This window comes from Halichoeres trimaculatus, unplaced genomic scaffold (genome assembly GCF_033239565.1).
Source record: "Halichoeres trimaculatus isolate MK-OKI-2021-1 unplaced genomic scaffold, fHalTri1.1 fHalTri1_scaffold_15, whole genome shotgun sequence".
Taxonomy (NCBI): domain Eukaryota; kingdom Metazoa; phylum Chordata; class Actinopteri; order Labriformes; family Labridae; genus Halichoeres; species Halichoeres trimaculatus.
Genome location: NW_027437193.1, coordinates 22,842,115 through 22,903,062, shown reverse-complemented (window position 1 = coordinate 22,903,062; position 60,948 = coordinate 22,842,115). Strand labels below are relative to the sequence as shown.

The window sequence follows — 60,948 nt, the reverse complement described above, 5'->3', positions numbered from 1 at the left end:
CTAGGGTGCGCTAAACACTCACTCTGAGTGACTTCTTCACAGTGAGGATGTCATTGAAAACACCTTCTAAAACATATGACATCATTTGAGTTTTCATTAACACCTGGTCATTAAACTTTTGCTGTTAGTTTAAACCTTGACTGGCAACGCGTAAATCATATTCTTCAGAGTGTTTGCTTGCAAAGAGCTTCTTAAGGCAATTCCAGCTTCAGGTCATGACCGAGAGGCCTCAGCTGCAAGCAGCCACAGCTGAATTAGCAACGGTGTACGCTAATAGTTTAATGATATCTGACGTAGTCAAAGGGCTCAATTAGTTTGACGCTCGAGCATCTTTGACACAATGACTGGTGAAAGTAAAAGCGCAGTAGTTTGCAAAGAAGTCACGTCCACCCCTCCCTCTGTCTCCCTCTCCTTTCTCTCTCCCTCTCTCCTCTTCTTCTCTCTATCGCTCCTCCACCTCTGATTGGTTTTCTCCAAAGATAATTGGGAGCAAAATTTGATGTGCTCAATGTCATGGACAGGAATGAGGTTTCACCGGCGATTGCTGCCACCATGAAGAAGAAGGCGGTAGGCGCCAGCGGATGTGGCCGCATCAGCGCACCGAAGGCTGCCGCGTCCAAATGTACAAGAAGCAGCAGCAGCCAGAACTGCCTGGACTCCGGATCACCCGGCGCACCGAGCGCTAAGCAGTCCGGTGCAGCCAGCAACGTCGTGATGGACGAGACGGAGGACGGAGAAGAGGAGTCCAAGTTTCAGCATCCGCGGTTGCGCCGAGCCGGGGGGAGCGGCAGCGGCGGAGGTGGAGGAGGAGGCGGCGGCAGTATCAGGATGAAGAACTTTACGCCAGGAGGGGGAGCCGCGTCCTCGGGTTCCAGGAGAAACTCCAACAAGGAGCCTTGCCATACGCACACAGAGGACGCTCCCGCCGCTACACGGCCCACTGTTGCCTCCAGATCTGCCGAGACCCAGACACCCTGTCCGGGCGATGCTGCCCGGCGCGGAGAAACCAGCCGAGCATCTGGGGCGGAGGCGTCGGAATCAGCGGTCGCGTTAGAGGTTTTGAACGCGACAGTGGGTGATGGTTGCAGCAGCGTCGCTCCAATTTCCAGCATGAAATGCAACAAAAACGGAGAATGCAGGAGGGACTCGGGTACCGGGAGCCTGCGCTCAATCATCTCCAAACAGGAGAAGCAGACAGGAGGGTCAGGGAGGGCCGAGGACGGAGGGAGCATGAAGCGGGGAGCCTGTAACTCGGCCACCGCCAGCATGGATGGCTCCATAACACCAGGCGGGTCTCTGACCGGGGGGCAAGGAGGAGAGAGCGCTAACCCCGGCGCAACCCCTGTGTCCAGCGGCGTGCCTGAGAAGAAGGACTCCAAGGTGTCCTTCTCCAACGCACCGAGCCGGAAAGCCTCGTCCTCGCTGCATGGCCCGGCTCAGACCCAGACCCAGCAGCCCAGGAACTCTGTCACTTTCCAGAAACAGGAGGATGGACCGCCAATCGTGCCCGCCGAGGACACGGAGCCTCGGGGCAGCCAAGCCAGCTTTATGCAGCGGCAGTTTAGTAGTATGCTGCAGCCTGGAGTTAACAAATTCTCCTTACGCATGTATGGTAGTCAAAAAGCAGTAGAGAGGGAGCAGGAGAGGGTAAAATCAGCTGGAAATTGGATTATCCACCCTTACAGCGATTTCAGGTAAGAGCTGGGGCCGCTATTGGTTTCACGTTAAAAGTCATGAGGGGGCCGTGTGGTCCTCATTGTCATCCACAACTCACTTTACTGTGCGAATCCACTGTAGCTTAATGGGGAACACATGTATGGTTATAGTACGAGGCTACAGGCAGTTGACTTTTCATCTCATCCCCTCGGAGTGAATCTGTAGAGATTCTAATCGATGCAATGCAACGTGCTGCCGTCGATCCCCCAAACAACCTGTTGTCAGGCAAATGGACTTCAGCGAGAAGTGTCCTTTCAAGGTTGTAAACAAATCCTATTCCAGTCTATATGTACAGTAGCATGTCTGGGATACCCAGCAAGCTCGGCCTGCTAACACAACCCCACTTTTCGCTGAAGCACGCGCACATTTAACAAAGAGGACAGCGCTCTGACGCTAATTTAAGCTCATTTAAAATGCCATTATTATTCAAATACAGGCTTATTATTCGTGGTAGTCTAAGCTCTGCGACAAGAGCCGTGCTGACGGGATGTAGGCTATGTGTGTGTGTATATGTGTGTGTACGCGATGCACTCAGTAATGGAATGTCACCTTGAGCCAAGTGTGCGAAAACCTCAAGCATGCTCACTGGAGACACATCCGCCTGTTCGACTCCCCGGATCCTGCATTTTAATGACGGATGCGCTCTGTTTATCTCGGCCCCAACACTGATGACCCAGCTGGACGGGAAGCAGCTATTTTGTCATACAAACATTTAGTGACATGCACGAGCCAAGGAAGCTCCCCGTGACTTGGGTTCGACGAAATAGTCTGTTTTGGGTTTTATTCGACGTTTATCTGAATTTGAAATCAGTATGTGTAGCTGTCGACAGGGCCATTTGTTTCCAGCACCACAGTGGGTGGACAGCTCCCAGCTAATTTGGAGTCGGCTCGCGCGTCGGAGCGCTACCTTCAAAAATCTAGCGTGCCACCTTTACGTTTGGCCCTTTGGTATCACATAACACCGAGCCAGTAGACCGTGGAAGCCAAGCTGGAGACACATTTTTAGCTGCAGAGATACGTTAATTTGACTATAGGCCACTTTGGAGACATTTCTATCACTGTGTGAACTCCCCACCGCGCGACGCCACAACTGCCCCCATGACTCTTGTGCTAATTGATGCTAGGTTAAAGGCCAAAGTCGTCTCTAACATCAGGGTACCTTTCATCTCGACGGTTTTTTGTTGTTATCTGGAAGTAGAGGAGTCAGAGCTTGTTGCGTAAGTCGCAGTGTAATGACTCAGCGCTGCACCTGTCCTGCAGACTCCTCTGACGGGCTCAAACCCCAATTTTGTTTCCCTGTCTGGCTCTGTCAACTAAGTGCCACTTCACCACTGGCTGCAAATAGCAAGTCACCCAGCTTCTCACGCACTGAGGGGTCAGTGGTTACACTTAGTGTGCTCGAAGAAACATATTTAACACGATTTAATCAGCTTAGTGCTTAATTAGTTCTCTTAGTTTTGTGAGAATGAAGTGTAAATCCAATAAGCTAGCTACACAAAAATATCAGAAATGAACTCTGTTTGGGGCCATAGAAATCCTGGATTTAAAACATGGTAAATATTACTGAGGGGACAACTCAGCTCTGCTGGAATATCAAACAAGTGGCTTAAGACTTTGTCTAAGATTTTATTAGATTTGTTCTAAAGTGTTTCACAGTGAAGCACAATTTGTTTACTGTTAAACAAACCATTTTCAATGCATAATGAGCACATGACACATTTCATTTATTTGGTTGCTTTTTTTTTTTTTTTTTTTTTTTTAAATGTGCTCTTACAGAAAAACAAGAATTTCACATTCTTTCCATCACACACTGTGAGATTTAAAAGCTAAAACAAAACAAAACAAAAGTCATTTTACTTGATTCAACCTTGCTTAAATAACAGAAAAGGGAAGATATGAGATTAAAAATGTCTCTGAACCTCAGGCATCACATGTAAGCAATTCTAGACAGTGCAGACAAAACATTTTATCAGCCAACTCTGAATTTTTCCCTCAAAGATCACAAAAAGCACATACTTCAATTTTGTTTATTTTAGTAGATATGCATGAGATTTTTTTTTGTGATATAATAATGTAAAATGAGTTTGAAAATGCAAAGTTAACCTTAATACGCCTCTGCCATTGGTGTTTTGCATGTTCAAGCAGGCAAAGTGTGACTACTGCTCTTTGTTTACACTTTTCCATCCTCAGTTAAGAGGTCTCCAGTGCCTATCTGCTTTCCACTGCAACTCCCTTTATCTGACTCTATTTTTGTCCTTCCCCTCCCCCTTTTCCCTTCCTGTACACACACACACACACACACACACACACACACACACACACACACACACACACACACACACACACACACACACACACACCTATGTAAACACACTTTCTTATACACACTACAACTACACACTCACACACCCACTAGGTTCTACTGGGATTTCACAATGCTGCTGTTCATGGTGGGCAACCTGATCATCATCCCCGTGGGCATCACCTTCTTCAAGGACGAGACCACAACGCCCTGGATCATCTTCAACGTGGTCTCCGACACCTTCTTCCTCATGGACTTGGTGCTTAACTTTCGCACTGGAATCATCATCGAGGACAACTCAGACATCATTTTGGACCCTGAAACTATCAAAAAGAAATACTTAAAAACTTGGTTCATTGTGGACTTTGTCTCCTCCATCCCAGTGGATTACATATTCCTAATAGTTGAGAAAGGCATTGACTCAGAGGTGTACAAGACTGCTCGGGCCCTGAGGATTGTCCGCTTTACCAAGATCCTGAGTCTCTTGAGGCTGCTGAGGCTCTCCAGATTAATACGCTACATTCACCAATGGGAAGAGGTAAGAGCATATGTTTCATGACTGTCCCAGTGTAAATAAAATACCAACTCCAATCATACAGGAAGAAACACCAACTCTAGCCAGTGATGAAAGGTCACTGATTTCCCTCCAATATGCTGATGTTGGCTGGAGACCAAACCAACAATCTGCCTCTCTGTCTGCTCCGAGCGGCCTGCTCTCCTCTGCCTGCAGGCTCCACAGTAATGTTCTCACCTGCCACCTGGTGAGAAATGTATAATGTCAGCAGCTTTAACTAACTTTGCATTCTAATTACTGTTATTGTCAGACAATCCCCCCTACCATTCTGCCTCCCTGTCTGACCCGGCAGTCTCACAGGTGGCATCAGCTGATCTAATAAGAAGCCTATTAGCATGGGAGAACACAATTAATCAATTAAGATGCCAGAGGAAGAGCAGGTGGGGTACAGGGTGAGGGTAATATGCAGCACTAGGGGGCTGTTTAATATGATTATGTACGTCACTGATTGTTCATTTATAGGAATCAGAGCAGTGGCTTCTCTGGTGGGTGGCTGTTGGTTAGCGCGGTCCCTCTATGATATTTGACCACTCCAGGTCAGAAAGCTTAACTGAAATATCTGCCCAGTCAGACATGGGGATAAAGTCGAATCCAGCTGATTGGGTTTTGTAGCAACAGGTTGAAAGCAGTTTTTTTAAAGAATTTTTTAAAGGAAATGTGTGTCTTTGTTGGTCCTGTTTACTTTGATCTATGGAGATACATTTTTAAGTCAGATTTAAGCAAGAAAGTATCTGTTTGTATAGCTCACAGAAATCCACCAACAGTGAAGTACTTGTGTGAGTAGTTAAAGCTTCTGTGAAGAGTTTTACCTAGTTCTTAGATAGACAGAAATAAGTTCTAATCTAAAGAAGCACACAGAGCTAGCCCATAAACCTGGACCATTTTTGTGTTATTAGTAGAGCCCGACCGATATGGCATTTTTGGGGCCGATGCCGATACCGATACTGGGGGCAAAAAAAAGCTGATATACAATATATCAGCGGATATCAGATAAATAGACCGATATCCGATATATCGACCGATATCTGATATATCAGCTGATATATATAATTAATTCATTGATATACACAGGATATATACTGTATATGAACACAAATTATTATAATACCCATAAGATTCAAGACAGAGACAGAACACCATTAAATTAAAACAAGGAATTGTAATTATAAAACTGTCAACATAAGAACTGTAGTGTCAACCAATGATACATAAGAACAAGCTGTAAACACAATAATAAATAAAGAAGTCAAACGTTAAACACAGTAAGTAGAAAAAAAAGTCAAACTGTAAACACACAATGAGCAACTTACATGACGCTAAAATGCCGTTATTATACTCTTACATTAGATAATGGTGGTTGTGTGAAATAACAGTAGCATTTATCTCTGTTTATCTCACAAAAAAGCAACTAACACAATGTTAAAACGTCATTCTAAAGTCTTACATTAGATAATGGTGGACAGAGGGGGCGGGCACTCGGGCAGTGTGCAGCACAACACACAGACACACAGGACCAGGAGCGACAGAATCTCCGCGGAGCAAAATTTTTTATAATCGGCTACATTTTGGCCGATGTTGATTAATCGGTGACAGGCATAATCGGCCTGATTAATCAGCCCGACCGATTAATTGGTCGGGCTCTAGTTATTAGGCCTCATTCACTAACAGTGGGCAAACACAAATATGTGCTTAGACTGTGTGTATGAATTTGGGATTCATCTAAGGTGAAATGTTATACTTAAAAAACAAAATCAATTGATTAAGAAATGTGATGTCCTCAAATCATGTTTGTAACACGGTAACTTTAAAACAAACAAACAAACTGCCAGACATGAAAGCATCATTCTGTTTTGGAGATGTGTGTAGCTGTATTATCAAAACAGCTCGCTTGAGGAGAGACTTTTAGAAAAGAGGGGCTAGCAAAGAAGGGGGTGGGTGGATATTCTTATTAGGCGGTGCCGTAGACATGCCAGTGACACAAATTTCTTTTATAAAAGTGGATCTTCTGTAATATGTCCCCCTTAAAATATTCTTACAAGAATTTATTCTTAAACTGCTAAATAAAAAAAAAAAAAAAATAGAGCTTCCTCAAACCATAAATGATGATGACCAACTCTCTCAGGAAATGTAAACACATACTCTTTTTACTAAATGCATGATATATTTAAACTACTTTTAATAAAAGAAAAAAGCCATTAAGGAAATTCAGTTGTAATAATTGCAAATAGACTAATTGTATTGAATACCATAATTTATGCTAATTCACTAATTTACACAAGGTGGTCAAAACAAAATTGGCTGGTAAGCACGTGTCATGAATCCAACAGTAATTTTGCGCATGCTACTTTTTTAGAGAAAGAACATTTTTTACACATTTATTAGCGACTTAGATTAACGAAAGAAGGCAGGTTTAAATTCTGATTGGAAAAGAAACTATATTTAGACATACACAGCAAGCATACCTTATTAACATGGTGTGCCAAAGCCAAAAGGAAAGTTAAGTTTTTCTCTGGAGCTCTAAAGCTACTCAGAAGAACTCTCATTTACCTTCCTACTTAGAGCCCTGGTGGACCAAGTAGACTAAGTAATCTCCTTCTCATGTACATGGTCATACAATTTTAAATGATTATGAAAAAGCCTTCACTTGCCATCCTCCCAGCTGCCAAGCACATCACTCACTGTAACCTGTCCAAAAGAAAATACATAGGGAGGCCCTTTTTGTCTGACAGGGATCAGCTGTCACTGAAATGAACAAAATGGAAAAGTCAAATATGTTAAGTGTGGCCTTGTTATCCTTGTAGATCATAAAATACAAGCTAGAATCCCTCACTGGAGCTTCAGAGGAGATGCCAGAGGGGAGATCACACAGGTTTAAAAAATGCTTTTCAGACTAAACAGTACTTCACGCTACCCATGATGATGTGTTCCCTTCTTGAGAGTACTTGGCCTCTGAATCAGACTCATGAGGTGAATGGGCAGATGACTGGCTGATGTTTGATGTGATGCAGACATCGACTATTGCAACTCTTTGGTCTCCCTGAACAGTCAAACTTCAGCAGACCATCCTGCAGTGTGTTGGGTGTTGGTCATCAACCCTAAACAGCACGTCACTCCATTGGCTCCAGTGTGCAGCATACAACAAATTCAAATCCTGACTTCTTGCTGCACAAAAGAGGTACAAAAGGGCTCTTGCTTACCTGGGGTCCCTCATCTTTAGCTACACTTCCCCCCACTGCAACAGTCTTGCAGTGGCAGGCGTTTGGCACTCTCATCACAAGAGTTACCTAAGTCATGAACCAGACTCTTCCTTGGGACTTTGCAGATCAGGATCTGCTCTTTCAGGAGCACTTCTGCAGGTCAGCTGCTCTTCTCTCTGTAGTCCTCAGTGGTGGTATGAGTAACCCAACCCCATTTGATTTGCCCAGTCCCTCAATGAAATTAATGTTTCATGATAAAGATATGTTGTTTATTTGCTGTGATGATGATGATTTATATTGTGGTGACAAACTCAAAAAGAAAAAATCCTTCTCCACACCCTGTGAGTCGCCTTGAGTAGGTCAAGGCAGCACCTGGGTCCAGTCACACTTAAAGCTGTTTGTAGCACTTGCTCATGTTGTTCCCCTCCTGTCTAGATCCTACTTGTGTTGTGCTCGCTCTAGGGTGTACAACACTCTGGACAAAAGCATCTGCTCAATGACACTGTTACGTTGTAATATAGGTAGGTGCTTTTGCTAGGTAGCGCTCCTGCTTCCTGAACCCAGCCTGAACCTGAAGCAGACTCCTGCTCTTTGTGGCACACTCAGCTTTCATTTACGCTGTTCACTTTATCACCAGCCCTGCTCCAGACTCCAGACTCTCCTCCTACTCCTGCCTCCTCAAATGAAAGACAGCGGCCTGGGAGACCGAAGGTGCAACCATGTCATGCGATCAGTCGACTTTTTGTGTATGCCAGTATTGGCAGCCTGGTGTTGGCATTTTGCAGTGGTGAGCAGCGCAGTGGGGCCTGGCTGCGAACTTGACCTTTGGATAATTGGATTTCTGAAGATATTATATGTTGCGCACACACACACACACACACACACACACACACACACACACACACACACACACACACACACACACACACACACACACACACACACACACACACATACACACACACACACACACACACACACACACGGTGCAAAATGGGAAGGGATACTTGGCATGCATAGAGAATGAGAGTATGGATGTTATGGAGAGTGGAGACGTTAGAAGAGGAGAGGTCTGATTACAAAGGTGTATCTTTTTGAAAAATCTATTTTACTTAAAAACTCAGGAATCTAAACCCTAAACTATCATGAACAGAGGCTTTCAAATAGTTTTGTGTAAAAGTTATTTTTTGTTTAAGCTGCTTTCTGGGCATCCTTGCCCTGGATGGGACAGCTGAAGAGAGACAGGAAATATAGGGAAAAGACAGAGGGGAATAACATGTAGCAAAGGGTCATGGCCAAGAGTCAGAGCAGTGACTGCTGCTACAAAGACTGCACTTTAACTTCTAAGCTAAACTTGCACTTCAAGAAGACCTACAGTTTTGATGCCCATTCTTAGACTTGAACACCAGCCCAAATTCAGCACCTCTATAGGTGTATCATTGACATTTGTATTGCATGTGTATTGTTAGAGTCCTGTGTGGATCTTACCTAAAAACAGACATAGCAGCTAAAAACAAAGAGCTAAGTTAGCGTTAGCTGCAGCTCAGCTCAGGGACCCTCCTGAAGGTCTGTGTCCTGCCTTGCATCTCCTTTAAATTCCAGCTTTGTTTTTTTTTACCCCGTCTTTTTAAACTTAATGTAAAAGATATTGAAGCTTCAGATCTAAGTTTTTGATTTGTTTTTGAGTCACATGGATGTTGAACCTAAAAGCATTTTTGTAGTCTCTCACAGTAGGAGCCAGTAATCCATAATAAACTATTTGTATTAATATAATTTACATGTTTATATTTTTGCTTTTTCTACCAGTAATTTAATTACAGTACAAGATTGGTGCATAGATCTGGCTCTAAACCAGTATTTAGCATTTTTGGCAGCAGCTCTAGAGTCCCTGAAAGTTTCTTGGAGCTGTCCATGGTGCTGAACATCATCAGGCAGCATAACATGACTGCATACGGCACAGTTTCACTCATCCACCCTAAGCGAAGAAGATATGACGAACAAATCTGTTCTGTGAGTTGCTGACTGATAAAGACTGACAGTGAAAACCACATAAAGGTTAACGCTGCATTTAGAAAGATCAGCACATGTGATTTATGTCCAGTCTGATTCCACATCACTCCCATCACAGAGTACCACTCCTCTCTCAGCTGCACTGAGGAACAGATAACCCATTCCTCAGTCTGTCTTTATTGGCTTCAAACAACAGTTTTTTGACTTTTATTTTGGAAAACACCAGAAGCCTTGATTTGATCCTTCAACAGGTTTTTGCTCATCAAATACAAAAATTGAAATGTAAAGCATCAAAGTGTTCCTGAAGTCTATCAGGTTAGAAAACCAAATGACTGTCCAGTGACTCCAAATGATTGATGTGTCAGACAACATAGACTATCACTTGTTAAGGATCATGATGGTTCCTGTCCATCACTCCGTTGGTTTGTGTATGTGTTGGCATGTCTGTCTGGGTTGTTATTGTATTAGTGTGCCTGCAGGCTTGCGTGAGCATTGTCTGTGTGTGAATGGACTGTGTGTGTGTGTATGTGTGTGTAGGAGCCTCTGATTGATGCTGTGTATCCCTGTTAAAAAAATCCTGCGTCTCCTGCTGTGTTTGAATTGGGACTGATGGGAACCTGCTTCCCCTATTCATTAATCAAACTTGGTATGATCCAAAGGAGACTGTGGAGCCACGTGGGACGCCTGTCCTGCCACTGAGAAATAAACTCAAAATCTTCAGTGATGAAATCTTTATTATCTGAGTTCATTTTCCAGACTCAACGAACATCTTAGCCTGGTTTATGATTTACTTCCTCTCCCATTGTTCTGCTCCAGATCTTCCATATGACCTATGACCTGGCCAGTGCTGTGATGCGGATCTTTAACCTGATTGGTATGATGCTGCTGCTGTGTCACTGGGATGGCTGCCTCCAATTCCTGGTTCCTATGCTGCAGGACTTCCCCTCAGACTGCTGGGTGTCCCTCAACAAGATGGAGGTTTGTGTCAAAGGGTCATGGCTGTGCATACAAAGTCACACATGTGAAGGGGATTAACATATTTTTATCTCAGCAGATTGGTGAAGAGGAAACACTGGTCACAGAATATTGACTGAAGTTTCCAACTAGCATTAAACAATATTGACTGGAAGTCAATCAATACATTTTTTGTAACCATGGTAGACACTTTTCCCATCATTCTTGAGCTCTAGTAAAACTGCAGTCATCAGCAGAGGAAAGCCTTAAATCTGTGTATCAACGTTTGCCCCTTAAAGATTCCTTCATTTTAAATCAGTAAATAGATTTAGTAACCTGTAAACTTATTTGAACTTCCTCAAATTAAAACAGTTGGTTCAGTCTCATTACCTGCCTGACAAACACGAGTCATTCTTAAAATATTTAAGTTTTATTAGAATCACCTTTTAGAATAGAATAGAATAGAAAAGAACTTTATTGTCATTGTAACAAGGACAACAAAATTGAAGTCAGCAGCAATCCAGAAAACAAAAGTAAGAAAGTGTATAGAAAGTACAAAATGGTCCATAAGAAAATAGATGACGACAGCTTGTCCATCATTGTCCAGTTCAGCCAGCCTCCACCTCCACAGGGTCCAGGACTGAACTTCTTCAGCAGTCTGTTCAGTCTCTGTCTCCAGGATCCTGTCTACTCACAGCAGGTGAAGCTCCTCCAATGTGGCGTTGGTGTCTGATGTTAGCTCTGTTAGCCATGTCTGTGAATAGCATGATGCTACTCTACCCTCTGGTATTCCCTCTGTTACTGTGTTAGCACAGCTAGTTCGTCCATCTTATTGGAGATAGATCTTACGTTCCCAATAACGATGGATGGAAAGACAGGTCCATGTCATCACTTCTTAGCTCACACCTGAGAACCAGCACTTCCTCCTCACCTCCTTCTCCTCACCTTGTGGGAAGACATCAGGCCTTACACCAGTTAGCATTGACATGCTACAGGCTGCTAACAGCTGAGTTCACATGTAAACAATGTGACCATAGTTACATGTAGGATCTCCAGACAAACACAGGAGAAAAATTAGTATAAATATCACTGAAGACACAAAAAGTTTGGTGTCCATGAGCAACAAATGAGCCATACAAAGTAATGATCCACTCCAATTACAAAGATTACAAAAAAGAGATGAAAAAATTACACGAAACAGACAAAGAAGAGAGAGCTGCTGCAAAAGGCAGCCATAGCCAACAGGGCAGCACCTAGCAACAATTCAGGGTCAACCACAGGTTCTTGACTTAAAGCTGCAGCAACATGAGCAGCTCTGTGAGGCTTAATCAGGCATACTGTTGTTTGGACTTATTGAAAACATCAGCTGTTAAAACGTTCACACTAAAAGTGCAAAGATGCCGAAATTTAGCTAGTCTCACATTAATGGTTTGAATTTGCAAGCTAATACCCCCTTTGAAAATTATGTTTCTTTATTAAGACTCAGTTTAGACACAAGTCTAAACAGGAGAATAAATGTCTTGACTGTTTTTCCCATAGAAATCCATCTATGTTAAAAAAAATACATATGTTTGGCCTGAAGTGGACGACGGTCATTCCCGTCTTGAGAACTATGCTAATAGCGTGGCTAAAATTGAAGGGTCCTCTAGGTTAGCTCAGATTGTCACATATACTGTCATTTGGATCAATGTGGTCCACTTTGAAAAGCCTGCACTGCTCTATTCAGGGAACCGTTATTATCCTAAGTGTTGCAATTATGCTATTACTGATTCAGTTGGAAAGTCGGTGTTTATTTCCAACAAATCAACAAAATTACTCATATCACTGCCCTCTGCAGTAGCATTCAGCTGTTGTGCCAGACATAGGAAACAACAGTGGGATATCAACGAAGAAGCTGTGAAAGAGACAGCAGAGAGGTTTGAGCACACCTCTGGAAGCCAACGCGCCTCCTCTTCATGGTGGGCTGATGACAGGAAAGATAAAAGGGGAAACAGAGGGGTGGAAGGGATACAGCCGGGCAGCTGGGCTCTTTGTTGCCCGCTCTCTCTCACAGAGATAAAAGCTGCTTGTTTATAGGTCTGTCTGTCTGTCAGCCCAGCTTTTTACTGAGTGAGGGGAGACCACACTCACCCAGACACGAGGCACAGGTCCAAATGGGGCTTTAAACAGATTGGGTCCAGCTCCCGGACTCTGCCAGGGCCTGCCGTGAATGCTTATAAATCTAAGACCTGAAGTATTGCCTGGATGTCAGCAGTGACTCTTGTTTTTATTGCTGTACAGAAGTAGTTCCAGCTAAAACAAGCTAATGTGACAAGGAGAATGAATGTTCAGTCTTTCATGTTGGTGAGAGGAGAGAAAATCTTCTTAGTTTGATGTTTTAAACTTCTGCTGCGTTACCAACACATTTCTATTGACCTGGACATTATTGGCCAATCATTTATTATAATACTTATTCAGAGACTCAGTGTTAATGAATTAATATGAATTAATATGTGTAGACATTTGTTGCCCGATAAATATCAGTATTTAATCATAATTACCCAGCGATGACATGATCAATGAAAAAAGTAACTGCCTATGAACAGTGAGGTGCCTGAAGAGCTCAGACAGATGCAATTTATAGCTAAAATAACATTTATGGACATTAAGCTGAAAGGTAAGAACAAATATAAAAAAGCTTTACTTTATTTTTAAATTGGTCAAAATGCAGATATAAAGGGAATGAAGAGCTGGGGTAAATGCTGTCCTTACAGCTTACTCCTTATCATCCCCACACCAAATCTTTGAAGCTAAATCGAAGCTTACTTATTAATTTCATTTAAAAAGCAATGCTGCATTAGTATCTTGTTTGAATACACATAAACAACCCAAAATGTATTATAAAAAATACAATTGTAATTTTTTATTTTTTGTATTTTCTGTGAGAGTTAGAAGTTATTTATGTATATAAAAACAAAGAAGAAAGTTGATAGTCTAAAGTTTGAGAGGTTTTTTTTCGCAGAAAATACTGACTTGGCAAATTTTTTATTCTACATTGTCGTCATGATTTGACACCTGTAGGTTTTAAGCCTGAATAAAAGAGTTAAAACATAAACAGAGTGAACTAGAAAAGCACTCAGAGAGCGCAGACCTCCACCAAGCATACTGTGATTGTCACCAACACTTAAGTACTACTTAAATGTTATACTTTCTTTCAGCAGACTGTCTGCTACAATTTGGTGTTAGTTGCAGGTTTGTACGATAAGTTGTCACCTGACAGTGTTGAAAATTATGATGACCCAGTACATATTTCATATTCTGGATCTTAGTATCCAGAATATTGCCAGGATCTGGATCATACTTTTACATCTGTCAGAAATTATGGTGACCTTCTCTTGTATTGTTTTGCAAAGTAACCCAACCATTTATGGTGGAGTTATATACACATATGGTGAAAACAGCCCTATCTCACAATGATAAAGAATCCTTTAAAAAAATCCTGGATCCAGACAGTGATCTGGATCATCTCCAAAATTTGATTTTATCTTCCTTATCCCATTTTGAACATTTAATGAAAATTTCTTTAAGATCCATTCGTCAGTTTTTGAGTTGTTCACAGACAAACGGACAAACTCTCCCAAAAACATAACCCTCTTGGCGGAGGTAATAAACCCCAACACTCATAGCAAAGAAATAGAGCCCAGGGTTTTGTATAAGACATTAATAAGTACTAGCTTTATATAAAGTTAAAATGAAACATAAAATGAACTAAATGTAAAACATAAATGTACTGTACAGGCACATGGCTTTGCATTTCAACCTTTTCTGCCAAACCCTGCTAGAAAATTGATTTTCACATCACAAAAACTTTGATATTCCTGCTTTTATAAACTTACCTGACAATATAGAGGACAACTTGCTCTGTACTGCGAGCCAAGTCTGAGGTTTAGGATGATGAAGTTTGGGGCTGACAGGCCACTGACTCCTCCACTGCCCTCTCTCTGTGTATAATCAGAGACACTTGGCCTCCAGAGAGCCGTCACTCTGGAACTAAAGGGCTGCTCTGGCATGGTACAGGCTGCCTAAAGCCACCTGAGACCACCCCCCCTATTGAGTGGCTGACAACTTGTAACATTAGCCATTGTGCTGCAGCCAGGCCATCCATCAAGCCCCGCACCCTACAAAGGCTGTGGTGGTGGTGTGTAGCCCACAGGCGGGACCCATGGAGGGCGTTGAGAACACTCTGTAACTCTGAATGACATCCACCAAACAGTAATTGGATTCACTGGAAGTTGTAAGACCTCAGAGGATATAGGTTGTTTTTGCAGCACACCTCAGTTTCCATCCATTACTTTATATTTAGCATTAGGTTTACGCAGCCGTGTCAGCCACTGTTAATTTCCATGGCAAAGTGCGACTTGGTGGCAGAGTCTTGCTGCGTCAGAGGCGACTGGGTAATAATAGTGACAGCAGCGCTAACAGACAGACACATGGTGTATAGTTTCAACGCTGTAATTACAACTATGTGTGTACCCATCCTTGACAGAATCTACATCACAGAGATGTCTCTGTCTTATTATCCCCCACACCATCAGCAGGAGGGGGCTCTGCAGAGATAAGCCTGTCATGTAAGGTGTTAAATCCATTTATTTACTCACTGCACCCACTTTGACCAAACAGTATTACAGATCTGCTACTGGACTTTGTAAATTTGATTTAAACTACTCCCCTGGCCCATAACAGCAGACAAACATGGAAAAATAAAAGAAGCAGAACAGCCCCTGTAAATGGACCAGGGATTGGGTGGTGTTTGCTTCCTGGGAGAGGAGAGGATGTGATTATCTCCGTCCCAGAGGAACTCAGGTGTTTTTGTTCTGAAGGATCTCATTGTGCTGAGGACAAGCAGTTCTGCAATATCCCGTCAGGAAAGAAGTACTGTTACTGCACTTAAACCTCACAAAAAGCAGCACTGAGAAAACTTGTGTTAAATGTACTCGAGCAGAAGTGCAAATGTTGTCATCTGACAGCCTGAGTAACAGATAGATATTTTTTTTCTGTTGATTAACATCTTTTCAGAACAAGCACACTTTGCAAATAAGGCTCGCTATTGTTTAATTATACTCAAGGAAAAAAACAAGAAATGGTGGTATTCAAGATCACCGCATGAGAGAAATTATTCAAGGTTAACTCAATGACTCCACACTGTAAACCCAGGGAAGTTGAGTTTACTTGAAAAATGCTTGTATACAGTTTACCTTAAAAAACCAAGCAATGAAATAAGTTAATTTAACTTGAGATCTTATGTTGTTATGATTATAATGAAAAATCATTCGACTGAATGTCTTTAATCAAATACACCTGATGCTCATTTGTTATAAATTAAAATATTAAGTAATGTTAAAAATGTTGTATATCGCTGCAAAACATAATAAGTTGACCTTACTCAAAACTGAAAGATGTGATATTGGTAAATTTGCCTGATGAATTAAATAAATGTAACAATAAAAAATAAAACAGATCTGAAAAAAATAAATTAAATAACATTTTAAAGAACAGCTGGGTCTCATATCCACAGGGTTCCCTCCTCACTCATGGTTGCAAACGCCGTCAACAAAAATCAGCTCTAATTTCATAACTTTGGTAACCGTGAGTGAGGAGTGAAGGCAGTAGATATGAGACCCTGCTGTACATAGAAATATTGGACACAGGTTGTCTGAGCCCCTCAGCACTGACTGGTGGTCTGTGCTCCATGGCACGGGGTCTTGTACCTACTGACTTTTGCAATGTATGCCTAATGGTTAGTGTATTTATATATGAAAATGATGACTGGACTATCATGCTATTTTGGCTAATTTTGAAATTAAGTAATAAAAGACATATTTATTCATTTTTGACACAGTCATTTCACACCACATAGAGCATGGACAGCTGATCGATGCCACAAGGAGCACAGACAGCTGGTCCATGCTGTGGAGCACAGACAAACAGTCTGTATAATGTGGAGCACAGAGAACCTGTGCCACTGCTGCACGTATAGAAGTACAGCAGAGTCTCATATGGACTGCATCCCCTCCTCACTCATGGTTACAAAACACAGTCACAAACTAATGATTTTAAGTTGTTCTTATTAAACAGTTACAAAAGGTAAATCTACTCAGAAATCATAATTTTCAACTCTGAAAACTCAGACATTTGAGTAAACTGAACTTACTAACAAATTTAAAGTTTTCATAGCTTAATCCAATGGAGTAATTTGAATTTGGGGGTTTATGGTGCAGAATCTCTGAATTATTTCTCATGGACTTATCAAAAGTGGTTAATGTGATCAAAAATATTAACATGCTTTTCCACAATTGTCACCACACAAACAGAGAAGCTTTCCAGATTTAACTGTGAATCTCTGCATATCTTAGGAAGATAACTGCTGATAAGCTTTGTTCCAAATTGAGTTCATGCAGTTTGACAGGAGTAAGCTGAGCTGCAGCTTGTTTCTACAGCAGTCTTTGATGCTAAATTTCTGGAGTAACCTGTTCAAAGTCAGTTAATAGTTCATGTTTAAGAATCACTGCATGGCAATGTCTTTCCCATTGGGATGGCGGTACTTACTGGGAATTTGCTAAATATGTGTGCAAGTGTAGGAAAAATCTGGAATGTAATTTATTTCATCATAAGTTAAAAACTGAACAAGAAGATAACTGTACACGAAGCAGGTAGCTAGAGCCAAAGGATGGTCAGCTTTTTTTAAAACTGGACACTTGGGGTAAACACATAACCTGGCTTTATACCCAGAAAAATCAACAAACATGTCTAAAGCTGAGGAGCTTTCCATGCTCTAAGAGCACAGGTGAAAAATCCAGTTTGTGTCATGAGCTTTAAAATTTGGTAAAATTAAAGGGCCCTCATTTAGAAATTTAAAAATATGGTGACCCCAGACACAAAGGACACTGCTATCCAGGCCCCATCCATTGTAAGTGACAAACCAAACAACATGTCCAAGGCAAAAGCCAAAGGAAGTCACATTTTGTTTGTGTAATCCAAAACAAACACAACACAAAAAAGAGTCGTGATTTCACAGTGATGTGCCAAAACTGGCAACTCCCGCTGCATCCCTCTGCTTAAAAGCCTGCTCAGATAGAAAGCTTGCAGACTGGAGTCAAACTTGGCACTCAGAGATTATTATGAATCTTTTCAAGTTGGCTAAGAATCCGAGTAAGCATGAAAACAGTATGTACAAAAGTCATGGCAGCTATTGTTCGTATTGATGGAGAGAAAATAGAGACTTTTTGTTTTTTTGGCCTTACAATGAACTGTCAGGGAACAAAGGATGACTTGCCTTTCACATCCAGAAACAACATATTTCACTGCCCACCCAACAGATTACAAAGAGACCACACACGCACACACACACTGAGGCAGACGGGAAGAAAGAGAGGCAGAGAGGAAGCAGCAGACTGGGCTGACTGTACAATAAACTCAGATAAGCCTTTGTAAACTAAAGCGGTGGGCGTGTGACGGGCCAGGCCAACAGCTTTGTTACATTGTTGATTATCTTCAGATTTTTGTCCAGCTTATTGGCTGATGGAGAAACTAAGTGATCGGTCTATCAGTGTGATATAACTCCATTTTATTCTGCACCTTTTAGAGCAAAGTCCTCAACACTCAGAGGGGGTGAGGGCTGAAGTTACAGGGCTGGTAACGGGGAAAAAGGGCAAAGTCTCGCCTTTGTCTCTGGTTGAATTGTTCATGATTTTTAACAGAGCTAGCTGTGTCACTCTTTGGATAGTCTTGTTTGTCTGATGGTTCACCTTTCTGGTGTTGACTGATGTCAAGAAGTATTAGATTAGATTTGATTGTCGTTGAATTGTTTGAAGCTTAAAGGATAAATCCTGATGATTTTGGGGTTTTCCTGACTTTTATCCTTGCGCTTAAAGTTTATGGATCAGTGTGATGTATCTTGAAACAAATCGTTGTAAATTGCTCTGGTGTTCTGTCCTTTGTTTAAAAGGGCTGTGAGGAGTCTTTAAGTGATCTTGAAAAAGTCTCTCTTCTAGATATATGTCTGATTGTAATCCACACTTTAAAATGAGATTATCAGGACTGAAAAGCAAAGCTAAACAGAAGAGTTATATTGCACTGGCTAAAGGCAAAAACACAGGCTTAGTTGTTTGTGGTCTGTTTAAACTTTAGAGTCTGTTAATAAAATGAAGAGTGAGGTTACGTTAGCTCTGATTGGTAGATGACTGGCAGGATATAGCTAACCAGGATTCACAAAGATTACACATTACAGACATGTCTTAGAGCACTGGGCTGCCAGCTGCGCTAAATATAAACAGCTACTAAACTATGGTACAAACTTACAATGTTAGCTTGTTGTCACGTTTCAAACAACATTGCTACATAATTGTGCTGATAAATATCTTACCTTGGTGCATTTTGTCTGGTAAAAAGTTGTCTTGAACAAAGAATTTTTTTTTCGATCCAACCTCCAGTTAAGTCCAAAATAAGGACACGCCTTGTAGAAAGTTGCATCTTAACGACAGTGTCGATGAGACTTCGGGCCAAAAAGTGGCACTGCAGTATAATTAGAACAGATCCTCCTCACAGCATCTTAAATGACAATCCTACTGGCCCCAGCTGTATTTTATAGTCTATGCCAGGGGCTCCTAAACTGTACTATGCTAAGGCCCCCAAACAGCATTTGAATCTGGCGGGGACCCCCTTTAAAAACCAGCAGACAATGCTTCAGAATATGTATAGAAATGCATATCTTCAAAATTTTATTCACTTTAAAATAATTATTACATTTGTTTAGAATAGGGAATAATTAACAAACAAAAGCCAGACTCGCACTAGTAGGTTGTTGCAAAGCAGGGCTCTGTCAGCTAAGTTGGGATACTCCTTTCTTACATGTAGCCAGGAGTCAGACAGGGTAATAGCCTCAAAGTTCAGTTTTTTCAGTTTTGTAGATTGCTTAGAAATAGGCACAAACTGCCAGGCCATGCTGAAGTTGCAGCTGTCATACCAGGTGTGGATAGGTACAACTGGAAACATGTGACGCCAGCACTTTAGGTTTTGTATGTTCAGGACAAATGGTTACAAAAAAAAAAAAAAAAAAAAAATCTAAAACAAAACAGCAAAACAAAACAACAGAAACCCAAAACAAAAACTAAATATAAATGAAAAATCATTAAATAGGTTTGGGTTAGATACAAAAATTCTGTTTTTTCAACTTCCCTCCACTTCTTTGAGGACCCCCTTTTGCTCCCTGGCGGCTCCCCAAGGGGGTCATGGCCCCACTTTGAAAACCACTGGTCTATGCTACAAAGCAAATGTCAGCATGCTAACATGCTAACATGCTAAACAGCCGTCCTTCTGTCCATCCATTCATTATCTTTACTGCTTTTTCCTTTCAGGCTTTACCCTGACCAGGTTGCTTTCATAGGGTTACTATTTAGAGACAACCTTTCGAACACACACACACACACACACACACACACACACACACACACACACACACACACACACACACACACACACACACACACACACACACACACACACACACACACACACAAACACACACATACACTCAAATCTACAGGCAATTTGGAGTGACTAATCAACCTGACGAGCATGAATTTTGGGCTGTGGGAGGCAGGAACCCACAGATGAACAGGAATAACATGCGGACTCTGTAAAGAACAGCACCTGACCACCTGAGGATCTGATTCAGGAACCGTCAGCAGTGAGGCAGCAGTGTTAATCTCTACAACACCTTGCAGCCCTAACTAGCTGGACTTAAACCGGGGCTGTGTTCCCTTCATTTCTTTGCCCCACCCAACATTAGACACCACGAAATCTCACCTGTGACTAAGCGTGATATTTTTATGCTGACTTCACTGAGTCACTTTCTCTCACTTCCTAATGTGAACATGGCATGAGAGACATTTGGTAACCCTTTCAGATATATTCTGCCAAAACACCTTTTTGTTTAAGACAAAAACACACATTTTTTTATTCTTTCATCTCGTCTTTTAGTTTACTTCCATTGAGAATTACAACCTCACATCTCTGCCAACATGTCTTTAGACACAAACACCCTGTGCCAGAAGCTGGAACTGTTTGTCCCCTCCTAGTCATGGCATTTGGCAGGTGAAATTTATGTCTGAGCGTAAACACGAGATATACGAGGCCTGCCGCGCTGCAAGGTCGCAGCATCACGAACAAAAGAGGCATATTAGGACACTGGGAGATATATTCAACGCCCCCTGCGTTATCAGCCCTCTTTGCAGAGTCTATCTGCAGCTAATGGAGACGGTGATTACCAACAAAGCTACAGATAGTTCCCAAACTGAAATCTCCGGGGAGGGCTGTTGAGACGTATGAGGGTACGGAGTCTCTCTCTGTCTCTCCTGCCTGAGCTATTTCTGAATCAAAGTGCTCATCGTTCATCTATTATTCAATCTCTTTCACTCCACTGTTTCTCTTTCTGTTTGCACATACACCATTTAGCCTCAGCCCACTTGGTGGAGCTGTATTTATTTTTGGAGTCAGCTCATGACAGAGAAGTCCTTCCATCACTGTGTGGTCCCTTAATGTGGATGACAGTTTCCTCTACAGAAAATGTGTATTTCTGTATTTGTTTTCCTGTGTGCTCACTTATTAAATGATGCAGCTAATGTGTCATTTAATTATTGATCAGTTAGTTTAAAGTGCTCTGTCATGGGTTCTTAAAGATACTCACAGTTTTGTACTGTGAACACTAATAAAACATCAACATTTGTCATTTACATTGACAAAATAAACACACAACTATTTATCTATTTGCTATTATTACAACAACAAACCTTTTGATCTCTTAACACTTTTGGCTGTACACACAGAGCGCTTTTACAGCCAATGATGCAGACTTGCAGATGGAGTTACTTTGATGTGATACCCAAGTGATTTTTTACAATTAGGGGTACATTTCAGGTACAAAAAAGTAAAAAAAATGTGCTTTTTTTGTTTCATATTCTATTTGATTGCAAATGATACACCTGGAATGTACTTAATTCATTAATTAGCAAGCTTAAGCTCCAAAAATTCTTAAAAATCTATGTAACAACAAAAATTTAGGGGCATAATTTTGTCAACTGTATTATGGACAAAAGTTATGGCTATTTTTTCAACATAAATCCATATAATACTGAACTCAGAGTTATTCAACATTTTTATGCAAGACTAAACTACCTAGAAATGTCCCTCATCATTTATATCAAGTTTAGCCCAAATTTAAAAAAATTATGGCACAATAATCGCATGTAACATGGTTGACATTTTCTCCATTTTTTGGCTCTTGCGCTAACTGCAGACCTTGAACATGGTGCCACTTGACCTCCATCACCTCATATTTCTGCGCATTTTCTTCACAGTTTGTTTTTTATAACATCTATAGTAAAAACACAAGAATACGTTGGTAACACAGCTGACGAACAATTAATGCGACCCATGTACAGACAAACATAGTGATGAAATATTGATGAGGAGTTAAAATATGCAACACTTTCTTCATAGTTCCCTCAAAAAAGGATTTGACTTCAGTTGATTTAAGTCATGTGACTTTGGAGCAAACCATTGCTGATTTATAGGCTTTTTTCAATGGGTAACACAGTTGATGCAGATTTCTCAGACACACAAAGACAAATTATTTTTCCATATAAATTATTAAAATAGTTTTTTAAACACCTTTGTCATGTTTTAATGATTACTCTAAACAAATAACACTAAAAGTAATATTCACAAACATGTATTCTAGTGTTAATTTTGAAGATCAAACTTGACATTTGAGAAATCGGACAGCACAAAAACTGCAATTCCAAAACATGATTTGCATTTTTAGCTAAATAAATTATGGAACCTGTTCACTTCCTGTCCATTGGTCATTGCTTGAAATTAATATTTAGTAAAACTGATAAGTATATCGCATGGACATGAAACGTTCCCCTAATGATAGAATCACTCACCCATGTTTCTGTATATCATGACCTGAACTGAAGGATAAAATGTGGTCCTTGAAAAATCCGTCAAAACAAAACATTTCCTTTTTTCTGTCTTAAACATACATCCCTGCCAAACTAAAATCTGTGTCCTTTCTTAGATCACAAACACTTGTATTTAAGAAACATGCTGAGCAGTGATGGGGATGATGAAGTTAGAAGGAAAAAAAAGGACAAAGTGGATTACGTGCTTGTAAATGCACTAACAGACTGCTAATGCACTTCTATAGGTTATAAAAGAGGATGTAGATCGTCTTTGCTGAGTGCGGACGGTAACCTCTGTTTACCTCCACAGATATTTAAAGAGGAGTGAGTGTGTGTGTGTCTTTTTCTCTGCACTGTCCAGTAACTATCAGAGAAAATGTATTTTTTGTGCTCTAAACGGTTTTCAGGCGGCTGTTTTTGGCTCGACAGAAGCTTCTGTAATACACTTTCATTACCAAGGATACTGGCTTGTGTGAGAGAGTAATTTTGATCCAGCAAGAAACTGGCTCCAAACCCAGTTTTTGGGCTTTATCGTGAGCCGTGTGTTCAGGCTGAGGTCACCACAGTCACATCTCAGTGCTAATGAAAGGGAAAAAGGAAACAAAGGAAGTGCTGCAGACAAAAGTATCAGATCAGTTGAGCTTTTGTAGACTGCCCAGTCACCCTCCTCTCCTGTGACGCAGTTTTGACAGACAGAATCAGAGGGATAGCTCAGCTCCGATGCTGAGGGTTCTTTACATGGTCTCACAGAGATCTGGCATGACCAATAGCTCCTGATGTTTTAGTAAGTGAACGCTTCATATCTGTTCATTCATAAATCTGAACACTAGCCGTCCAGCTGTCACCTCCCATTGTACAATCCTACTCACACAGCTCTACCAGGGCATATTTAATGACCTCTCATTACCATTATTCACTGAGGAAAGAATTTTTAAATTGTCTTTACTTTACTGATTAGGCCTAGAAGGATTCCCCTGATGTCGTTACTCCAAACCTCCTCTTCTCTTTCTAGTGCAGCTCTCTCCCCGGAGCTCTCATCCGTTTAAGTGCTGTTCCATGACCCCGCTGTCCCTGAAGGTTTTCTTTTACCCCCCTGTCTCAAAACATGCCTTTTTTATGGAGCACTGACGTCTTTAACTGTTTCTTTTTCTCTTTTCTCCTTCCACAGAATGACACCTGGTCAGAGCTGTACTCCTTTGCTGTATTCAAAGCAATGAGCCACATGCTGTGCATCGGTTATGGTCGACAGGCCCCGGAGAGTCTATCAGATATCTGGCTCACCATGCTCAGTATGATTGTGGGGGCTACTTGCTATGCGGTTTTTATTGGCCATGCAACAGCTCTTATCCAATCCTTGGACTCCTCCAGACGCCAGTATCAGGAGAAGGTGAGGAGCTTCACTAAATCCTCTCTGTTCTGTGTTGTCAACACTTGTCTGTTTGCTATTAATCCTTTCTTAAAGTTTTCCACCTAAAAGACATTTTGATCAAACTGAAAAGAAACATTACAGGAAACACTGAGAATTATCTTATTCAATAGATGGCTCACATAAAACTGAAAAGCTTTTTATTCAGCAGCACAGTACAGATCATTTGCCGGCAGTTGCAGGTGTTCATTATGTATTCAAAGTGTTTGGATGCTAAGGAAACATTTCCTAAAGCATCGGTGAGGAGTTTTCATCTGTTATGGTACAGATTAAATTGATAGCAATGCCTTTGTGGGCAGCAAAAGCAAACAAGACCATCAGCATGAAGACAGATTTTTAAACCCTGATTTTTGATTTTTAAAACTGCTAGTTTAGTAAAAGCACATTGTTGTGATTGACTTTGTGCTGCCAAAACATTCATTTTGCACTTTTTTTTGGCAAAGATTTCCCACAGCTGATGTATTTCACTGTTAGGATAAAGCAGGGTGAGATACGTCAGTGTACCATTATGTTGGATGGCACTCCGACCCCCAAACGGCCCAAAAGTCACCAAAGTCCAACTAACTGTACTACCTCCACCAAGGAGGTTATGTTTTTGGGAGAGTTTTTCTGTTTGTCTGTGAACAACATAACTCAAAAACTAACAAACAGATCTTGAAGAAACACCATATGTGTATATAACTCCTTGATAAATGGTCGGACTGCTTTGCAAAACAATACAAGACAAGGTCACCATAATTTCTGACAGATGAAAAAGTACGATCCAGATCCTGGCAATATTCTGGATACTAAGATCTGGAATATGAAATATGGACTGGGTCATCATAATTTTCAACACTGTCAGGAAACAAAACCTGCAACTAACACCAAATTGTGGTACAAGTGTACACACACACACAGATGAGCACACATTATAGCGAACAGTGAGTTGGGAAAAATAATGTCGCAACCACCACAAGAAACGCAGGAAACAAAAATTTCTGTTCTTTTGGGTGCTCCCATCGTCTTCAGTTTTCCTTTTTAATGAATATTTTTCAGGCTTTTTATGCTTTTAATCAGAGAGGTTAGGACAGTGGATAGAGACAGGGTAAGAGTTGGGAGGGACATGTGGCACCACTGGCTGGACTGAAACCAGCTTGCCTCACGGGGCATACGTGACCACTAGGCTACACCAGTGCCTCTCCTGCCAACTGTGAAGATTGCAGCACTTCCCCAAAAAATGTGAAATCTACAAAATCTAAAAGATAATCTAATGTAAACCATAAGTTCCCCATAGATGCTTCAAGACTAATGCAACAATCACGGTTTTCAGAGCTTGAAGAAGCAGATAGTTTTTAAACTTGCACAAACCTAAAAAAGCGGGATGTATGTCTCTTTAAGATGTCCTAAACCTCACGACTTTTAAACAGAGACAAAAAGTAAATTGAACTTGATTGCTGTCGTCAGTGCTAATGTTGAAAGCATTTTAGCCTTTGTCTTTGTCAATCATCAGCTGCAGTGGATTTGACCTCACTGCTGATAATTTAGAAATGTAAGTCTCAGGATTCAGGATTTGAATAGGATGAGCACAAACTATGAAAAGTGTTGTTATTATTAATTATGTATATCAATCCAGAGAAACACAAAGTCATACTACGACGCTTTCCTCTGCTTTTAAACCTTTGTCTGCGCTCATGTTTGTGGTCATCAGTGCTTTCCTCTGCCTGTCAGACGTCTCTTTTTGAAACATGATGTGGATCAGAGCGGGGCTGAGTTGTGCTGCAGCAGTGGCCTGTGGTGGTAACAGCGCAGCCTGTCTGTTTCCAAGCAGAGTCTTGCTGGATGGGGAGCAGGGGGAGTGTTGCTGGCTTCCAGCAGCCAATCAGAGGCTGCGGGTGTGTTCGGCCAGGTAGAGCTACGTTGCCAGGGGCTGGGCGTATGCGTGTGTGCACTTGTGATGTGGTTGAGAGGGATAGAGTGAGAGGGAGTGTGTGTGTGTGTGTGTGTGTGTGTGTGTGTGTGTGTGTGTGTGTGTGTGTGTGTGTGTGTGTGTGTGTGTGTGATATGATGTCCCTTTGGGCAGCAGTAGAATTGATGAGGCAGCAGACCTGTGTGTCCTGCCAATGTCATCCTGAAGGTGACGTCAGCAACCATGGCTGCCTTCCTCTCGTCCTGATCACTCAGCTCTCACTCCACCTGCACTTTGTTTCATCTCTCCTGCGTCTTTAATGCCCCTCTTTGCATCTCCTCATCCCTTCTTGTCTTCCTGTCCGCCTCCTTCATATCACAACCTAAGCTCCTCTTTCTTTCTCTTCCTCCTTCTGTCTACACGTCTCTCCTTTTTCCTCCTCTCTGCCCCCCTTTCTCCTCTCCGATGCTGGTGTCCTTGAGAGGTGCACTGCTACTGCTAACTGTCTGCTACAGGGAGCACAGAGAGGGGGAGGGGAAACCTGTAGGAGATGGAAACCAGTCCTGTTGGTGCACTGCGAGATATTTTTTGTTTCGAGTGTTTTTGCCATCATTTTGTCTAGCTGGCATTGTGTGGAGCTCCCTGTGGGACTGTTTAGCTCTAAGTCTGCACCCTTGGGTATAAATAATGTCCAATAAAAGGTTTTTAGAAGACAACGATTCAGCAAGTTAAGCGTTTACCGGTGCTCTTGTCTTTGCTGTGTGTCCTGGATGGCAGAAGATAAAAGGTTAGAGTGGAAATCCATTTTGTTTCATCCTTCAGGAATAGTTCCTTCTACAGCGGGGGACAATAAAACAAGCAACCTGTCCAAGAATAAGACGATCATGTTGTCCTCTTCTCTGTCTGATGGGGGAAGTTTTCACCTGAGTAACCAGTTAAATTTGCAGTATAAGCAGTCTAAACCCTGACAAAAACTCAAGTCTTATGTATTTAGGAGGCATGATGAGTCATTGGGGTGTGTATAATCCTTGAACAGCCTGTTTTTGTTCAGTTTAAGCATAAACTGAGAAGGGGGAAGCATGCATGCTTTTAATGTCAGAGTCTGGCTCCTCAAATAATCTTGTATGTGTGTATTCACTCATATTTAGACATTTTCTAACCCACCCTCACCCCAACCCAGAATACATAAATATTTTCTCCCAGCTGAAGGCAGGAAAGTGCATTTCCCCAGAACCTTTTTTTTTCTGACCAGTTGTCAGATTTTCTTTTTCTCGGCTGCTCTGTGAGGATTAGTGTTTGAGCTGGAGACGTGTTTATTTCAAAAAATTGGGTAGAGTAGAGAAGCAGCAGCCATGCCAGTGAGGCCGATGCTGATGCTGCTGGCTGAATTCGCCATGCCTCCAGATAGGACTGTGAGTGACATTTTTATCATTGGGAGAGTGTTAGCACAACACGTCTGCTGGCAGTCTGGTGCAGCTAACCCCACTGAGGCTGCAGCTAGCATTGTGTGGAGGTCTCCATTTCAGCCCAGCAGTAATGTCAGACACACAATCCACAGCAGTTACATTTAGGGAGATTTCCACTCAGTGACTTCAGCGCAGGAACCTTTGAGTTATTTATACATGGTGCACAGTGACACACAGCAGAGGGGCAGACAGACCTACATAAATGCATGGAGCCAGTCCTACTTGTGCCATCTTCAATGCTCCATCCTGACACGCAGTTTGTGGTGTGTAAAGCCTCTGGAAAATTCCCACTTTAGGCTTCATGTTTGTTGAGACACTTTTTTTGGGTGCATCATTATTCTTGCATGTTTTATGCAATGTGCCGGGTATTGAATGTCTTTTACATCAAGCATTGCCAGAAGAATAACAACACAACAACCTCCCACTCATCTGACCTCAGGGTTCACATACAGAGTTTGGTTTCTGCTAGGGATGCACCGATACTGATCGGTGTATCGGTGCATCCCTCAAAGCTGGATTTGTATCGGTGGGTATAGATCTATGGTATCGATCCAGGCAAACAGCTCTATGCCTTTTTTTTTTTTTTTTTTTTTTAACTAGCGCTCTTTGCTACTTGATTTGAAATGTTGCCTCTGATGCACTTGCTTTGTTTTTTTGCTGCGTTACCAGTCTACAGGGTATAAAAGTTTACAATTGAAAAGAACTTGTGAACATTCTGAGGAGTCATTTTGATAGTAGACATTTAAATATTTAAATGGTTAAAATAGATATTTACTTTGGTAATTCCACATACTCACTTTTTGCCTTTTACCCAAAACATTACCAGTCTTATCCAAAGTCTGTATATAGAGTGAGCAGCGTGGCTCTGTCATTTATCATTGTACGGTTTTGAAGCCAAAATACCCCCGTCACAGGCGCAGCCATTGGCAGCAATTGCAGCCAGGGCCTGCGCAGTAGAGACTGTGAGGGATTCTGGGAGAATCTGAGTGGAGCCAGGTGAGAAAAAATAATACTTAAGAAATAATAGACTTTTTCTTTTGAGAGTCTAATCACGTCTTGACTCTCCCTCCTGACATACTTTACAAATACACAAGAATGGCAGCTGTCAATCATCATTAAACGTGATGTGAAACCTTGTTTTTACCTCTTATTACTAATGAAAATGAAACTTTTCAGAAAAAAGAGGACATGGATACAAGACAGCCAAATAATATCTTCAAATCACCTCAGCAATCAGGTCTGAAAAACATTTCTACGAGGAGTATTCATTTTTTAGAGTTTGACCACAGCTCATCTGGAATGACTGGAGAGTCAGATTCTTTGACCTGTACTGCAGCCAGCCACCAGGGGGAGCAGTTTTTGTGGCGACCTCACCTCGAGCCGAGCAAGATGACATCCATGTTTTTTACAGTCTTTTGTCTTATCTCACAGTAGGGCATGCAGGCTGCTATTTTACACTAGCACCGTATCAATAACGGTTGATACCAAAGCCCAGGTATCGGTATTGGTATTGGAACCACAAAAGTTGGAGTGGTGCATCCCTACTAACTGCTTCTTCTGTGGTATTCTGTACTTAAGACTAGTCTTTTCCCTTTAAATCTGATACCTGTATTATTCAGGTGGTATTTATTTAGCTGACACAGCAAGATGTGATAGTTTTGCTTGTAGTCTCTTAACGTATTAATTGTGCTTTCGGCCTTATTGGACATAGCTTCACTGTCCGTCCTGATTACTCTAACTCAGGATTACAAGTCAGATGCTGATGTGAGGGTCATAAAGTCATAGATGTGACGTGAGCTGCTAAGGATGTTGTAGATGTGTAACGCTGTGCTTGTTTGACTCTTACCTAAACTTGGTTGAAGTTAGAGAGGTTTCAGAAGGCTTTTAGTCAATGAAGTTGGTCTGAAGGGCTTTGAAGGGTCACTCAGTACACTCCCATCAGGGGTGATCCACATTTGCTTCTGTTTGGGTTTGAACTTGTTTGCCTTTGACACAGAAACATGAAGCTCCACATGGTCCAGAAGCTGTGAGAGCAGAGATGGGAAATGTGGTTTGTTTGATGATATTTTAAAAACCTGTATAAGAAGTTGTTTTTGGTAGAGAAGGAGGGATAGTGCCTGAAGACAGGGACAGGGGTAAACAACAATAAAACAGATTAAGATTAGTCAGCTATTCACCCCATCCAAAGAAAGTTTATGTATCACAATTTTAAAGGGGCCGAGAAGCCCTAAAAATCTGATCCTAAGATTTGCCCTGATACATGTATTTATCTCACTTTACGTCAGCTCTGTGTTTGCCATAACTCTCATGACCACTAACAGCACAAATGATAGATGGAGAAATGTTAGCATGACTGCAAATTGCTACTTCAAAAGGCCAGAAAACACCAGTAACAGGAGAGTGAAACAACAGGAACTAAATAGTCTTCTATCATAATTTTTCAATGTTTATGTGTTGGTTCAACAAGCTTTTCATGAATAGAATAGAATATAAAAGAATAGAAAATGCTTTATTTATCCCCAAGGGGAAATTCAGGAGGAGTCACAGCAGCAATCCAGAAAACAAAAGTAAGAAAGTGTATAGAAAGTGCAAAAAGGTCCATAAGAAAATAGATGATGACAGCTTGTCCATCATTGTCCAGTTCAGCCAGCCTCCACCTCCACAGGGTCCAGGACTGAGCTTCTTCAGCAGTCTGTTCAGTCTCTGTCTCCTGGATCCTGTCTGCTCACAGCAGGTGAAGCTCTTCCAATGTTGCGTTGGTGTCCAGTGTTAGCTCTGTTAGCATGATGCTACTCTGCCTTGTGGTATTCCCTCTGTTGCTGGGTTAGCACGGCTAGCTCGTCCATCTTATTGGAGATAGATCGTTCGTTTCCAATAACGATGGATGGAAGAACAGGTCCATGTCGTCACTTCTTAGCTCACACCTGAGAACCAGCACGTCATCCTCACCTCCTTCTCCTCACCTTGTGGGAAGACATCAGGCCTTACACCAGTTAGTATTGACATGCTACAGGCTGCTAACAGCTGAGTTCACATGTAAACAATGCAGCCATGGTTACATGTAGGATCTCCAGACAAACACAGGAGAAAAAATTGACAAATGAACCACACAAAGTAATGATCCACTCCAAATACAAAAATGACGAAACAAAAACAAAAAAAACTACAACAAACGGACAAGGAAGGGAGAGCTGCTGCAACCATTTAAAAAAAAAAAACTTTACAAAATTAATACTTGAGATATGAACTAATTGTGGAAGACGGATCTTTAAAGATAAATATTCATTACTTTATACATCAGTATTCAGGAAAATAGGCCTACTGCGCTCTTTAATTCACTAAATAGCAAATTTTAAATAATTCTTGAGAAATCAAAATCCCTGCAGAGCTTGTAAATTAAGTCAGTTGTTCAGTTTGTATGACGACTTGTCAGTCATTTAGAGAAAAACGGAAACTTACAGATTAGTGTCGACTCTGCAGTGTTTGTGTCCCAGACTGCGGCTTTCAGACATGAGACAGTGGACTGATCATACACCGTCTAAGTCTACACAGATACACGTTTTGCATCAATAATCAGCTCTTAACAGCCTCACATGAGGTTTCACACTGAATCAGCTCTCCTCTCTTGGAGTCGTGGAGAATTATCTCAGTCAGCAAGACTGAGACGGAGAGCAGACAGCAGTCTGAGCTCTCTGATGTGACGCTGCCCAGGACAGGAAACAAGATTGTTTTCTACCTTCTTTCAATCCTCCTCCCCCTCCTCCCCCTCTTCATCCGGCTGCCATAGTCAACAACAATGATCTGTCTTCTAATAGGCAGACTGGTTGTCACTGATCACTCCAATTATTCAGAACCAGGCTGACTTTGCAGAGATAGTGGCCAAAGAGATTCCTGCGCCAATGTCTACAACAAAAACAGTCTCAGCGTCCCTGTTGTTGAGCCAAACGATATCCTCTCCTGTTGTAGAAAATGTGTCTGATGAACACTTATCAGCTGCTCTCTTTGGTCTTCGCTCCCTTTGAATCATATAAAGGATTTTCAGTGCTGCCTTAGAACCTTGTTTTATTTAATGAGACTTGTACAACATGAGATCCCTCAGTGTGTTGTTCCTCCCTGTGTACACATCCACCAGTTGAACACAGACCAAACGAGCTCTGGCTTGGCCCTCTCTGATTTTCCCCTCTTTAGTGAATGTGCTATATAATATAATGAGTTGATATGCAGCAAATTAAGGGAATGAGTTTCACATTCACATGGCTGATTGAGATGAATGAGAGTTTCTAAAGTAGAGAGGTTATAGGATGAATTAGCAGGAGGAGAAGCTCATTTGCTGATTGGATAAACTGTGTTTGTAGTCTAGGAAATGTAAGATATCTTATACACTGCCTAAACCAAAAAAAAGGTCACACACTCTAATATTTTGTTGGACCTCCTTTAGCTTTGATTACGGCATGCATTTGCTGTGGCATTGTTTTGATAAGCTTCTGCAATGTCACAAGATTTATTTCCATCCAGTGTTGCATTAACTTTTCACCAAGATCTTCATTGATGATGGAAGAGTCTGACCGCTGTCAGTTAGCAATCAGTGAGGCTAACGGGAAAAAAAATGGCTTCAATTTGCTAGGAAGCATAAAGATTGGACTCTGGAGAGATGGAAGAAGGTCATGTGGTCTGATGAGTCCAGATTGACCGTGTTCCAGAGTGATGGTCCATCAGGGTAAGAAGAGAGGCAGATAAAGTGATCACCCATCATGCCTAGCACCTACTGTCCAAGCCTGTGGGGGCAGTGCTCTGATCTGGGGTTGCTGCAGTTGGTCAGGTCTAGGTTCAGCAACAGTCTGTGCTCAAATAATGAGGTCAGCTGACTACCTGAAGATACTGAATGACCAGGTTAGTCCATCAATGGGTTTCTTCTCTGATGGCTTGGCCATATTCAGAGATGACAATGCCTGGATTCATCGGGCTCAGATTGTGAAAGAGTGGTTCAGGGAGCACGAGACATCATTTTCACACATGGATTGACCTTCACAGAGTCCAGACCTTAACCCCATTGAGAATCTTTGGGATGTGCTTGAGAAGTCTTTGTGCGGTGGTCAGACTCTACCATCACTGATGAAGATCCCGATGGTGAAAAGTTAATGCAACACTGGATGGAAATAAATCTTGTGACATTGCAGAAGCTTATCGAAACAATGCTACCAGGAATGCGTCCATAGTCAAAGCTACAAAATATCACAGTGTGTGACCTTTTTTTTGATGGCAACTTTTTTTGGGAAGTGTATTTATTATTAAACAATCGGTTTCAAATCTCCTCTCAAGAACAAATGGGTGATGTCACTGAGACAATGTCTGTGCTTTCATCCATTTAGCTAACATTGAGTTTGCCAGACGGTGAAATCCTTCTTAACGTTCTGTTAGCAAGGGACCAACACTTTTCTTTACTGTCTAATGCTAACACTAATTTAATTTCCCCCACATCCTAACTCAAGCTAATGTTTTCTGTGTGCCAGCTGAATCTGGCGTTGAGCCTTCTCACTAACAGCTATGGGGCGCTCGCCTGTCAGTCAGCTGAGCTGTGCCTCTGGCTGGACAAACTTGTGATCTTTATATCTTCTAAACTTCTGAGTTAGAAAAAAAAAATCCTGTACAGTGTGTGCTGTTGGAGTAATATACTAGTGTGTTTGTGGTGTACAGTACTTCTGCAGCCAGCCTCAAGCAGACACTCAACAAACTTCAGTTTTTAGCAATGCCTCATCATTTTAGACCAGAGGTTGCTGCTTGTTTTGACCTTGTCAGAGCCTCCTGATCTGGAGATCAAAAAATATATTAAACATATTTAATATTTACGATTTCTGCCTCTGATAGAGTATCTGAAACAACTAATGAGAGCCGCAGAGAGGGAAGAGTCATTAACACAGCTCAGCACAGTCCACACATCCACAAACTGTTCTTATTGGTTTTGGTTGTTTGTTACCACAACACACTCTGAACAGCAGGCTCATGACAACGATCATCCTCCATATTTGTTTATCCCCTGAAGTCACTTTGGATCACTCAAGCTTCATTGATAAATCATATCAGAGGAGTCGTTATCAATAACTGTAAGCGTGTGGTTCAGTAGTTTTATGGAATCATCAAATGTGTATTCAGAGGATTAAGATGATAAAAATCTGTTGTAACTTTTCTTATGTGTGTGGTTTCATGCTGGTTTGAACATTTAAGATCTGAAAAATAACGAGTGTGTGACCAGCCCATTTTTGTGGTCGTTTGTGGCAACTTGAAAAATTAGCATTTGTTGTTCCAGTTTCTCATCTGCTTTTCTGACTGAGCACCGTGTGTGGAAAGGATTCACCAGATGCCTTTTTTCTTTTTTTTTTTTTAACAACTTACAAGCTTGAGCAAAGAAGAACTACATTATAAAAACATCTGAGCCTCCCGTCTTGAGTGTGAATGGGGTGCTGATTGTAAAGTTGCACACACTGCAAGTAACAAAGTTTCTCCACATTTAGCTCTAAAAATTTTTCTGCAGATTAAGAGAAAAAATTGTGAAATATATATGTCAATGTTTATATAAATATGTTGAAAATTTTATCTAAATGTTAAATATTATTTATGAATGTTATAAATGAATGCCCTGATTCCAAATATTTTGCTATGTTTCTAAAAATTTAGTTTCATTCTAAACATTTAGCTAAGACAAATCAAGTCTTAAAAAGATTTCAAGATATTTACAAATATTTCTAAATCTTAAGCAAAGATTTTTTTTAAATATTTAGCTACAGTTTCAAAATATGTAAATAACATGCAAATTCACACTCCCACCCACTTTTATCTTACCAAAATAAAAGTTTAAGGAAGCGATCAAGCCAAGCAGATTTTGAGAAAGTCAAACACAGTCGAATAAATCACCCGTTAAAAAACAATAAACGTACCAAGTGCTGTGATGGCTCTGTTGAAGATCCTGTGGTCAACATCGAAGAAGAACTTCACATTCTCAAAAGCACTTCCTTAAACTTTTTTTTTGGTACTACTGGCGAGCGAGAGTGTGAATTTGCTTATTAGCTAAATATTTAGAAATTGTAGCTAAACATTAAAAATCTTGACTTCATATTTAGAAATCTAAACAAATATCTTGAAGTATTTACAAAAGATTTAAAAATCTTGACTAAATATTTATAAATCTTTGTTAAATATTCAGTCTTGGCTAAATATTTAGAATGAAAGCTAAATGTTAAGAAATGTAGCTAAATTTTTTGAATGAGAACATTCATTTATAACATTTATAGATAACATTTTACATTTAGATGTAACATTTAACATTTATATATAATATTTGACAAATATATTTCACAAATATTTCTCTAAATCTGCAGATCGTAAGTGTGACGTTGAAGGAAAAGACAGAATGTGTGAATGAGGTAAAAGATGATCATCTGGGTTAAAAATTGCGAAGTGCTAAGAGTCTCACCCCTAAAAATCAGCAGATGAGGTTTCTAAATGAAATGTCAATGGAGCATCTTGTTGCCACATACATTGTTGTAAAAGTGTCACAGGGATAGGACGTCATTTTCACTCCTCTATAGGTGTTAATCAGTCTCCTCTGGGTTCTGTGACGCTTGCTTCCTCTCCTATGTGACACCTAGGAGACTTCAGGTTGGCCCTTTTAGCAACTGATGCGGCGCGCTGTGACATGGCTCACAAAGTCAAGCCATTATACGCCGCCACCTAAAGCCAATCAGAGCGGCTTTCCCTGCCTTGTTCATTTACACTTTGCCGAGTCACAATCCCCTCCTGCACGGCAGGAGTTTCACGTCACGTTCTTGTGTAAGGTTTCCCCCTCCCTGCCAGACTACCTCACACCTCTACTTTGTCCACAATCAGCACTTCTATTATATGTGCGGCACGCCAGCTGCAGCATTAGCTCTGACACGTCGAGTAAAACGTTGTGACACGGGGTCATTTCTGCGGGCCACTCTCCATCTGCAGATGTCAGGAAGCAGAGTCACTCATGCAGGTGCGAGTATGTTGTTGTGTAACTCCATCAGAGGAGCTGTGCAGCTGCCCGAGATACAGAAGACGTTGACATAAATTTCTGAATAATTCAAATGTTGACATGTTCGTTTATGTTTGAGATACATGTAAGAGGAGGGGTGTGTGTGTATGACTGCATCAATCAGAAATGTGCATGGGTTTGTGCGATGATGTGAAGACACTTCTTCCTTCTTTGCACACGGATCATGATAAACTAACATCCTTTTTGCAGAAATTATGTTTTGTGCCTTTTAGGGGTAAGTGTGTGAGAGCTTGGGGCTGTAAAATCCTGAGGACACAATGCAGACTTTTCAGTGTCAAACCGATCCCCTACATAAATCTGCATTTCTGAAGACTGCTGTGAAACACAGAGATTGCTAAATAAATGATGTATAAAATGTTGCTGCGTTAGCCTCTGATAGTATTCTTAAAACAAACACATGTGTGGTATCTCAGAGATGAACTTAGGATATGTAAATGTTGAACACTTTTTATATTTAACAAGTTTATGACTCCTTGGACTCTGTTCTTTAATGGCTGTAAAAACACTTAAATGCCTCAAACACAATGTAGGATTTGAGGCATTGCTCTTCTTTTTTGAATGGCTAGTGTTGTTCACTGACCCTTAATGTCTCCATGCTCTGTTCTGTTTTGCTCTCTTATATCATCTTGAGACCTCATCAACTCCCAGCTCAACTGTTTTTAAAGGGCCTTGGGCCTTTTAGCGCTGTGTGTTGTGATTAGTGGAAAATATTTGTTCCTTTTTTTTTTTATTTCAAGTCGAGTCAGCTAATTTTCCAAACCTCAAAAGACTTTTGGAGCTTGTTGGAAGACAACAGTGACTTCAGGGAACCTTTTAGTTTTTGCAAAGTGAGCTTTGTTTGATTCAGGCGTGTGTCGAAGGGGTGATGCTGTTTGTAAGTTTTTGTTTTTATTCTGGAAGACACTGATGACCTCCATACCCTGGATTTTAGGGCATTGCTCTAGAAAACAAAAGTAACTGCATTACATATGTTGAAGACCAGACAGAGCAGGGCCTGAAATAAACAAGTACTGAAAATAGCTGAAGAACAAACCTGGCAGAGAAAGACCAGGAAGATGCCAAGCGTCTGCTGATGTCTGTGGGTCACAGAGTCCAGCCAAGAATGGGTTGTAAAGGATCCCAAAAGCAGACAATTGGACTGAAGTCAGAGAGACTCGACTCGAGTGCAAGTTTGAAGACTTGTAACTCGACTCGACTTGGGGGTAAAAAACTCGAGACTTGACTTGACTTGAAAGACAGTGACTTCAAACTCAACTCAACTTGAGACATGCTGAGTCGGACGACTTGTAACATGTTCACCACGCTATAGGTTCACACATTTGTTGATTGATTGGAGACAGGTGTGTATCAAGATCACAAGCATGCCATCAACCAATGGGCACACACAACACAGTGCGGTTGTTAGCTAATAATGGCGACTGCTCCGAGCCTGTAGCAAGTTCTGCTGCTCCAAAAGTCGTGCAGTTTACATTTAAAAACTTCCACTTGAATTGAAAAAGGAGGAATGTGCAATGCAAGATATGTGAACTTTTTCCGCCATTTGAAGACTGCACATGAAGCCAAGGAAGTGATACTAAGCTAACACTATTAAAAGTGTGTGTGTGTGTGCATGTGTGTGTGTGTGTTGGTAATATGTTCATCAATGGTGTTTTGAACATTGTTGCTAATAAGACAAACAATTTCACTCACCACTGTCGCAAACGTTGATATGAGCTACTGTAGCCTGTGTTACTGCATGAATAATATCCATCCATGGCAGCAAGTCCCCGTCTTCAATACTTTATCACTTTTCATGACGTACAGCCAGTTGTGACTTGTCAGCAGAGGAAATAACTCCCACGCAAAACCTTTATTCCTTCTCATTTAGCTTCCAATAAGTTTTTCCTCTAGCTATAGCTGCATTTAGTCCACTCTGTTATTCTTTTGGGACGTGGATAAAGGACTCTATGCCAGCAAAACAAATGCACGTGGCCAGGCACTATAGGCAGCTGAATTTGTGCCTGATGGTAAATGACATTTTAAAATACAATCATTCCTCTCCATTATAATATTAAAATATATGGTTTAATCCATGCAGAGTTGTCGACTAATTTACATGGTATTTTTCAACATTTACCTTAAAAGATAAGGCTTCTCTCTTCAGGATACAAACCTGAGATATAACCTGACTTGACTCCACAATCTTTGTGACTCAACTCGACTTGACTTACCCACAGCAGAAAAACTTGAGACTTGCTTGAGACTTTGACCAAATGATTTGCTACTCACTTGGGACTCAGATAGGAGGGACTCGTACAATTGTCCGCCCAAAAGTGATGTACGAAGACTTACGTTTGCATCGACTTTGTGCAATAAGTGAAGGACTGAGTTTAAAGAAGTCCTACACAGAGCGCTCTCATTAGAATGTGTTTTCTTTCTGGCACAGACACATCAGCTGGAGTTGATTCCTGGTCATCAAATATCAACACTTAACATTCCTCTGGGCTCTCACACAAACTCTGTTGTGCTTTTTAAAGATGCTTATGGTAACCCAAGTGTGTTTTTTGAGGGATTATCAGTCTACATCACCATAAAGATGCGCACGCAGCGTTTAGCTCCATTCATTCAGACAAGCGTTTTTTAAACACTAAATTCAAACTGTTATAAACGGTTGTTCTGTGGTCAGTTTCTAGAAACTAAACTGTACGACAGAGACAAGGTCTATCAAGTTTTAACCGTCACAGAGCAACCCGTGTTTTGGAGGTAATAGCAACCATGCTAACTGACTCTCACCCGACTGAATCAGTGATTAACAGCCGAGAGTCACCAGTTAACAGGGTCACACTTTACTCTGAAACACCAGCAACGTCTGGGGATAAATAATTAACCCTGGACGTAGTTTTCTGGTTCTTTTATTATGAACCGGGTCCCAGACTCAGCAGTTTGTGTGCTCTTTTAGTTTGGGAGGGAGACACACGTTTACATCCTGGTTTGTCACAGTCTGGTAAGTGTCCACGGATAATGCAGCCATGAGCATCGAGTGAGAGTTGTGTGTTTAAATTTCTCTCTTGGTACACGCCAGATTTCTCTGCTAAAAACGTCTGTCCACTTACTGCTATATCACAAACCTGGGAGCCATTTACCATCCGTAAAAGTGATGATATTTAGTTTAAAAATGTGTTTTTTTGGTGGTTAACTCCTCCATGTTAGTTGACAAACCATTATACTCCGCAGTGCTTTTACACCCGGTGTTGTTGCTAAACAAATAATGCCTCTATAGGCATAAAAAATGAAAAACAAAGTTTGGGGAGAATGATGAATGATATTTTAAAGGAGCTCCCTCAGCTGAAGGTTATTTGTTGTTTCCATCCCATCACTGCTATCCTCATATACAACTATTGTTTATTTTCACTCCAGCTCTTAGCACCCCATATTGCTGCATTATTGAAGTTAGTAAAGCGCCTGGTGTGTTTTTGTAACGTTATCTGTTTGAGACAGCAAAGGTCATTAAAAAGCCTCAGCATTTAACACCTGGGACTGTCAACATGTTTGTATGAAAGATCCTTTAGGCTGAAAATGCTCAACATGCTGGATTTATAGCAGGATTCTCCCAGTGTAAACAACTATTTAATAATGTGTAACAAGAAATTGTTGTTTGCCAAATTGCCCTCTCTTTAGGAAACAAGCGCTGCGCTGTCTGTGTGAGAGAACAAACACTTTCACTTCAGGCTTTTCTCTGGCTGCTTTGTGGACCCAGAGCTCATAACAGTGCTGGAGCAGGTGGACCTCTTTGTTTTGCTCTGGGCCTCTGACAGCAGATTACACCCAATATTGTCTGAAACAGAAGTGACCCCACCCAGCTGTGGGCTAGTCTCACTGCTTCAAAGCCAACCTGCTAAACACCGTGTCAGGAGGTGTCACTTAATTCCGGCTGACAGTTTCTGTGACATTCAGCGGAGTATTTTGGGATGGAGACAGTATGGATGATGACTTCCTTAGTGTGAAGAATGAGTACACAGTATGTGTCTGCCTGCTGAGCTGTCACTCCACCTCTCAGGACTGTTTCAGAAAGCTTCATCAGTGCAGAGTTAGCTGTTCATCCTCTCTTCCAGCTTGGCTGAGGTGCACACAGACTGACAGTACAAACGGAAACCTTTTGACTCTTGACTGTCGGCTCTGTTGTGTTAATCCACCCCTGACCTCTCTGCAGCTCGGCCACATTGTTGCTAAGTGGTCGCTCCGGGTGGATTGTGATTAGCATATCTCAACAATAGAGATGATTGTTTGTGTTGTTGCTGTGGCGGACCGTTTGCGTTCCATTGATCAGGCATTGATTAACTTCTCTGCAGCATTGATCCGAGGGCCAGTGTGTTCATTTTGGTGGACAGCTGAAGGGCAAGTGCTGGTGTTTTTTGTGTTTGTTGACTCACAGGGAGAAAAAAGGGGCGAACACTGTTGATTCATTCCCACAAAGAGAGCGTGTGTAGTATTATTGATGAGCGGTGTCTCAGTTTGAGGTGCTGAATTGTTTTGTGTTGTATTGAGAGTTCTTTTTTATATTTGTCCATGGGAACATAAACCCTTGCAGAAATCTCAGAGGATGCAACAGTACCATAAACTACAGCCTCCAAGAGGGCCATAGCTTTGCACCAGAACCCCTTTCAACAGCTGCAATATACACTGAACATTATGACCATCATAAAGGCGGGATTTATTGCAGGTATGCTACGTTAGACTGGAATCAGAGTGTGGGCAAAATCAAAAGCGTTACTGCTCAGAGGATATCATGACACAGAATGTATTATACTGTGCTTTTGGGGTTTCCACAGGTAAAAGGCTTCTTTCTTAAAAACATGTCTCAAATGCATCATAACTCAGACTTTTTTACAGTTTCTTGGTGACTGTATTGTTCTGAGGTTTTTGAATTGTATTTTTTTTTATGTATTAAACGGTGAAAACTGGGATTGTTGCAAACCTTTGTCACCTTTGTTAAAACAAAAACCTCAATGAGACTCTAGTTGAATTCGGTCGTAATGTACAGGACTAAGATGAGACTATTAAAGCCCATCTTTCAGGCTTTTCTCCCATATAAAATCATCTTTTTTTTACATTATAACTTTATTCTCACAATGTTACTTTACTTTTTTAAAAATGTTGTTCTGTAACTGTGCAACGGTGGCGCAAGGATTAGCGCGGCAGCCTTACAGCATGAAGGTCACAGGTTTCGATTCCCAGCTTGGCCGATGGGCCTTTCTGTATGGAGTTTGCATGTTCTCCCCGTGCATGCGTGGGATCTCTGCGGGTACTCCGGCTTCCTCCCACAGTCCAAAAACATGCTCACCAGGTTAATTGAACACTCTAAGTTGTCCATAGGTGTGAGTGTGTGAGTGAATGGTTGTCTGTCTCTGTGTCAGCCCTGTGATTGACTGGCGACCAGTCCAGGGTGTACCCTGCCTCTCACCCAATGACAGCTGGAATAGGCTCCAGCCACCCACGACCCTGAACAGGATAAGCGGTTCAGAAAATGAATGAACTCTGTGACTTTTTTCTATCATCAACCTTAAAAAAATTACTCCACTTGTTTTACATTTCAACTTAAATCTCGTAACACTATAATTTTCCTTTAACTTCAATGTCCTTACCAAGCAACAACCTTTGGCCTAACAATATGAGACAATGCTGAAGTGCTGAAATCTGCTCAGAGGATACTAAGAGAACGAGCTCGCCCAGTCAGAAGCATGGCTCAGGGTCACGTGACCTGCAGGTGCCCTATAGCTGTACAGGAAGTCCTTTCCACTACCAATATGGCCCCAATAGTCAATGTGCTTCATTTTCTGTTTCAGAAACAGACAGATGACGTTGGGGAGACTACGTCCATGTTTTGCACAGTCTGTGGTCCTTTCATTAATATAATGATTTTGTCTTTGATCTTGAACATTATGACTTTCTTTACAATTCAATCCTATAAGACTGCTTTACTTATTTGACATCAATCTTGTACCATTTACTCCTTATTGCAACTTTAATTTGTCCTATTAAGACTTAATCACGACCTAAACCTTGTTTAATCTTTATAGTATTTATTTCTTCAGTTTTACAGGGGACCTTATTATTTGACCTAGTTTGTCTGATTCAATACTTTAAAAACCTTTTCAGTACTCTACCATATGCCCAAGATCTAAAGCCACTTCATTCAATCCAGTCTTTGCTAAGAAATCTTAGACCTTTAAGTTGTGTGTTAATATTTCAGACATAATATTTACTTAAGTCATCTGGCATATTAATGGCTGCTCTATTAAAAATGTTGTCAACACTTTCAGATCATGTGACTCTTTGCTGAGTCACACAGTATTGATTATTAGTTTTTGGTGAAAATCAAAAATGAAAATGTTGAGAAAAACAGGCTTTACATCATCTCTAACATGAGGTGATTGATGGTGATTTAGTTACGTGGCTCTATCTTGTCATCCAGCTACTCTCAGGAGTGTCACCATATTACGTCTGTGTAAGGGTGGGAAGAGGTGGTGACGTAAACTGGAGACCCTCAGAGGACCAGACCATCTCACATTACATCAGTTCAGCCTGAGCGGTTTTTCACAAGCCAAAAAGTCTGGATCCTTCGCAGGATCCGACCCCTGGATTAGAGACCATCTCCAGACTGTCACCAGGATTTAAATGAGACACTACAATTAAACACTGAAACCACTGTAAACAGATTTCTAATCACATCATTATCTTTGTCTGTCTTTCTTTTTCACAGTACAAACAAGTGGAGCAGTATATGTCCTTCCACAAGCTGCCTGCGGACTTCCGACAGAAAATCCATGACTATTATGAGCACAGGTACCAGGGCAAGATGTTCGATGAGGAGAGCATTCTGGGAGAACTCAGCGAGCCGCTCAGAGAGGTAATACATAGCTGCATTTCTTTTTCACATATCTACTTTTTTGAATGGGGCTACAATGCTTATTTTCAATAACAAAAACAAAAAAAATCTCTGAGGTTTTCCTTTCAGTAATTTGCGTGTTTGATTTAGAAAGAAATAATAAACCAGTGCTTGAATTGAGCCAATTACTTTGTAGACTTTTCATCACAGATGCTCTCAAGATGTGTTTGAAAACTAAATCCCCGACTAAACAGCTTTAATGCATGCCGCAAATTAAACTCAATCAGGGTATGGAGCTACAGATGCAACTCTTCTGGCCGGCTTCTCCTCCATCACTAACTCTTTGTTTTATTTTTCTTCAAGGAAATCGTAAATTTCAACTGTCGTAAGCTGGTGGCGTCCATGCCACTGTTTGCAAACGCAGAGCCCAACTTTGTGACCGCCATGTTGACCAAGCTGCGGTTCGAGGTTTTCCAGCCGCATGATTACATAATAAGAGAGGGAACCATTGGTAAGAAAATGTACTTTATTCAACACGGAGTCTGCAGCGTCATCACCAAGGGAACTCTGGCCATGAAACTCTCTGACGGCTCTTATTTTGGAGGTATGACCCAGTGTGGATAACATTTGTTACTTTCTGCCGATGCTGGTTGTAGATCCTTTATTTAAAGATGCTTCACTTTCTCCCTCCTCGCTTCAGAGATCTGTTTATTGACAAGAGGTCGGCGAACAGCCAGCGTGCGAGCAGAGACTTACTGTCGACTCTACTCGCTGTCTGTTGACCACTTCAATGAGGTGCTTGAAGAATATCCAATGATGAGACGAGCCTTCGAGACTGTTGCTATTGATCGGCTAGACCGCATAGGTAAAAATAACAACACAAAAAGCCCACAACTTACTGAGACAAACTTTAATTTACAGCAGAAAAGCTCAGTTGAATGCAAACCTGATCAAAGCTAGAAAAATAAGTCGATATCAGGAATAACTGGTCACGCTTGTATTATCTTTTATAATTCAGGTTTGCAACATTAATTCTGTGTACAGAGAAATGCTGACAAGGAAACAAAAACCACACCTATTTGTCTGTTGTGAGGAGCAGTAAGTCTCTACATGTTGTTCCTTATTTAAAAAAAAATATATATATATAAAATACAAATGATTTCACTCTCAATGAAAGTTCCCTGATCAAAAGGGTTGGAAAATGCTGTAAAATGAGCTGCGATGTTCCCTGGAAACGACACAGGACACCGTAACGGTAGATGACAGTACAGGGTGACATGTTCGTTTTCCTCAGGGCTTGTTCTGATAGAGGATGTACCTGGTGTGAAGGACATCACACGCTATATCCAACTCCTATTGTTCTCCCTTTCCAAATCCTCTTGTTTCCATATATTTATTCTTTGTTCTGCTCTCTGTCCCCTGTGTCCTCTCTGCTTTCATTTTGCTCTGTGATAATCATTCTGTTTCCTTCTTCAGGTAAAAAGAATTCCATCCTCATGCACAAAGTCCAGCATGATCTCAACTCTGGGGTCTTCAACAACCAGGAAAATGAGATGATCCAGGAGATTGTCAAGTACGACCGTGAGATGGTGAAGCTGGTGGACCTGCAGCGGCCGAGGGCCATGTCTATGACCCCCTCCATCGGCGGTATCTTTGCTCCCCCCGGCCAGTCGCAGACGGGCTCTGCTATTGCTACGCTCCAGCAGGCCGTGGCCATGAGCTTCTGTCCTCAGATGGCTAGTCCTCTGGTGGGTCCAGGAACTCTGCAGTCACCCCGGATGGTTCGGAGGTTTCAGGTGATGCAGAACCTGGCCAGCCCTGTCTCCATGTCTCCTCTTCAGTCTCAGCCCCCTCAGGCATTTGGAGGGGCATTTGGATCTGCAATCTCCAGCCCACCTGTCCAAAGCCCCCTTGCTGCTTCAGGACGGACTTTCCAGTACATGGCGAGCGCAGGACCCTCTGGTTCACAGTTGTCCCTAGTACAGCACCATGCACCCAGCCCCACACAGACCCAGCAGAGGCCGGCCTCACACAAGAGCACCCACTCCCTTCATACAGGCAGTCTGAGCCAGGATACCCGGGCCCTGTCTGCCTCCCAGCCTTCTCTCCCTCAGGAGGGACCACTACAAGCTGCATCAGCAGCCCCTAGCCCTCCACCATCCACCCGCACCTCCAACAACTCCATTGGCCCCCCCCAGCAACCTCACCCCAGCCTGCCTGGGCCATCGGGGGTGGGGAGATCAGCGGGAGCTCAACAAAGGGTGGCCTTTGCCTCCACACCTCCTCCCAGTGGACCTGTTGGGGCGGGGGCAGTAGCAGCAGCTGCTGGATCGGGACCTCCAGACTCTGGAGTTCCCAAGAAAGATTCAATTGTCAGCCTTCCAGAGCTAGACTCTGCCAGATCCCGGCTGTCTTCCAACTTGTGACCCTGGTAGAGTTCAGGAAAGAGGCCTTTTTTGTAGGAGAATCTGTTTGTTCTGTAGGTCAGTCCAGCTGATCTGTCAGCCTGCTAAATGACCAATCAGCTACCGCCAGCGCCACACGTCCTTGGACCTGGATGCACTGTGCTGAAATCAGTAGAAAGAAAAAAGCAACTCAAAGCGTTGAGACACTTTGACTAGGAGGAGTCTATACAATTAAACTAGTATAACTTAAGGTGGAACTGGTCTAGGCTACTGAGCCAGCACCTTTAGTCTTAGTATCACCCCTTACACTCTGCTTCCAAACACCTACTGTATATCGCTGTCTTTACTGTAAAGATATGAAGAAGAGTACGATTAATGTAACTATTGCATACTGTGTAGAATCCATGCAATGCAATCTAGCAGGAGCTGGACTTAAAAATGAAAATCAGGGACTTGAGGTCAAATGACAATGACATTTTAAGCGTTCTAAAAGTGTTTTGAGTGTAATTTTCTTTCTGTATAAGCTGTCGTAGCAAAAGAACACATTGCTCTTCATATTGTTTCAAATAGTAGTGAAGTAGTGTTTTAGACCGCTGGTCGATCTTACATCGATGTGTAAATAGTTGATGAAAAAAGTTCGGAGGGATATTATATTCATTGTATCTACCCAAACCAAAGTTGAGCTCGAACACAAAGTCTGGTTGTGTCTGTATCAACTAAAAAAGAAACATAGAAGAAAATGCCATTTATTTAACTGCCTTGATTCAACGTTAGAAGCCATATATTTGGTTCGTGTGTTTGTGTATACGTGGGCGTAAGTCTGTGTGCGTGAGTTTGTCGGTACCTTTTCGTTCTGTTTTCAGAGGATGGACACACACTCTGTACACTGCTTTGTTGAGCGTGATCGGTTTGACATGCTGACGTTGGCTCTGACCTGTTTTCATGAAACACCTCCGGGCGGTCGGATGTTCACGCAGCCTTCTGATTGTAACCCTGAAGGCAAAGGTGGTTAAATAATCTGAGCTTTATCGAGAGGAAACATTTGTGAACAACCCATACTGTATACTTGCTTGTTTTTGTCTAGGTTTTCTTGATTAACACATGCAATATAATTCTGCAATACTCTACCCCGCCTATATATATAAATATATATATGAATATAAATATCTATACATATGCTGTACAGGAAAGTGAACTTGTTTCTTTTCCTTTTGTTTTCTTTTCAATGTGAAACCTTAAAGAATCCAGCAGCTATTGTGGCTTCACTTGAGGTATTGTAATCCAGTGACCATGTTGTTACCTTAACCAAAAATGTCAGGGGGTAAGGAGAGGACGATCTGTGTCATTTTTCGTAGAAAAATAAAAGCAAACCGGTTCAGAGTCACAGGAGGAATATCCATGCTTTGAGTTCAGCAAGTCAGATCCCCTAAAACGTCACTTTAAAGCCCATTTGGAGATAAAACGTTGTAAGCCGAAAGGTGGGGGTCGGGGGAGGGCAACATGGGGTAAAAACGCCTCATTTGTACAAAACTCTTTGCTCCATATCAAAGTCTCTATGTGCCCCATATCACCTGAAACCCCCATGAATGTTTCAACATTTGATCCTATTGTTGGAATTTGTGGATAAGTTTGAAGCTTTGGTTATATTTGTTCAAAGTCTTCTGATCCTGCTGAACCTAAAAGCCTTCTCTTGCTGAATGTATGCCATACGAGAAGGACGACAGCAAATCAGACATAAACTGCCATGTAAATAAAGGGACAGAGGTTAAAAGAGGCTTTTATGATGCAAGGGGGGGTTTGTGGGTGTTGCTGTAAATGTTGACGAGTGTCTATGAGATCTTTTTGAGTTCAGCGATGATTCCCTGGGTGGAACATCGCCGTATTTAACCTGTGTGCTACCACCCTTTCCTTACACCCCCCGCCTCCCTTACACAGAAGAGGAGACCCCCTTTCCCCCTTTTTGTTAATTTATTGATTTGAGCATGAACGAGAGCAAGCTGTACCCGCTTTGAACTCTTGGGTTCAAAGCGAGCACTGAGGACATTTACTTAAGCACCTTCTGTTGCACTTCGACCTTGAAATCAAAATAAAAATCAATGCTCTATTCTTCTAAAACGCCTGCAGTACTTCTCCTGGAGCTGTTCTCTTATTAAAGTAAGGACAAAAAGTGAATCCAATTGGGTTAGAAAATAGGCAGCTGATTCAATGTGTTAAATAAACACCACATCCAACTTTGTCGGCTTCGAGGATCAATCCAGAGCCAAACTGTAAAATCAATGCGATGGACATTTCACTCAGGTTTGCTACCTTTCCAGAAAGATGTATTGATCGCCGCAGCATGGCTTCCCATTGATTCCTGTAGACTGGTCCATCCACCCATAATCAACCTGTTGATTTAACCATGCTGAAAGATTCCCCTTGAATTTTTATTGGCTAAGTCACACCAAGAGTATCTTAGATTGTTATTAATAAAACTTGCTGCCGCTAGCTTTGACCACTTTTCCTCAGAGAGTTTTCAAACAAGGTGTAGGTGATTGTTTTTATCCAAGGGCTTCATTATAAGGCTTGTAAACCCTGGCTCATTCTTTCTGTAGCGCTGCCACACGTTCACTTCCTGTTTCTTTTATCAATAACATGCACTAAACCTTGCTGGGTCACGATGCTTCAACCTGCTTCATCATCATCACTTTTTTATGGGGAAGGCACATGCCAAAATGCCAATGTGATTGTGAATGAACCGAGTCCATTTGAGTCAATAGCTGTTGTGTGCTTCAATACTGTTCCAGTGCAATCAATTGGTCCTCTTCCCTGTTCCTTTGTGCTAATACCAGAGTTTGCCCTATTAAGCTGCTATCAGGACTGTGCTGATATTATTTGAATGAGTCCACAGTCAGTAAGAGCGAGATGGACCGAGAGTTTAAGAGCTACAGGAACGTTTCAGGCAATATCAGGCACCGTCTCTATTTCATTGCATCCATCGAGTAAGATAAGTGTAACTCACTCCCACTCAAAGAACGGCGTCCCGGACTTTGATCAGTACCACTCTGTTCAAACCCTCCGCCATGAGGCTGATACAGCGCTAACACGGTACACACTCCTGTCGAGTATCTGTTTTGTGTCCGTGTCACAAGTGTGTTCTGGCCTCCAGCCACTGTCGAGGTGTGTGTGACACAGCGCTGTGTTCGCCTGATGACGGCTGGTGTAAAGTGCGATTGTTTAATGGTTCTTCTTTTGGACCTTGCTGTGAAGTGGGATTGAAATCCCTCATACGTGTTTGACACTGACTGACAATTATTGAGAGTTTCTACGTTTCAAACCTCTCATTCTTGCTGTACCAGATATAAAAGGGTACTGAATGCCTTGGTGTTGATATGTTAGCAAATCAGGGTATTATTTTTGTTTGTAAAAGTGTCTTTGATTTATCAGTATATTCTGTTTGGTTCTTGTTTTTGCAATGTGCCCCATGCACATGGACTGTATATACCTTGTGCCTAGTATATCTAGTTTCCACATAGTCTATTTTTGTGGTATGTATGTGCCTGTAAAAATGCAAATATGTGTTTTTATTTTCAACTTGCAATATATGTAAAAAAAAGGAAAAAAAAAACATTAGGTGAATACTAGTATTGCTGAATTAAAATGACAATGTCAGTATATATAATTTTCCCTGATTTGGGAAACACAAAATTGCACATTTTTGTTGGTTTGAGCCTTCCAACACCATGCGCGCTGTACTCTGTACTTTAATGTTCTGTACATATGGTATACACAGAGATGTGGGGCACATTGTCGTGTTTGTCCACACCCTGCTGCTGTACCAGAAACATTTTCTACAGTGAGAGGGTGAGCTCTGGCAGGCTTCTGGTGGATATCGGCAGTCTAGACGTTAGCTTAGATGACCTGCTTGTTGCACATAAAACTAAAGTGACAAAGAAAACAAAAAAGGTGGAGACGCCTGCACAATACCAATACAAAAACACAACATGTACATGCTGGAAAAACATTTTAAGACTATATTGTTACACAGGTCTTTAAACACTAACTCTGGGTGCACTCTAATCTGGTGTTTGCCATTTGAAAAAAAAAAAAAAAAAAATCTCTCAAGGCTGGAGGAGCCGCGGCAGTCACGAGCTCGACCCCTGGTTGAGTTACCTTGACAGCTGGCAGCAGAGTGCATGCTCGTATTTTTCTCCTCTAAGCAAAGCTCTGTGTACGATTCTTAGTGGGACCTTCAGATCTAGACACTGTCATGTACCAACTACTGTAAAATGATTTTATTTAGTATAACAGTTAAACCTTTGTGTCGTAGCTACTGTAGCCTGCTTAGCTTACCTAAGCCTTCTCTCTGCTTCAGGACTCTGTGTATCGTGTGCTTGAGTTTGTTTGTGTGTGTGCGTGTGTTCCTGTGCCTTTCCTTCTATAATGTTGGTCCCACTTGAGAATACGACGCCATTAAAAGGGGGGTGGCTTGGGGGGGTTTAGACCCATGCTAAGCTGAGAGAGACGCTGGCACAAGCTGGAAAGTGTTACACGGTCACAAATCTACTCCTTCTAAAAAGAAAGCCGACACTGTAATGCTCCTAGAAATAAACGACTCGAGCACATCCCTAGACTTTAGTAGCATTCCACAGCATGCACGAGCAGCTCGGTGTGGGCATTCAGACACACTCTACCAGCACCATGTAGACAACAGCACAGATATCTGACACAGTGTGTGTCCTCTTTCTCTTTCTCCCTCTGGAGGCCAATCTGCAACCATCTCAGGCTGTGCTCGGCTTCTGCTCTTAACTAAAAGTATTTCAGAACTCCAGCTCTGTCTAAGTTGATGTCTACAGTCCAGGAACAAATCAGCTCCGAGCCCGAGACTCTCCAAATTGATCTCAAAGGATCGTGGAAAGGAGGGGTGGGTGAAACTTTAAATTCTGGTGATATTTGCTGCAGCTGAGTCCTTTCAGGCTGAGATGCACTGCTGGGAATGAGGGCCCGGGGTTCTGATTTGATCCTGTGTCCAAAAGACTGTCTTGTCCACCACCTCTGCTGGCCGAGAACACAGAGCCACACCCTGGTCTCTCTCAATAAGCTGGTCTGTCAGTCAGTGGCAATGTCGTTTAAGCGTTCGTAAAAAGACGATACATTGTTGTGCAATAAAAAGATGAGCGCATTGGCATACTTACTCCTGTGTGTGGACTTTTTATTCATTGCTGGGTGCAGTGTGTATCTGTATCTGTGTGTGTGTGTGTGTGTGAGAGCATTTTATGTAGCTCCTAGAGCAGGGGTAGGCAACCTAGGGCACGGGTGCTATAGCTGGCACCTGAGGCTATTTATGTTGGCAAGCAGTCAGTAGTTACAGGGAGGAGTACAAAATAAATGAAAAACAACAAAACTACTATACTAATAAGATATTACAACTAAATTCTAATCATGACATCACAAGTTTGCGAAGGTGATTTACTATTGTGTCCCCGCAAATCTCTTGGAAGGTCAGTCTGCTAGCTTGCAATCGCAATCCATTTAGTTTTGTTATCATGGCAAACAAACAAAGTTCCAGTCATTCTTTCCAACAAAGCTGGACCAGAGAGAACAGATTTATTGCTAGAGATTGACAGAGACTGGGGGATATGCCCCCTTTGCTGTAAAGGTGTGGTATGTAGGACACCAAGTGTGCAGCCAAATATGCTAACCAGAGCAAAACATTCAAAACTTTCTGCTCTGCTAAAAACCAGGCAACGGAGGGAAGTTAGACTGATTCTCGTAGCGAAGCATGGAAAACCATTCACTGACAGGGAAAACAAAGAGAAGACTTTCCTATCAACTGTCGAGGATTTTATGAATGAAGTAAGTCTTGCCACTTTGGGCATAAGTGTTTCTTAACGTGGCACGAGTCATGAAAAAGGTTGCCTATTCCTGCCCTAGAGTTACACCAGTCACTGAAAACAAAAACACAGACACACTCATGTCAACCCTTTCACTTTGTGATGCCTGACCCATTCAAAAATAGCCAGATAACTCTGATTTTTTGGAACTGAGATATTTATTGATCCTTTTATTAAAACCCACAAAAGTATTGAATAGTCTCTGTCTCCTAGATCCTGTCACAGCAGGTGAAGCTCTTCCAATGTGGCGTTTGTGTCTGATGTTAGCTCTGTTAGCCATGTCTGTGAATAGCACGATGCTACTCTGTCCTCTGGTATTCCCTCTGTTTTGCTGGGTTAGCACAGCTAGCTCGTCCATCTTGTTTGAGATAGATCTTACGTTCCCAATAACGATGGATGGAAGGACAGGTTGATGTCGTCACTTCTTAACTCACACCTGAGAACCAGCACGTCGTCCTCACCTCCTTCTCCTCACCTTGTGGAGAAACATCAGGCCTTACACCACTTAGCATTGACATGCTACAGGCTGCTAACAGCTGAGTTTACATGTAGATAATGCAGCCATGGTTACATGTAGGATCTCCAGACAAACACAGGAGAAAAAGTAGTAAAAATATCACTGAAGCCACAAAAAGTTTGGTGTCCATGACCAACAAATGAGCCATACAAAGTAATGATCCACTCCAAATACAAAGATTACGAAAAGAGATGAAAAATTACAAGAAACGGACAAAGAAGAGAGAGCTGCAGCCACAGCCAACAGGGCGACGTCTAGCAACCTAGCATTTAAAAAATATTATAAATTGACTAATTATTATAAAATATTGTCGAAAAACGAGAGCAGCCGGTTTGAAAGAATATAAAAAATATAAAATTCAGCTGCCTGTACTGGTATTTGATACTTTAAACAAAAAATTGACAGGTTTTTAGAAAACTTTTCACCATGTTGATGATGTAGAGGTCTTTGACACTCATGTTTCAAAAATGATACATTCGGCGTCACAGGGTTAAACCAGCCATCAACCCTCCACCCCTGTTCCACCCTACGTTAGATGAGATCTCTCTCTGCAGACAGGAGCTCTGCTGCATCCCTGATGAGATGTCTGAGCTCAGTCTCAGAGCTTTGCACGTGTGTGTGTGTGTGAGTGTTGTATGCACACAGAGCGCAGCAGCAAGTGTATTTATTCCTCTACCTCAGAGCCCCTGCATGCACATGCAAGTCCTACTTTTTGTTTGTCTGATGCAGGGAGAGGGAAAGAGAGGGAGTAAATGAACCAGTGGCAGTAGTGTGTGTGTGTGTGCGTGTGTGTGTGTGTGTGTGAGAAAGGGTGGGTGGGTGTGTGCGTCAGAGATGAGGGCAGTCCAAGGACACACTCCTCTGGCAGCCTGGGAGCAGCACCCACCCGTTCTCTTTCTCTCTGGCTATTTCCTTTTTCTTTCCCTACACACACACACACACACACACACACACACACACACACACACACACACACACACACACACACACACACACACACACACACACACACACACACACACACACACACACACACTGGTGTCTGGAACCTCACTGATTATGCGTGGCACACTGAGATAGAGAAATTAAAATCACATGCGAGGTGAGCTCTGGACTCACCGTTCATGCTGCCTCCATGTGGCTGCTACAAATGTGGGTGAGGCCATCCGCAGTGCGCGCTCAGAGTTTTACCTTGACGTGACATAGTGTCCTCTCCCTCTCTCTAACCATTTCATTGTAATTCAATGAGGAAGCAATGCACTGATAGTGGCTGCAGGCAGATACTACAGCAGGTTGTGAAGCTATATGTCGTGGCAGTATATAGTTTCATCCTGTATATGGCCAAGGATTGTCCTCTACCTGCTTTCCTCTGCAGTGCTGGTCCTCTGCTGTGTCCCTGGCTGTCCTACTTCAATTAATCATATCAGCATCTCCTGCACTACCCCCATGGCTGTTTACCTCCAGAGGGCAATTTGCTTATTTAGCTTCTTTCTGGTATCATCGGCCTGTCCCATCCATCTCCTTCCAGCTTTAGCTCACACAGCGCTACAGCTGCAAACTTACTCTTCTGTGCATTTATTCAAAGCTAAAATGTTGTCATTCCTCGGGGACATCCTAGCAACCAAAAAGTAGCCATGTTTAAACCTGTAACCTTGTTGGAAATTAGGTGTTATCTTTCTCACGTGCAGTTTTTTGATGGGGAATGATAAGGAGGCGTCCTGGTTCTTAGTTTGAACACAAATTTATTAACAATACTTCAAAATATAGTTTGACAGAGATCTCTGGGTTCAGATTTATACAGCCCTGACTACCACAGCTTGTGCAGGGATCATTAAAAAAATCTGAGCCCCCTCTCCTGTCCCTTGAACCCTTATAAGCTCACAGATGATACTAAAAACAAACAAAAAAAAAGTGGTAATACTTTACTTTAGAGGTCCGCAAATTTCATCACACTTAGGTAAAAATGAGACAAAGTTTTTTCTTATTTCTTTCAAATAAGCACATAAATTCTTTAAAATAATATCCAAATGTATTGTCACAAGTCACAAATGGTAGGTTACTGTTTTTTTCCAGTTTATTCGAAATTTACTCCAAATTGCAAGGTAAGAAGGTGACGATAAGCAAATAATTTGTTTGACATTAAAGGTCCCGTATTATGCTCCTTTTCTGCAGTTTAATATGGATCATTGATGTCTTCATGAAATGGTAGTAACATGTTTTAGTCCAAAAAGACAATAAATCAAGCACAGCAGCATTGTTTCCAGGCTCTCATAGCCCCTCTGTTCAGAACGCTCTGATTTAGTGGGCGTGACCTTCATATGTAAATGAGCCACCGCTGATACCGCCCCGCTCTTCCGCATCACCGAGAGTGCCACGAGCTCTGAGTGCACAATGTTTAGAAAACAGCGAAGCTCGTTTACAGTAACATTACAGGTTAAAACAACAGGCTAACTGCAGCTAAAGTTAGCATCCTGAAGCTAACACAGAGACAGGGGGGACACTGAGGAAAAGCTCTTACATCTGCTCCACAGCACACAGCATTTAAAATACTCACATTTCCAGGGTCAGAGGTTTGTTGGCGAATGGTTGGTAATGCGCCTGGATTCAGGACCAGTCTATTCGCTAGCCCTCTGTTGTACTGTCCAAAGTTGGAAAAGCAGTCGGCTGTGAAGTGACTAGCACACACATGCACAGTTTTACTGAGTGTAGCTGCACATTTCCTTGATTGGCTCTTCAACTTTGGCGATTCCCTTTTTTGACCAATCAGGAGCAAGTCTGACCTGATTGGTCCACCAGAGCAGATACCCCTGAACCCCCTCCCCGCCCATCATAAAAGAATGGCTATCGTCGGCAAATCCCAAAATCCAAACAGCTTGTTTTAGGTCAGGATTTTACATTTACAAGCACTACTAAGTACAGGTTTTGTCATTAAATATCACATTTTGTGGGCTGGGCACAAATTTCACTAAAAGACTTAATAAAGTGATTTTTGCATAATATGGGACATTTAAATCACAACCCACCACAAAATGTTTCTAGAAGTATCCCAACGTTTCTGCTATTTCCAGAGAAGCAGGTGATAAATAGCAGCTTAGTTCTTGAAAACAGAAGTTAGGTTCATTGTTTCCTCTGATAATTACCTTTGAAATGTTCAGTGAATAATTCAATTTCCCAATAAGCAGTTGATAGTTAGCAATTTGTTATTTAATTTCACCAAGTTCTTTAGTACCCAGTTTGTTGATAAGCATTATTGAGATCACATGCAAAATGACAAACCTTTATGATTAGGCCTATAATGATTTACATGATACGACTGAAGGCTTCAGATGTGATATTCACCAAGAGTGGGGTTGTAAATTGGCCTTACCTGATTGTGAGAGACACTGCGGGTATGGTGCACTGCAAAACAGAATCTGGCCAGAAGTTATGCGCTAAGAAGTAAGAAAGAACTTTGTCTAATTATTACCTAATGGCCATTAAATTTGCAGACCTCTAAAGTAAAGTGTTGCCAAAAATGTAGGTTGAGTCGTCTTCTCATTGGCTCTTCGGGTGATGTCTCCTCTCTTATTGGCCGTCCTCTGTCTCTGTCTGTGACTGGCAATCATCAAGGGGGTTATCGGCCCCCCTCCTTCATGTATCTGCAGAGAAACTCTTCCACACATCTTCCCATATTCTCTTAATTTATCTTAGCTTTGTTAACTGAAACATTTCCCTAACCTCTACAACACAACATTACTAACTTGAATTATGGGGGTTACAAACACACACAATTGATTCTTTTTATTATTGGGCATAAACACTGACTTCACTTGCGGTCACTTCCTTCTCCGGGTGTTCCATAAAATCCCAAGTGCCCCCAGCCCCCCCTTAGTAAGTCAGTAAAGCATATTTTTATAGTTTGTTAGTCAAAGCACGCATACATAAGCTGTATATTCTTTCACTTTGTACAGTTTGATAAAGGTAAACATTTGCATGAGTTCCTGTGGTAGAAAATATCTCCGTCTGTGAGCATGGGAAGAGGTCACACAGGCTCAAACACTCACCCCGCTGCCCTCGGCTCGAGCTGCTTTCGACCACGTCTCTCTCTGCACTGGGGAGTGAGCAGAGAACACAGCTCACATCTGAATGCCAGGATTAGCATTTGGTCTGAGCTCCATGAATGAGTCAGTGAGCAAGACACAGAGAGACAGAGAGAGAAAGAGATACAGTAAATCATTTCAGAGCCGCAGGCAGCTTCAGTCACATCTCAGTTGTTGGACAGTCAGTGGGCTGAGAGAGGAAGTGCGAAGTGCGTCAAGCTGAAATGATCAAGAGAAAAACACACAGTCAGTGACAGGAGGGAGGGGTCACATGCTCCACCACAATCTGTGTCATTAAGAAAGGAAAAAAATCATTTACTTGATTTGATTTTGACCTTTTTTGATAATCTTTCAACAAGAAATTTAAAGAGATTTTATTTTCTCATGGATAAGTGCAGATTTATAACATTTATTCTTTATCTTATGCAAGCACAAGTACCAGTGTGAAACAACTGGTCTTTTTTAAATAAGGGTTGGTTAATTAATACAACATAAAATTAACAGATGAATCCACCACCAATGTAAGCATTCCATGGCCTGTTCCAGATAAACATTAATTATTAATTAATTATTAATCCTAAAAAGAAACAAATATAAATGGCAATAAATGTCAGAAAAGTCTTGTCATACAAATTTGACACATGAAAAGCAATGACTGAAATATAACAGAAAACAGCCACATAGAAGGGCACATAAATCCAATGTCCATTCACCTTCAATAAAATCAGACGCAACATTTGCTACTATTTTTTTTAAGAAAACATTAACACTAACATACAAACCTGTTCAAAATCTTAGGATCAGTTGAAAAATTGCTAGAATATGCATTTTTGCACATTTGGACCTTTATGAGGTTTTAAGTGGGCTGCACGGTGGCGCAAGGGTTAGCGCTGCAGCCTCACAGCAAGAAGGTCGCCGGTTTGATTCCTCGCTTGGCCGGTGAGCCTTTCTGTGTGGAGTTTGCATGTTCTCTCCGGCTTCCTCCCACAGTTCAAAAACATGCTTATCAGGTTAATTGGTCACTTTAAATCGTGTGAGTGTGTGTGTGAGTGATTGTCTGTCTGTGTCAGCCCTGTGATTGACTGGCGACCAGTCCAGGGTGTACCCGGACCCTCGCCCAATGACAGCTGGGATAGGCTCCAGCCACCCGCAATCCACGACAATGAATGAATGAGGTTTTAAGTAGAGCCACAATATGAAAAAGCAAGAAGGGGAACTGTGACAAAAAATATTTGGAACTTGAAATTTAAAAAAAACCCCAAAAAAATGGAAAAGGTTGTTTATCACCTGATCACAAGTTTAGGACCACAGGCTATTAAAGCCAAAACCTGCTAAAAATTTTCATTTTCTGTCAGGCATTCACACGGTCATGCCCTCCTGATGGCTAAAGCTAGACTGTCTCTTCTTGAATGTGGTTGTATTGTCGAGCTGCATAAGCAAGGCCTCTCATGGCGTGCCATTGCTGCTGAGGTTGGACGCAGGAAGACAGTCACTCTAAATTTTTCTGAAAGGTCCTGAGCATTATGGAACAAAAAGTCAACTGGTAGACACAAAAAAATTACAGTAGAGGACATTTGGAGATGGATGAAAGGGAAACATGGCTTAAGGACATGAGACAATGCTGAAGTGCTAAAATCTGTCCTAGCTGATAATTTTACTATTGGCACACACTGTACGGGGGGTGATTTTTTTTTCTAACTCGGCGGTCCAGAGGATATTAAGATCACAAGCTCAGAGTCACGTGACCGACAGACGCCCTATAGCTGTACAAGAAGCCCTTGCCACTTCCAATATGGCCGCTATAGCCGATGTGCTTCATTTACCATTTCAGAAACAGACGGGTGACGTCGGTGAGACTACGTCCATGTTTTATACAGTCTATGGCAATGACAAACGAGGGAGAGGAAAGAGAATCTTCCTGGTGCGTGTCGACATATATGAACTATCAGAAATACATACCATCTTCTTTTTCTCATCTTTGCTCACAGTATCTTCCTTTTCACAGATGGCCTCCCAAATCTAATTTCTTCTAGCTACACTGTGACGTCTCTGCTGGAGTTCACCAGTGTGTTTATTTGCCTTCTCTACCTAGACCTCCAACTCCGTGGCTTCAAACTTTAGCTTTGGTTTACAGCCACTCTGCTCTCCTCACTGGCTCCCTTCATGGAGACAGCCAGTAGCACTCACAAAGTCCTCATTTAAATAGAGCCGCCCGCACCACTTTAGCACCTGTTACCAACTGTGCAAATAGTCAATGAAGATCACCTGCAACATGCCAACCAATTGCATTTGCAATGTTTTGGTTTGCACAAGCAATTTAGTGCTCAGTGTTTTGGATCTTAGAAGATGAGTCCCATTTTGTCTTTACTTTTTAATTTTACACTGTCATCTCCTCGCCATAAGTTAAGTTACCCTATAAAACACATCTGTAAATAATGAATTAATAAAACAAAACTGGTCAGATAGATTGTATTTTCTAATCATAGTTTATCCAAGGGAAAAACTCACTGAGATGAAAAACCCATTTTCATCGGAGTAAAACAGCAACAATTTACCCAAATCAACCATCACCAGCTCTAACAGTGAGATGTGCTTGTTTCAAAACTGTCTAACATCACCCGAAAATAATTCCATTTGAGACCTGTGTGTTTTGTCTATCTCAGAAGTTAAGAAGATATAAAGATCACAAGTTTGTCCAGCCAGAGGCACAGCTCAGCTGACTGACAGGCAAGCGCCCCATAGCTGTTAGTGAGGAGGCTCAACGCCAGATTCAGCTGGCACACAGAAAATATTAGCTTGAGTTAGGATTAAATTAGTGTTAGCATTAGACAGTAAAGAAAATTGTTGGTTCCTTGCTAACAGAACGTTAAGTAGGATTTCACCTTCTGGCAAACTCAGTGTTAACTAAATGGATGAAAGCACAGACATCGTCTCAGTGACATCACCCATTTGTTCTTGAGAGGAGATTTGAAACCAATTGTTTAATAATAAATACACTGCCCAAAAAAAGTCGCAATCAAAAAAAAGGGTCACACACTCCAATATGTAATTGGACCGCTTTTAGCTTTGATTACTACATGCATTCACTGTGGCATTATTTCGATAAACTTCTGCAGTGCTACAAGATTTATTTCCATCCAGTGTTGCATTAATTTTTCACCATCGTGATCTTCATCAGTGATGGTAGAGTCTGACCGCTGAGCAAAGCCTTCTCCAGCATATCCCAAAGATTTTCAATGGGGTTAAGGTCTGGACTCTGTGGAGGCCAATCCATGTGTGAAAATGATGTCTCGTGCTCCCTGAACCACTCTTTCACAATCTGAGCGCGATGAATCCTGGCATTGTCATTTTGGAATATGGCCGTGCCATCAGAGAAGAAACCCATTGATGGAATAACCTGGTCATTCAGTATCTTCAGGTAGTCAGCTGACCTCATTCTTTGAGCACAGACTGTTGCTGAACTTAGACCTGACCAACTGCAGCAACCCCAGATCAGAGCACTGCCCCCACAGGCTTGGACAGTAGGCACTAGGCATGATGGGTGATCACTTCATCTGCCTCTCTTCTTACCCTGATGGCTCATCACTCTGCAACAGGGTCAATCTGGACTCATCAGACTACATGACCTTATTCCATTGCTCCAGAGTCCAATCTTTATGCTCCCTAGCAAACTGAAGCCTTTTTTCCTGGTTAGCCTCACCGATTGCTGACTGACAGCGGTCAGACTCAACCATCATTAATAAAAGATGTTGGTGAAAAATTAGTGCAACACTGGATGGAAATAAATCTTTTGACATTGCAGAAGCTTATCAAAACAATGCCACAGTGAATGCATGCCATATCCTAATCTAAAGGTGGTCCAACAAAATATGAGAGTGAGTGACCTTTTGTTTTTGGTGGCGACTTTTTTTTTTGGCCAGGTAGTGTATAAGAATATGCCACTGTCTTCATCAAAGTTTTCAAATTTGTGATGGGCCTAAAACTCCAAATAAATACAAATAATGCAGATCTTATAAGATATTTAGGAAACGCTGAAGGCTGTCAGGGTCGTGTCAGTTCACCTCTTCATTCAAAGAGATCTGTTTGTGTTCCTTTCCTTCAAACACTAAATGTTTTACCCTCATAACAACTGTTCCTACTGCACATTAACAGCTATGAGTATCCTCACTGACCCGTGTTGCGCCGCTCTGTTGACCTCATTTCAAAGGTGTCGCTGCATTTTGGATTTACGCTTTTCATAGAAAGTCTATGAGAAACAAGATGAATTCAAAATATTTCAAGAGTGTTAAGCGTTAAGTACAATACTGTATATCTGCTTTTAGCAACACATTATGTAATGAGTTGTGTGTCTCCTGGAGGACAAGAAGAGGAGGAGGAGGAGGATGAAGAGGGCATTAGCTGTAGGGCTCAGTATTCAGCTCATGCTTACTGTGTTTTGCATAATCATCAACCTTTTAAATGTAGCTTCCTGAAAAGTCCCTAAAATAACGATGATTTAGTTTCTAGTCTTTCATGATGTATTTTTCCAAAGGCTTGTTTCTTAAAGTTTTTCTTCTTTAATGAAAGAAAATAAAGGGGGAGCTGGAAGTGTCTTCTGAGCTTTCTGTGACAAAGCTAAGCAGTGATATACATTCAAGAAATATAAAGCGCAGGGATAGTGATGCCTTGGAAAGAAGGACAAAAAGTTCCTCGCAGATATTACTCCTCCACCTCAGTGTAGACTCCTTTGTTTCGCTGGCAAAACATTTAATCTCCTTGGGTCTTTAGGCTCTTTCAGCCCTGATTGTTTTGCGACAGGAACGAAGGCGACCGTTCAATGATTTCCTTCCATCATCCACTTCCTCTGATAATATTTGCTCTGGGCCGCCAGCTGAAATGATGAGAGCCAGGACAATGCTTTGGCTTCTGAATCATCTCATCTGTTCTGCTCTGTCAAGGTCTGTACTCTCACTGACACTCTGGCTATTCATCTTGGCACACACACACGCACACACACAGGCACACATGCACACTCACTGTGGTAGACAGAAATATTCACCATCCAGGAGGGCCCTCTTTGGAAAGTTTAATCAGCACAGCACTTGTTATAAAAAACTTAACCATTTAAATCAACGAGTTATCACATCAAAGCAAACAGCCTATGAAGTAGAAATGTTCCCTGTAGAGCTCTGACCATTTCTAAGGCTATGAAGCCACGTTGTACAGGTTGTATCTTGCCTTTCCAGGAGGATGCAGCTGACACATTCCTGTTAAACATGTGACATTATTCTCCTGATCCACAGGTGGCAGTAACGAGCAGAGAGATGCAGCAACCTACCAGCAAATACAAGAAAGAAGAAAACTGACAGCAAATACAGAGCTGCTGCATTTTTAAAAACTGTATGTTGCCCCTTTGTGGTGCCACAAGGAGGTTGTTGGTGTGTGGATGGGTTCTTCCCAGGTACTCCTGATTCCTCCCACATTTCAGAGATATGCTCATCGGGTAAATTCAGGAATTCAACTTGACCGTGATTTGTAGTGTGACATGTTCTTCAACTTTTGATTGACTGTTGGCCTGTCCAAGATGTACACCGCCTCTTATCCAGTGACAGCTGGATCGG

At 41.7% G+C, this 60,948-nt stretch overlaps 1 protein-coding gene across 1 annotated transcript; it reads left to right on the top strand.

The window, feature by feature from the left end:
• The first annotated feature begins 442 nt into the window (after window positions 1–442).
• On the top strand, window positions 443–50,040 carry LOC141804338 (potassium/sodium hyperpolarization-activated cyclic nucleotide-gated channel 2). Its single transcript, XM_074688712.1, has 8 exons — window positions 443–1,694; window positions 4,133–4,556; window positions 10,616–10,777; window positions 23,924–24,142; window positions 42,349–42,495; window positions 42,838–43,078; window positions 43,175–43,339; window positions 43,951–50,040. Exons 1-8 carry the CDS (start codon window positions 514–516, stop codon window positions 44,898–44,900), a joined length of 3,489 nt encoding a protein of 1,162 aa, XP_074544813.1. The 5' UTR covers window positions 443–513; the 3' UTR covers window positions 44,901–50,040.
• Window positions 50,041–60,948: the final 10,908 nt, after the last annotated feature.

Coding starts and splice junctions, on each gene's coding strand:
- LOC141804338 (XM_074688712.1), top strand. CDS start 514: ATGGACAGGAATGAGGTTTCACCGGCGATTGCTGCCACCATGAAGAAG. Junction 4,557..10,615: donor ACATTCACCAATGGGAAGAG/GTAAGAGCATAT, acceptor GTTCTGCTCCAG/ATCTTCCATATGACCTATGA. Junction 43,079..43,174: donor TGACGGCTCTTATTTTGGAG/GTATGACCCAGT, acceptor TCCTCGCTTCAG/AGATCTGTTTATTGACAAGA.